The 50920-nt window shown below is 48.2% G+C and overlaps 1 protein-coding gene across 3 annotated transcripts; it reads right to left on the minus strand.

Moving 5' to 3' along the window:
- Positions 1 to 14428: 14428 nt before the first annotated feature.
- MEF2B (myocyte enhancer factor 2B) lies at positions 14429 to 39682 on the minus strand. Of its 3 annotated transcripts, none has more exons than XM_036740955.1 (9): positions 39548 to 39682; positions 19562 to 19634; positions 18035 to 18238; positions 17158 to 17292; positions 16675 to 16858; positions 16330 to 16475; positions 16124 to 16235; positions 15598 to 15709; positions 14429 to 15130 (listed from the first exon to the last, which is right to left on the minus strand). In XM_036740955.1, the coding sequence occupies exons 2-9, from the start codon at positions 19613 to 19615 to the stop codon at positions 14890 to 14892; spliced, it is 1188 nt and encodes a 395-aa protein (XP_036596850.1). In that variant the 5' UTR covers positions 19616 to 19634; positions 39548 to 39682; the 3' UTR covers positions 14429 to 14889. The 3 variants fall into 3 exon arrangements, with proteins under 3 accessions (XP_036596850.1, XP_036596849.1, XP_036596851.1); XM_036740954.1 differs by having other exon boundaries at positions 16330 to 16478; XM_036740956.1 differs by having other exon boundaries at positions 15047 to 15130; positions 15598 to 15767; positions 16330 to 16478.
- Positions 39683 to 50920: the final 11238 nt, after the last annotated feature.

Below are 50920 nucleotides of genomic sequence, written 5' to 3' on the forward strand. Positions count from 1 at the left end.
GATGATGGTGATGATGATGGTGATGATGGTGATGGTGATGGTGGTGATGATGATGATGATGGTGATGATGATGATGGTGATGATGATGATGTGATGGTGGTGATGATGGTGATGGTGATGATGATGATGATGATGGTGATGATGATGGTGATGGTGATGATGGTGATGGTGATGATGGTGATGGTGGTGATGATGATGGTGATGATGATGATGGTGATGGTGGTGATGATGGTGATGATGATGATGATGATGGTGATGATGGTGATGGTGGTGATGATGGTGATGATGGTGGTGATGATGATGATGGTGGTGATGGTGATGGTGATGACGGTGATGATGATGGTGATGGTGATGACGATGATGGTGATGATGATGGTGATGATGGTGATGATGATGGTGGTGATGATGATGGTGATGGTGGTGATGATGATGATGATGGTGATGATGGTGATGGTGGTGATGATTATGGTGATGGTGATGATGATGATGGTGATGATGATGATGATGATGGTGATGATGATGATGATGGTGATGATGATGGTGATGGTGATGGTGGTGATGATGGTGATGGTGGTGATGGTGATGGTGATGATGGTGATGGTGGTGATGATGATGATGGTGATGATGATAATGATGATGGTGATGATGATGGTGATGGTGATGATGGTGATGGTGATGATGGTGATGGTGGTGATGATGATGGTGATGATGATGATGGTGATGGTGGTGATGATGGTGATGATGATGATGATGATGATGATGATGGTGATGATGGTGGTGATGATGATGGTGATGACGGTGATGATGATGGTGATGGTGATGACGATGATGGTGATGATGATGGTGATGATGGTGATGGTGATGATGATGATGATGATGATGATGGTGATGATGGTAATGGTGATGATGGTGATGATGATGGTGATGATGCCTCGAAAGCTTGAGGTCCTTCCTCATCCTGGTCACTCTTCCCTGAACATTCTTTAGCTTATCAACGTCTTTCCTCAAAGCAGTACTCAGAACCTAGTATTCCAGATTTGGTGTGACCAAAGCAGAGGACAGAGGGATCATCCCTTCCCTATTCCTGAGCACTCCATCTTTCTCAAAGCAGCCTAAGATCATTTGATTTCTTAGCTGCCATATTACACTATTATATAGATAAAGTTTGTATTTAGAGAAAGTGCTTACTATGTGACAGGCACAGTGCTAATGTTGGGGGTGCAAGTACAAGCCAGTAAAGCAGTCCCTGCTCTCAGGAACTTTACATTTGGGTGGGCAAGAACAGCACTGAACTGGAAAACTAAGGGGGTGGAGATTCCATGGGGGAGAGAAGGGAATGATGACTGGAGGAAGGGCAGTATGGTGGGAAGATGGCCTGATTCTGGGAAACAAAAGCATACGCTCATCTCTCAGAGCCCAGGACGGTTCCAAGCACAGAGTTCAGGGCTCATGAGGAGGTGAGGATGATCGTCAAAGATGAAGGCTATTGACTCACAACACAAGTAAATCCAGGTAGTTCTGTATCACCTCTTCCCCATATCCATGCACACAGCTAGAAGGGACACACACACACACACGCACGCACGCACACACACACTCAGAAAGTCATATAAATGACAAAAGTTTTCCCCTTAAATTTGAGATTTCTGTCTCTAGGCATCATTACCTGGTGCTACTTTAGCTTTGAACACAAAATATCCAAGAAAAACGCACATTAGAGGTCAAATCCAACTCCCCCATTTTACTGAGGAGGAAAATTGAGACTAGAAAGATTGAGTGACTTATCCAGGGTCACACGGCTAGTCTGAGGCCAGATTTGAACTCAGTTCTTCCTGATTCCAAGACCAGTGCTCTATCCACTGCACCATGCTGCCTCATAAGTCAAATTTCTGTCCTCTAGATCCAAATAAAATTAATCTGATCTCTCTTCCATGTGACAGCTTTCAGGGTACTTAAAGTCAGCTGTCATTTGAGGGCTGACCACTACCCTCAGTCTTCTCTTCTTATGGATTCCCAGTTCCTTCAAGTGATTCTCTTATGGGAATGGACTGTAGCAGACCCCTAACTTAGAGTTTTTGCTCTTGTTTGAGAGACGGGAAATTCACCAAGTTGAAGAAGAGGGAAAGACCTAGGAAGACCTATGAACAGTGGTTCAGAGGAGAAGGGAGAAGCTCACCTCAACAGATCATTTCATAGTTTCCCATCCAGTCCAATCTAGTCTAATCCAAAGTGTATTTATTAAGTGCCCACTGCATGCAAAGGCTCAGTGATAGATTCTGGTACTACAAAGGCAAAACAAACTCCTAGTTCCTGCCCTTAGGGAGCTTGCAATCTAATAGTAGCAGATAACTACTTAATAGACGGAAATACTAACAACCAGGGCAATCAGGGAAAGCTCTTTACTCAGCTAAACCATAAAGGAAGTTAGGGATTTAACCGGTGGGGCTAAGGAAGGAGTGCATTCCAGGAATGAGGGAATAGCCTGTGGGGGAGCACAAAGTCAAGAGATGGAACTAAGTTTCAGGGAACAGCAAGAAGGCCAGCATGGCTAGAATATAGGACACATAAAAAGGGATAATGTGAAATAAGCCTAGAATGATGAGTTGGGAACAAATCTCAAAGGGTTTATATGGGGAGCTGAAGACTCTGTATTTGAGCCTAGAGGCAAGAGGAAACCACTGAAGGTCCTTGAATGACAAAGTCATACATTTTAGGAAGTTAATTTTGGCAGTTTTGTGGAGAAAGGAAAGAAGAGAAACTAGAAGCCAGGCAATAGTCCAGTTGAGAGGTGATGAAGGTCAGAATTGGAGTGGTAACCATGTGGGTGAAGAGAAGGGGACAGGGCTGAGAGATGGCAAAAAATACAGGACTATGAGTAGTTGGTTGGAGGACATTATTCAGGTTGATGCTAGTGTTATGAACTGAGGTGAAATTTGGAAGAATAGTGGTGTCCTTGACAGAAATATGGAAATTTGGGAGCTAGGCTTGGAATAAAATGTAATGAGTTCCATTTCAGACATGTTGAGTTTAGGATGACCAAAATACATCCAGCTAGAGATGGTCAATTAGCAGTTGGAGATGTATGCTATAGCTTAAGAGAGAGACTGTGGCTGGATATATAGATCTGAGACTCATCTGCATAGAGACAATTGAACCCAGCTGTTGAAATTATTGAGAGAGAGAGAGAAAGAGGGAGAGAGCACATAAAGGGGGAATCAGAGAGAATCTTGGGGGACAACCAGGCTAAGAGCAGAACATGGATGATGATACAGCAAAAGAGAAGGCAAATCGAGTCAAGAAGCATTTATTAAGCACCTATGTGCCGGCACTGTGCTGAGCTCTGGGAATTCAAAGAAGGCAAAAATAGTTTCTGCCTTTGAGGAGTTCACATTCTAAGGGGGAAGACAAGGTGCAAACAAGGTATATACAGAGTAAATTGGAGATCATCTTAGAGGGAAAGAACTAGCATTAAGGACAGGAGGAGCACCACGAGGCAACAGTGGCAGGAAAGGGGAGAGAGTTACTCATACGTAAGAGGAGAGAGTGGTCCCCATTTAAAGCTGCAGAGCGGCTAAGAAGAATAACACCTGGACAAGGCCATCAAAGTTAGCAGTTAAGAGATCCTGGTAATGGTGGAGAGGGATTTCAGTGGCCTTATGGATTAGCAAGCCAGATGGGAAGAGATTGCGGAGTGAGTGGGCAGAAAGGAAGTGGAAGCAAGTGTGGAGTTTGGCTGTGAAAGGAAGAAGAGATGTCCGGAATGGTCTTATTTTCACTAGTTATTAATGCTAATTAGATGCTAACTATTCCATGTGGCTAATCAAGGATTGGTGTGGGGAAGGACTGACTCTTTTCCACCACCCCCCCTTCTCCCACATCCCCTCCCTCATGCTTCCCTCCACACAGAGCTTCCAGAGCCTCCCATCCCTCCCTCTTGGTGCTGACTGTGGGTGAAGTCCAGCAGGAAGGGGGTTTGGGACTGTGTCATGAGCCTACTGAAGGGAAGTGTCCAGCTCAAACCCCCAGAATAAGCAAGCTTTGGGGAGGTTGGGTGGAGTGGGGCTGGAGGGTGTTTGTGAGTGTGTGTGTGAGTGTGTGTGTGTGTGTGCTTGCTTGCTCAAGAGAGCCCTCCTCCCTACAGTCAATCTCGCCTCCTAGGGAATGTCCCATCTGTGTGTTCTTTCCTGAGAGTGTATAAACCCCCCCTTCCTTATGACTTATGCAGAGTGTACTCAGCCATCAGCCACCTGGTTCCAATCCAACAAGCAGAACTTTAAAAGCCCATTTCCATCCATGTGAGACCAAGGGCCTGGTGCTGTGGACCTTCCTGACTCATGATGTTACTTCTATGCCCTGTGCTGCTCTCTGCCAAAGGCTACCCCACCCCCCTGGGCCTCCCAGGACTCCATGACCCTCTAAAACTCATGAAAATGCTCTAGGGCCAGCAAGTCTGGAAATAAACAGGCATTGTCTTGTGGGCTTGTCAAGCTATGGAGAGACCAAAGGGTGGTGGCTATAGTGACCTGCTGACCCAGCCCAGCTGAGATGCTGGCCAATCGACTCTGTCCCAACTCCAGTTGCCTCTGGCAGGACATAAGGATCTCCCAAACTCTCATAGCTACCTGGGCACTCTCATTTCAAGAATATATTCACCTAAGATCAGGAAAGACTAAGCAGAAGAAACACAAGAGATGCCACGTGTTCAGAGACACACATCAACCAACTGTACCCCTCCTCAGCCCCAGGTAGTCCTCCTCACCCAGAGCCCCCCATTGAAAGAAATAAAAAGACCAAGGCAAGGGCCAAAGGTTTCTTTTTGTATGCACATTCAGTTCTAGTTCAGTAATTCCTGAGATACCTTGAGGGGCTCTGAGTTCAAATTATGTAAGGACTAGTTGAAGGAATTGGGAATGCTTCATCTGAAGTGAACATTGAGTGGTGGGGAGGGTGTAAGAGTTGACTTCAAGAATTCGAAGGTCTGTCAGGTGCCTATCAGAGATCAGACCAGTTCTATTTGGTTCCAGAGGGCAGAACCATAGCACTGGGGGAGGGGGGTGGGTACAATGGCAATGAGACAGATTGAGGCTGCACATCAGGAAACACTTCCTAACAGCTGGGACTCTTCCCAAATGTTAAGAAAGGGAAATAAGAGGTAGTGAGTTCCCCATCACCTGAGATCTTTTTCAAGAGATTCGATATACTGTAAACAGGGATTCCTTTTTGGAAATAAGTAAGACTAGATTGCCAATGAAGTCCCTTCCAGCTCCAAAATTCTATGATTTGGTGAGGGTGGGGACCATTTTGTTTCATTTTGACAATTGATTTCAGCACCCAGTTCAGTGCCCGAATTGTAGGACAGAATTCATAAATGTGTGTGAAGTAAATCCTTCTCCATGCACTTTCCTCCCTTCATTGCAGAGGTGGGGGACTATGGATGTGTAACATGGCATGCATTGTCAAGCATGATTAGTTTTGCCAAAGTGCTTTTTTTCTACAAAGGAAGTTTTGCAGGGTAGGGAGAGGTACACGTTCTGAAACGAATGTGGCATAAAAACAAAAGGTCGCAATAAGATGAATATAATTTTTAATGAAAATTTAGGTGGATGTTTCTGAGTGTGTTTTCTCATCTGTAATAATAACTTGCAATTGCATAGATTTTCATTCAAGCCTCATGATAACCAGGGGAACACCAGGTATAATTGCCCTAATTTACAAATGAGGAAACCGAGGCTCAAAGAGGTTAAGTGATTTGCTCAAAATCACACAGCTGGTAAATATAAGAGGCAGGATTTGAATTCAGGTCTTCTGACCCCAGGTCCAACTCCCTATGCTTATCCCCTCCATTTTGCTAGATCTCTGTAGGATGGGATCCATAAGCCCTCACTCTCTTATAAACTGAACTATTGTAAGGAAAACATTTTGTAAATCTTAAAGCAGCAGAGTCATGAAAGCTGATGGAATGATTAAAGATGAGTGGGGAGGTGGGGAGAGCAGAGGACAACAGAAGGATGTATGTGGAAGGGGCTGCAGCTCTAAGGGGAACAGAAAAAGCACCGAAGGCTGAAAAAAGCAACGGACACTGACACCTAGCGGCCAGATGTGGGAGCTTGTGCCCTCTCCAGCTCTGTTTGGGGGATCAGGGAAATCAGCCATGGGATTTAAAGCTGTCCTACAGGAACTAACACCCCAAGGGGTGAAGTCCCCTACTCAAGATCACTCAGGTAAAATGTATCCAAGCAGGGATTTGAACCCAGGTTCTCTGATTCCAAATGCCCGAGTTCCTATACCCACATTGGTCTTATCCAATCCAATTGACATACATACATTCACTATAAGTACCTACTTTTAAAAAATCAAGCAAGAGGCTATTCTAGGACTAACTAAACAAACACAACCCCCAGTCCTTAAGGAGCTTACATTAGTAGAGATACAAAATATAAAAGGGGAAGTATATAATAAGACAATTTAAGGATCAAGACAACACTAATTGAGTGATAGGTAGATAAAGCATTTATAAAGCATTTACTATGTGCCATGCACTGTGCTGAGTACAGGGAAGACAGTCTCAGCTCTCAAGGAGCTTCTATTCCAATGGAGAAAGCCAACAGATGAAGGGGAACTAGAAAGTGAAGGGTACAGGATGATGGAGACTGGATCCTCACCAATCCGAGCCCAGGTTGGTTCTAGGGTTAGAGGCCAAGGAGATGATGGTCTGCAGGGAGAGGAATGCCAGGGAGGTTGAGAGACTTATGGTAGCACAGAAAGGGACCACAGAGGACATCTAATTCAATGGTCGCATTTTACAGATGAGTAAACTGAGGCCCAGGAGGATTAAGCGACTTGCCTGAGATCACATAGGGAGTGACAGGAGGGAGACTTGAAGACAGATGGTCTAACTCCAGATCCAGTTCTTTCTGTATCATGCTGGAATGCCTTCCCATAGGAGGTAGCACATAAGCTGATCACTGAGGTCAGCTGGGGATTATCAGAGGTGGCACTGGGAAGACAGTGCATTCCAAGGGAACCTGTACACAAAGGTGTGGAGGTAGGAGATGGAATATTGAGTCTAGGGAACAGCAAGTAGACCAACTTGGCTGGAACATGTAGTGAGGGAAGGCGAGTAAGAGGCACAAATCCTGGAAAGGTAGTCTGGGCACTCCCCAATCAAACTGTCAAAAGATGTGAATAGGCAGTTTCCAAAAGAAGAAATGCAAACTATTCACAACCATGTAAAAGAATGCTCCAATACTACCAACTCTGAGGTTTTATTTCATGCCTATTAGTTTAGAGAAGATGACAAAGGATGAAAATAGTAACCAATGAAGGAGCTATGGGAAAATAGGTACACTGGTACATTGTTGGTGGAGTTGGGAATTGCTACAATTGTTCTGGAAAACCATCTGGAATTATACTCAAAAAGTTACTAAACTTTTGATCCAGCCCTACCAACACTAACCATACAACTCAAGGAGGTCAAAGACAGAGAGGAAGGCCTCATAGAAAGAAAAATATTCAGAGCAACATTTTTTGTATTAGCAAAGGAAAGTGAGTGTCTATCTTTTGGGGAGTGGCTGATGAGTCAGTCTAATGGAATATCATTGCACTGTAAGAAATGGGAAGACTTGTACAAATGGATAGAGAACAGAACAATTTACACAATCCCACAATAATTTTAAGGAAAACAACTAGAAGGCTGATCTTGGCAGAGAGGTGATATCCTAGGGGTGGTGGCTGAGACATACATTTTCAGGCATGTTACTTTGTTTTGTTTTGTTACACTTATTGTTACAAGAAAGGGCTTTATGGGAGGGGTGGCTTAGGATTATTGGGTGGTGAAAGTAATACCAAAAAAAGAGAAAAGCGTGTCAATGAAATATTTTTAAATAGAATGGCAAAGCACTTTAAGTGTCAGGCAGAAGAGTTGGTATTGGGGAGCTGTGAAAGTTTCTTGAGCAGGGAAGGGACTTAAGTTTCAGAAATATTAATTTGGCAGCTGTGTGGAGGATGGGTTGGAGAAAGGAGAAACTTGAAGCAGGGAGACTGATTAGGCTGATTTTACAATATTCTGGGTAGGAAATGATGAGGACCTGAACTAAGGTGGTAAGGAGCTGTGTGAGAAATATTGTGCACCAGCCCTGGAGTCAAGGAGGACCTGAGTTCAAATCTGACCTCAGACACTTACTGTGTGACCTTGGACAAGTCACTTGACCCAATTGCCTAAAAAAAAGAAATATTGTGAAAGTAGAATTGGCAAAACTTGACATCTGATTGGGTATGAGGGTAGGAAATGTGGTGAAGGAGAAGGAAGAGTCAAGAATAACTCCGTTTTCCAGCTTGGGTGACTGAAGGATGGTGGTACCCTCAGTAGAAATAGGTAAGTATGGAGAACTGGTGGGCTTAGGACAGAAGATAATAAGGATATTCAGTTCTGTTTTGGACATGCTGAATTGGAGATACCTACAGGACACCCAGAAGGAAATGTCCAATAGTCAATTGCTGATGGAACTTAGGAGAGAGACTCAGGGTTGGACATAGACATGTAGGAGTCATCCATATAGAAATGATCATTGAATCTAGGAGGGGGTTGATGAAATCACTGATAAAGCATGTAGAGAGAAAAAAGGTCCCAGGTCAGAGCCTTGAAGGACCCCCACACCTAGAAGGAGGGACATGAATGATGATGCAGAAAAAGAAGACTGGGATAGAGTGGTCTGGCAGATAGAGGAGAGCTAAAAGAACATGTCTGAAGACCCCAGTGGGGAGAGGGTTGTCAATAGAGTCAAATGCTGCAGGGAACTAAAAATATTGAGAAACGAGAAAGAAAGTCATCGGATTTAGCAGTTTTGTAACCACGGAGAGAGTGCTTTTGGCTGAGTGACAAGACAGGAAGACAGACCACAAAAGGCTGAAGAGAAGATGAGGAAGTGGAAGCAACAAGTGTTTATGCTTTTTTTCCTAGGACTCTGAATGTGAAAGGGAGAACAATAGCTTGAGAGGTTGGCTGGGATCAGGGGAGAGATTTTTAAGGATTAGGGGGTGTAATGGTAAGCAAATTGGGACTTTTCGCTGTTTTGTCTTTTGGAGTGCTTCTCAGCACTAAGGCAATCAAGTACCTTTGACTGAGTCTTTGATTGAATCAAGAGTCTTTGATGACCTGCTTAAGTCACAAGAAAGCCTAAGTCACATGAGTTTGAGTCACATGGTTGTGATGCCTTCTGACCCTGAAGAAGAGGGTTCGTGTGTGTGTGTGTGTGTGTGTGTGTGTGTGTGTTTGTGTGTGTACTTGGAGGTTAGCATTTTGCTTTGGGGCTCACTCATTGGAGGAGTATTCATGTGCTTTGGCCAGATGAGACTCTGGGTAGTCGTTAAGGACTTCCCTCCCATCCCACCCCCGCTTTGAAAATCCAGATTTGGGTGATTCTCTGTCTGGTAACTATGTATGTATAGCTATGGACAGACAGTTAGAAGCCCTGTCTGCTGATTTGTGTTATTTGCTCTGTTTATATAATTTCTGCTTGTAATTTCTGTTTGTGTTTTCTCTGAATTTCAGGGTGCTGACTTTTTACCTTGAACTAAGTGAATGATATATGTATGTTTAATTAAAGTAAAATTATAAACCCCTTAAAGTTGCTGTCTTTAGAAAAGCAGATCAAAAAATCTGTGCTAGCAGCTCTCCCGTGTGCTGGTGTTTCTGGCCTTACACCTCCACAGCAGCTGCAAACAGCATTGTTATTACAGAGGGATCTGGACCTGTTTATAGGTAGCAGGGAATGAGAGAGAGATAGAGAGATATTAGGTGAGAGGGACAGAGGGGATAATCCAAGGGACAAGTGGCTGGAAGAAGATGGAAGATACAAACAGGGGGGTTGGACTTGGTGATGGAAAGGGCCGCATCTTCAGAGCAGAGGAGAAAATAAGGGATGATGTGAAGGGGTTTTTAGATATAGGGTAAGGGAGAAAAGACAATGGCTTTGATCTTCCCAGGGAAGTATGGGATGATCGACTCTCCTGAGAGGTTGGGGGCAAGGAAGCATTGTGGGAGACTTGAGGAAAGAAGAGAAGGTTTGGATTGATTGCTGTGGGTAGTGGAGATAGGAATCGATTAGGGAGGGAGTGGTGTGTGTAGTACTGAGGGCTCTGTTGAGATTAGATAAAATGATTCATGGCTCAGGAATATGACTTTTTCCGGTCACATTCAATAACACTTGAGCAGAAGAGACAGTGGATGGTAGGGCTTTGGGGTTTGGTACAGCAGGAACAGGAAAGGGACCAAGAATTTGGGGGTTCAAGAGTTAAGGGCAGTGTAAAGCTGAACTACTTAATTATAGAGTTCTTAACCTGGGGGGTCTATGAATTTTTAAAAATATTTTGATAACTATATTTCAATATTTTCCTTTGTAATCTTATGCACTTGTTCATTATTCTGAGAAGGAGTCCACAGGCTGGGCACCAAACTGACCACTAAAGGAATCCAGGACACACAAAGGAAGGTTAGGAACTCTTGGTCTAGGGTCAAGCTAGGAAAGGGAGAATAATGAACCTGGACCAATGGTGATGATCTGGGGAAGGACTGTAGGGTACAGTGAAGATGAAGAAGAGGTTTAGGATTGAGGCACAGGAAAAGATAGAAGATGAATTATGGCAAAATTGAGGAATTAGAGTTCTTGACCATGGAAACAGTACACCTATGGGTAGTGGAAAGATTAAGGAATGGACTGTGCGTGACTGGAGCAGAGTCAAGGTTTGGATCCAGGGAGCGGTGGAGGTAGATAAGCTGAAATGCCAGGGTGCTTGGGGGGAGGGCATCAGCTCTGTGTATTTAAGCCTTCAAGTATAAGGGCAGGGATGGGGATGAACAGGAAGACTCAGTCAGAAGGGAGAACAGAGAGAAAAGGACCTATTGGACAGCAGGCAATTGAAACCAGCATCAGGACAGAGCAACATATCTGGATGGTGACAATCTCAACAAAGGAAGCTTGGTGAGTGATGGAATGAATCTAAGTGTTTGGAAGTGGCAGTGAGTGACTGCTTCTCCTCTTGGCTCAGTGTGTCATGGAGCATGAGATAAGATGTATTTAATTCTGGGGAGGGATGCAATGTCTTCTGCTGGTGGGGGAGCCAGGCTTCTGGGGGCACAAAGAGATGAAAGGAGGAAGAGAAGATGCCTAAGGGAAATATGTCATCCATAGTGGTCCGTGAGAGAGTGGAAGTCACTCTTCTGAACCATGAGATCTTTACTGTGCCCAAGCCTCTGACTACCGCCCACCGGACCCATTCTTCCTCACAAAAGAATGTAACCTACATTTCATGAACCTAAGACTGGATTGATGTTCCAACCTCCCCCTCTGCATGTCCCATCTCCCAGGAGTCCTTTCTCCATTCCACTCCCCACTGGAGGTGAGATGGATCATAGGCTCAAAGGGTCAGAGCAGGAAGGAATCTTAGAACCACGGTCCAACCATCCTCTGCTACAAGAATGGTTTCGCTTTTCAGGGCAGCTAGGTGGCGCTGATCTCCCAGTACGTGGCACAGTGGATAGAGTGCCGGGCCTGGAGTCAGGAAGACTCATGTCCCGAAGTTCAAATCTGGCCTCAGACACTTACTGTGTGAACCCAGGCAAGTCACTTAACTCTGTTTGCCTCAGTTTCTTCATCTGTAAAATGAGCTGGAGAAGGAAATGGCAAACTACTCCAGTATCTTTGCCAAGAAATTGCCAAATGGGGTCACAAAGAATTGGACCTGACGGAACAACAACCAACCTTCTTATTTTACAGATGACGAAATTGAGGCTTGGAGAGATTTAAGCGATTAGCCCAGGGTCACACAGCTAGTAAGTATCTGAACTTAGGTCTTCCTGACTCCATGTCCAGAGTTCTGTCCTACTGGGAGATGAGATTGATGGGTTCCTCTAGTTTCTCTCTTAAGCCCAAGGCCTTGGGCATTTCTCCTTGATTTTTGTTTCTGATTCAGTTTCCACCGTGACAATTTCCACCAAGGTCTAGGTCTGGTTGTGACAACAACTTGCCGTGTGACTTTGGGCAATCACTTCTTCTGGTTCTCATTTTTCCTATCGGTAACATGAAGGGCCTGTCCAGTGGACAAAGTCATTCATTGTAGGGTCCATGAAGGAGAGCACTGAATTTAGAGAGGGAGGCTAGGGTCAGACTGAGGAAAGCTTCAGAAACCAAGATGGAAAGGTTGTTCTTTTTTCTGCGGACAATGGGGAGCCATGGAAAGTGGGGAGAGGGAATCCATCAGGACTGGGCTTTGGGATAATGACTCTAGAGTGGGGATCTTTAACTGAGGTTCCTGAACTTGGGATTTTAAAAAATATGTATTTTGATAACTGTATATAAATTTAACTGGCTTCCTTTGTAATCCTATGTATTTAGGTTTTTGCATTTAAAAACATCTTTCTGAGAAGGCATCCATAGGCTTCAGCAGAGTGCCAGAGGTGTCTGTGACACAAAGAAGATTAAGAAGGCTGTCTCTAGAGCAGGATGGAGGGGAGACACTAGAGATGCCAGTGAGGAAGTTGGCACAAAAATCCAGGTTGGTTCTTGCTCCTTGAAGGGCTCTGGCCCTGAAATGCCCCTCCTCTCCCAGTAGAGTGTGCTACAAAGTCTTTGAAGAGCATACCCTCTACTGAAAGAGGATGTTTAGGAGAGCATAGCTCTCTTCGAACAACTGCTCAGACTTGGTTCTGACATGCTTGCTCTCTCCCTGTGGTTCATGGGAGGAAATGGCTTCCCAGCCCACTGACCACCTCCAGGTTTCCTGGGGATTGGACTTTTTTTTTCTGCCCAGGCAGGGCCTGGCATGAAAGATCAACCTCTCTTCACTGAATCTCAATGTCCTTATCTGCTCCATATCTCAAAACCTGGAACCTCTCTCCTCTCCCCTCCTTTTTCCTTGGGCGAATGATTTTGTGGGTAGTAAATTTGCGCCTTGTAAAATCAGTGTCCTGGACAAGGCTCTAGTGATCCCACCCTCATTCCAGCTTTGCTCACAGTTTCTCTTGTATCCTTCCCCTCTTCTCTCTTCCTCCTTCCACCATCCTAACACAGAGGTTCTCAAAGTGTGTTCTGAGAACATCTACGGGACTCTGAAACCCTTTCAAGGGGTCCACGAGGTCCACACTATGTTCATAATATTACTGCAATATTCTCATTTCTAAGACAGGAAATATCGATCGCTATAACTCACAGAAACAAAAACTCTTTGAGGGGGTGGGGTCCTCGATAATGCTTAAGAATGTAAAGCAGTCCTGAGAACAAAACATTTGAGAAGCATTGTTCTAATTCAAGCAAGCGCCATTAACACCCAGCTAGACGATTCAGGCATTTTCCTATTTTCCTGCCTCCATGCTCCCTTCCCCTCCCAATCCAGCCTTTATGTTGTTGCCAAAATCATCTTTATGCATAGATCTGCCCAGGCTACTGCTCTGTTCAAAAGGTCTTCTGGGATTTTATTGCCTTGTGAGTAAAAAGTTCAGACTATCCTGTTTGGCAGTCCAGGCTCTGCCCAATCTGGTATCACCTTCTATTTCCAGTCTTATTTCACATTGCCCTCATTTTTAAACTCCCTGTGTGAGTCAGACGGATGACTCTCCATCTCCCAAATATGCCCTGCTCTTCCTGCCTTCCTACCTGTCCTAGTTGAAATGCCACCTCCTCCTGGAAGCCTTCCCTGATTCCTCTCTATCGGTAAAGACTTTATTCCTTACACTTCACATAGCACTGTGTTCTGTGCCTCTCCACTGCACTTCTCCTGAAGGCTCATGGATTGTATGATCACTCCTTGCTAGCCTGTGAGCTCTGGGAGACCAGGGAACCCATCTCGTTTAAACTTGGAGCCTCCCTAAATTTCTCCCCCAGCACTGGGCCCTGCACACAGGTGGCATTTAAAGGTTTCTTGATCTGACTTGGATGTGGGAGTGAGGGTCATCAATGCTGGGAACAGGTCTGGGGCCTGAGATGAGGATCTGAGGGGGCTGGGATGAGTGAGGATGTAAGATAGGGTGGGGAGTGAGCAGTGTGGGCCTGGGGGTTTGAGAGGCCTAGAACATCAGAGCACTTAGGAACCATCCAGTCCACCCCCACCCTAACCCCAAGTTATAGAGGAAGAGACTGGGGCCTAAAGAGAAGGGGATTCACCAAGGTCTTGGTTAATGGGTAGCAGAGTCAGGATTCTACCCCAGAGAGGAGGTTTGGTTTTTAATGGGTCCTCCACAGAGAGCAGCTCCCAGAAATCCCTGTCCCATGGGGGCTTTTTACTCTTCGAGGCCTAAATTGGCCACCTCCAAGAGATCTGGTCTCCCAGAGGAGACTGAGGCCTGGGAGCAGGCGACAGGGGTCGATTCTATTCCCAAGCATTTTTTTTATTGGTTACAAGAGGGGAGCTCCATCAGCCCCAGGAAGGACCAGGGGATGGGGCACAGGCAAGTGGGAGACCAACAGAGGCCTAGTCCAAAAAGTGAGGATGGAGGAGACAGCTGCCCCTGGCAGCTATTGAATTATGGGGGAAAACAAGGATGCCACCAAGGGGGAGCTCCAATTCTGGATCCCCCTGTTTCCAATCAACCCTGCCCTGAACTTTGACTGGAGGAATCAGTGAACCGCGGAAGGGATCCCCCAACCGACCTTCACCACCTGCCCTTTGCATTCTTCCCCTCTCCCATCTCTTTGCCTAGGACTGTGCAGGAATAGACCAAGTCACCAGCTAAGCCTTTCCACGTGGGGTAGAGGGTGGGGTCCCTGAAGCAAGTTTTCTTCATCTTGCCCCTTCGGGTAGAGACCGACGCGCAGAGAGGCAGGAGTCCCGAGGGTGGAGGGGCACACGGAGAGGCGGCCAAGCGGCCACCCTAGGGCGGAGGGGCCGGCCGATTCCCTATCTGGGCCAGCTATCTACCACGTGGAGCCGCCGGAGGGGCTGGCCGGGCCGGGCCAGCCCCACTGTGGGGTACTGGTAACTCTTGGTGAAGTCGTCCCGGGATGGTGGGCGCTCCGATGGGGGTGCAGCTCCCGGGGACACGCGCTCCGACTTGATGCTGAGTGCTGGGGCTGGCGGAGAGCCTCCCGGGGCCGCTGGAGCCTCCTCACCGGGACCCGGGACCGAGCCGGGGCGGACGCTGAGGGGCCGAGAGAGAAATAAGGGAGTGAGCCCTGGCCCCGGCCCTGGGCAGACCTGAGCTGTAGGCATCTCCTCCCAGCCCCCGGGGACTCTCCGGACATTAGCGCTGGAAGGGCCCCTAGACTTCATCTGGTCCAGCTTGCCCAGGGTCCCCCAGGTAGTAGGCTGCAGCACCTGGAGTCCGAGCATCCTCCCTTCCCTTTCCCAGCCTGGGGAGCTAGGCAGGGCTAGGGGCACCAGACCCCACATTTGGGAAGTGGCTTTTTTCACCGCGACGCAGGGCGAGGGGCGGAGGGCACTACCCGGTAGGCCACACTACCCGATAGGGGGCAGCAGGCGCCCTGCTGAGTGAAGTCTGGGGGTAGGTCTTGGAGGGACAGGTTAGGTTGGGGCTGAGGATGGGGCACGGGAAGACTAGGAATATGAGATGGGTGATGGGAAGTCACTGGGGGCTGGGATACTCACCTAAGGTGTGACTGGGAGCTGGGGGATCTGTCCCCCTTTGGGGGCTGCCAGGGGACCAGGGCCATGGGCTGGAGGAGGCCCGGGTGAGGGGAGGGGTCTCCATGACCATACTCTGTAGGGAGTGGGGATAAAGTCAGCTGGAACTGTGTGTTCTAGGGGGAGACTCTGGACTGATGGAAGGAAGACAGGAGGAGGAAGGTAAGCCTGGGACAAACTAGATTTCACTCCAAGCTCTAATCATGTCACCAGGAGTCCAAGGTCATGCAGGGATTCTTCCCCCCCCTCTTCCCCCCCTGCCCCTTACTTAGCATCATTTAGACTCTTCCCTCCCCACACCCCTCCCCTTAGCCTTGGACTAAGCCCTTAGTGAAACCTTTTTTGACTTATAGTTCAGCAAATAAATATATAAATTGATTGGTAAGTGTGTCTGATTCTGTGACCCAATCCTCAGGGCTGGAGCACAGCTTAGAGCTGCCTCCTCTGAATGGGGTTTAGGGAACATGTATGTATTTAGGGAGGGTCTTACCTGCCTGGCTAGAGGAAAGGAAGGGAAAAGCCCCCAGTCCATGACTGGAGAGACCACCATTGCCAGGGGCTGAGATGGGGCTAGGGCTCTGGAGGCTTCCGTAGAGAGTTCTCTGTGGGAAGGGTGGTGGTACTGTCACATACCCATGTTTCTCCCACCACTCCCACCTTCCCCCCATTCTGCCATAGTTCCCATTCCTCACTCACCGTGGCACTCAGGCCCGCCCTGGGCCCTGTCAGGTTGCTAGGCAGGTCTGGCCTCCGTCCATCAGCTGCCACATATAGAGGGGGAGGGCTCTTGTTGGTCAGTGCCCGAGGAAGGTTGCCTGGGGAGAAGAGTGGGGGCCCTAGACCTGCTGAGAGGAGCAGAGGAGAAAGTGTACCAGAAGGAGCACTATCTATCCTCCCTTCCCCCACTCTGAAAATCCTGAGAACCCCAGGCCTGTCCCCGCAGGAGCCCCATCACCTAATCTTCTGCCTACTCCTCATGCCCCCATTCCTGTCCTGCTACTCTGCCCTTGCTAGGGGGGCCCACCCACCTTCAACTCTCACCTGGGGTCAGCGGCCCTGGGGAACGGCCTGATGGGGGACCAGCCTTGGATGCCGCAGGGCGGAAGGGGGATGGCCGGCCCTGGCCAGGGGAGGCCTCGCCTAGACCGCATGGTTCAGGCCCAGCCCCTGGGGGAGGCACTGCCCCATATGCCAGGTCAGGGCTAGGCAGTGCAGGAGTCGACGACTGCAGGGCAGAGAAAAGGCAGGAATCACTGGTTAAGTTTGAGATCTAGGGTAAGAAGTATTAGTCCTGTTTTACAGATAAGGAAATTCAGGCTCTAAGATAGTAAATGACTTGCCCAAAGTCATGCAGCTGGTAAGGGGGTAAAGCTGACATTTTAATACAATTTTCCAGATTCCAAGCCCATGTTCTTTTTCCCCTTGCTCAGATGTGGGAATGAGAGAGAAGAAGGGAAATCCAGATATAATGAAGGGGAGGAGGGTTTAGAGAGATGAGATTTAGCCATGGGAGAAGACACTCACATAAAACCTGGGTCGGACCAGGGCTATATCAGCTCCATCGCCACCAAGACGCCGCAGCTTCTCCCCAGGCTCCATCAGCCCCTCGTCCAGCTCCAGCTCCTGACTCTCTAGGCCAAGCCCCTTCCGCTTCAGTGTCTGGGGAGAGAAGAAATCATAGGACACAGATATTTCCCCATTGGTAGGGGAGAGCTTACCTCCCACTTACTGGGGTTCTCCCATTAGATCCCATCTCCCACTCTAGATAGTATCCCTCATTGGGACAATGGGTCTAGGAGCCTCAGGACTGAGGGGGAAGACACTGCTCCTGCCCGAGGGTAATCCCTAATCTGAGGAATGAGCCCTGGTCTGATGGGGAGAAGGATGTGGCAACCAAGGACCTGTCTTGTGGATAGGAGGTATGGATAATAAGTAGCCCAGATGAGTCCAAAAATCATAGAACTGGACCTCAGAGGGGGCCTTTTAACATAGAACACAGAATGTCAGAGCTGGAAGAGAACTTAGAACAGAAAATGTAGAATGTCAGAGGTGGGAGAGACTTCAGACCTAAAATGTCACAGGAGGGATTTTAGAACAGAGAACGTCAAAGCTGAATGAGACCCTAGAACCTGGAATGTTAGAATGGAGGGGGCAGATCTTGGCATCCAGACTGTCACAGTTTGGAGGGATCATAGCACAGAGAATGTTGGTCTGAATGAGACCCTATAACCCAGAATGTTAGTGCCAGGATCTTAGAACAAAGAATGTCAGAGCAGAGAGGAATCTTAGAACAGTGTCAGAGCTGAGAGGGATCTTAGAGCATGGACTATCAGGGCTTGAAGGGCCATCAGAGACCTTCTATTCCTGCCTCCCAGGTCCCGAGGGGCAGGCACTGAGTCACCTCGAGGATGTCCGTGTTGGTGCGGCTCTCGTGGGGCTCACTGTACTCAGTATACTTGAGCAGTACTCGGTCCATGTCGGTGCTGGCATACTGAAACAGGCGGTTGGCACTGTTGAAGATGATGAGGGCGATCTCACAGTCGCAGAGAACACTCAGCTCGTAGGCCTTCTTCATCAGCCCGAACTTCCTCTTGGTAAAGGTCACCTGGGTACCAGACACACAGATGAGGAGAGGGAGAGGAGGCAGGCGGGAGGTGCAGGCCTCCCAGGCTCACACTTGGGTGGCTTGTTCCATCTGCTCATTGGGGTCCTTGCCTTGGATGCCTGAGCTCCTCCTAAGAACCTCTGGGCTTTGGAATGAGAGCCAAGTTATCTGGTTCTCCTAACTTTCTATAACTGGTTTTACCCTACCAGTGTTGGGAGGAAGGATTTGTCATAGAGGCTCTCTTTATATGAGGGGATCTTAAAGGGATAAGAAGGTAGGTCTTTTTGTGGTGGCTAAGAACTGGAAATCTAAGGGATGCCCATCAATTGGGGAATGACTGAACAAGCTTTGGCATATGATTGTAATGGAATACTATTGTGCTATAAGAAATGATGGGCAGGATGATTTCAGAAAATCCTGGGAAGATTTATATGAACTGATGCAAAGTGAAGTGAGCAGAACCAGGAGAACACACTATTGGATGAAGAACTGTGAATGACTTGGCTATTCTCAGCAATACAATGATCCAAGACAACCCCAAAGGAATAATGATGAAGCGTGCTATCAGCCCCCAGAGAAAGAACTGGTATTGTTTGACTGCAGACTGAAGCCTCCTATTTTTCACTTTCTTTCTTTTTTTCTTTTATTTCAGTCTTCTTGTACAAATAACTAATATGGGAATGTTTCACATATTGCACATGTATAACCTATATCTGGTTGCTTACCATCTCAAGGAGGAGGGTGGGGAAGGAGGAAGGGATAGAATTTGGAACACAAAACTTCAAATAAAAATGCTTTAAAAATGAAAAATGTTAAAAAAGAAAGTTGTGCCACCCTCTCACATCTGCCCCTGACTCCTCCCAGCTCTTTAATCTCTCCCTCTGTGCTCTGGAGCCCCCATGACCATGCCCCGGGTTTTAGTCTTGGCCCTGCCACTAACTTTCTCTGAGACCAGGAATAAATGACTCAGTTTCTTCAGACTTCAATTCTTCCTTCCTCTGAGTGAGTTGTCCTGGATGTCCTTAAAAGCCCCTGCACCTAAGGGTCATTTTTGTGTCTCCATGAGTCACAGGTTTCTTTGAAAGGCAGGACAGGCTCTGTCATTGCCCAGGGTATTGACCCAGAAGTCAGGAGACCTGGGTTCTAGGAACTTGCAGCATGGTCTTGGGAAAATCATTTCCCTTTTCTGCTGAGCTTCCCTCCCCTGTCTTCCTTCTAGGGCCAGTGTTCAGTGAGCAAGCCCTCCCAGTAAATAGGGAGGCTGAGAACTCCAGCCTCAGAGGAGGCTGGAGGTGGCTTCCTTCCCTCCCTCAACCTTCTTACCTGACGGTTCCGTTGATCTAGAATTCTGGAGATCTGAATTTTTTTCCTTCCCATGGTGTGGACTGGGCACAGGCTGCAGAGGGGGAAAGGGAGGACTGGGTGAGCTGAAAGCCTTTCAAACCATTCACTACCACAAAATGTGTCTGTGCCCTGAGTAAAACTGAAACGTACCTACCTCCTCTTCTATTAAAAAAATTATATGACTTTTTATATTTAGGTTATGTGTCAATTTGGAACCTATTGGGTGGCATATGGTATGAGGTGTTGGTCTAAACCTATTTCCAGGAGGAAAACTGATCTATTCAGGGTCCACCACTGCCCCAAATTCTTCCACAGGTGCTTGTTATCTGCTTAGCAAGGCCATCCAAAAACTGTCACACACACACACACACACACACACACACACACACCCCTCCCTTAAAAAAAAAAAGAAAGAACAAAGAATGTCACCCAAGAGCACTCTCAGAGCATGGAACACAGAATGTCAGAGGTGGGAGAGATTTTCGAGCTCAAGGAATCCAACCCTTTTATTTTAACAGGGAAGTCGGCCTGTTCTTGCGATAGAGGCTTACAAGCTTTGGCAGGTTGCCAGATCAATGTGAGTCTCGTGTGCGCTATATCCATACTAGGCTGCATTTAGAGGCCAAAGGACAGAGGTGAGACTTCCGCCGTCCTCCACCCTGGCCAGACCTCATCTGGAATATTGTGTTCAGCTCCGGGGCCATATTTTAGGAAGACTATTGACAAACTGGAGTGTGTTGGGGAAGGGGACAATCAGAAAGAGAAGGGACCTTTTATAGAATAACTGGTCAAGAAGCTGAAGATGCCTAGCAAGAAGAGGAAAGTTTAAAGAGTCCTTGGCCCCAGAAGGCAGGACTCAAAACAGCAGACAGAAGAGCTTGAAGGGGCAGCAGATAGAGCCCTGGGGGTGGAGTCAGGGAGATCTGAGTTCAAATGTGACTGTAGATACTTAGTAGCTGTGTGACCCTGGACAAGTCATCTAACCTTCAGTTTGCCTCAGGTTCCTCATCTGTAAAATGAACTGGGGAAGGAAATGACAAACCACGCCAGCATCTTTGCCAAGAAAACCCAAAATGGGGTCACAAAGAGCCAGATGCGACTGAACAGCAAATAATTTTGCTCAATTGTTCGATGTCAGAGAAAATAGCCCTAAAATTAGGACTGCCTAAATAAGATGGACTGCCTTGGTAGATAAAGGCTGGATGTCTTTTTGTTTGTTGGGGATATGGGTCTGGATATTTCTGCTCAGGCTAGGATTGGATTTTGAGGCACCATCTCGATTCAGTTTTCTGAGTCTCTAGAAGTGAATTACCCAAGATTACGTAGCCAATAAAAAAGGAAAAAATTCTTTAGGATGTTTGGGTTGGAGGGCCGTTATGTTTTTTACTTCCTCCCCCTTCCCCCAACTCCCACCCTCGGAAGCTAAATCGACGGGCAGCCTCCGGAAACAGAACCAGGACCAGCCACCAAAGTCGCTAAATGGAGTCCTTTGGTACACCGTGAGAGAAACAGTGGGGGTGGGAGGAGAGGGCGTGTCCTCACCAAGCCTTAGCCAGTTTGGGAACCAGTTGGCTGGGTATTTTGGGAAAGAAGGGCTGCCCAAGAGACTAATAGGATTTGTAGACCCTTCTGCATAGGAGAAGGCTGGAGGCCTTGAAGAGTGGGAAAGGGCTCCTGGGAGACATAGGCCTAGGGGACTCGGTACCCCTTAGCATGTGCCATCCACCTGTCATAGAGTCATAGAATACCAGAGTTGGGAAGGAACATGTTGGACCCGCTTTAGGGTCATCTAGTCCAATGCCCCCTTATTTTAGAGATGAGAAAAGAAGCTCATAGACCTCTCTTAAGGTCACACAGGTATCCCAGAGTTGGAAGGGACCCGGGACCTTCTTGTGGAATGACCCGAATCAGGGTAGTGAGCTGCCCATCACTGGAAATCTCTAAGTAGGGCATAGGTTTACAATATGAACAAGGAGGTAAGCAGCAGAGCTGTGATTTGAACCTGGATCTCCTGTTCCCAAGCCCAGGACTCTTCAAACTATGCCTGGGGAGTCAAGGGCATGGAGGTGGGAGGGACAAGGCTGGAGTCCAGTCTCAATTCTGGGGCTGGTGCTAAATTTAACATCAGGGCTAATTTTAATTCTGGACGGAAACCGCAGTGTTCCCACGGCCTAGGCCTCGTCCCTCCACCCCCGCCTGTCCCCCAGGGGCCCTTGGTGACATGGGGAGCTGTGCCCCCTGCCTTCCCAAGGGAAAATGCCAGTCTTGTTCCCAGCTGGGCCCCTTCCTCCATGAGGGCCCATCACCCCCAGTCATGGAGAGGGGATCTGGGGAAGGGGGGGTGGGGCTTCAAGCAGAGGACAGTTCCTGTCCATCCTTGTTTTCCAAGAGGACCAGGGTCGGCACCGGGTGATATCTCGGCTTGCGTGTGAGTTAGATTTAAGTGAGGTGGAGTCACACAGAGTTGTCAGCCTCGCTCTCTCTTCCAAAGTCATGGCAGTCCAGTGGCAGGACAAAAGTGAAGGTAACTGGTGACAGCTCGAGATGCGTTTTCAATGGCAGAGATGTTCTGGGACGAGGGCTTGCCCAGCCCTTTTCAGAGCTGCTCCTCTAATCTCACAAGCAGAAAAGAGGCAGGTTGTAGGGCAATCTGTTCAAACTGGATCTATCATCCCCTCCAAGAAATTGGCCACAAGTGGTTATTCAGCCTCTGGCTGACCAGGTCCTCCCTCCCCAGGTAGACCATCCCCTTCAGGGCAGCTCTAAGAGGGGCAGGGAGTACAATGGTTAGCACACTGGCATCAGAGGACTTGAATGCTAGCTCTATTACTTACTTCCTCTGTGTCCTTGGGCAAACGACTTTCCCTCTTATAGGCCTGTTTCCTCCTGTGTAAAATGAGGGGGTGGGCTAGTTGGCCTACAGGGTCCCTTCTAGCTTTAGAGCAATGACTCCCTGAAATTTTTCCTTGAGTTGAAATCTTCTTTAACTCCCTCCCATGGCCCTTGTCCTTTGTCCTGATCTCTGGGTCCAAGCAGAATACAAAGGCTTGGGCTACCTTGATGTCCTCATCCTCCAGGCTTAACTTCTCCAGTCTCCACATCCTGAGCTCCTTTCAGTGAATGGCTGGTCCTCAGTCCCCTCACCAGCCTCCAGCTCCATAAGATCCAGGGCTGGAAAGGCCTTCGGAGGTCACCTGTTCCATCCCCCTCATTTTATAGATAGATGAGGAAGCTATGGCCCACACAAGGGGTGAAGTACCTCATGCTAGGACAGCTAGGATTTGGGGACTGGTCTTCTGACTCCAGGGTTCTTTCTGAACCACCATGCTGGTTCTCCAAAGGGAGGGGGAGGAAAAGGGGAAGGGGACAATGGGGCCTTCTCTTTCCTAGTGGCTCTGATGGCACCAAACTCCCTCACCCTAAAGCCCTGGCTGCTGGTGAGGGAGAAAATCAATGTCAAAGAGCCCTCACATTTCAGGACCCCAGGCTCACAAGGGGAAGCCCGAGAACCAGACCCGATCTTGGAATCTTTCCCTTCTACTGGGATCCAGAAGGGAAGTCTCTGCCTAAGGTTCCAACCAAAGATGGTGAGGCAGTGGGCCCTGGGTTGGACCTATTACCCCTGACACCACCCCAGTCCTCCCACTAATGCAGCACCCCTCTTACACACACACACACCTTAGGATCCCAAAGGAAGTTTCAGGTCTTTCAGGTCTTCAGGGTTATTCTTTAATCTTCCATTCAATCAATAGGGACCCGGGTGGCCCATTGGTTAGAGCACTGACCCTAAAGCCAGGGAGACCTGAGTTTTAGTCTGGCCTCAGATGGTTACTAGTTGTACAACCTTGGGCAAGTCACTTAGCCTCTGTCTGCCTCTGTTTTGTCATCTGTAACATGGGGATAATAATAGCACTTATCTCCCAGAACACTTCTGATGATCAAATGAGATATACTGGAAAAGTGCTTCGCCAGTCTTCAAGTTCCATAAAAATGCTAATTGTTATTATGAAGGAAGAAGGAAACAAGCATTTATTAAATGCCAACTGTGTGCGGATAAGAGGCAGCGTGGAGCCATAGACAGAGAGCCGGATGCAGAGCCAAGCCAAGAAAATCTGTTTAAATTCTGACTCCGCTACATTTCAGCTGGGTGACCCTGGGCAAGTTTTTGTCAGTGTTCTAGACTCCCAGCTGCAGAGAAGGGGCTCACCCATATGGATAGAAGAAGTCTCCTCACCTGGGGTTCCCTAACCCAGTAAAACCTCAATCTAATCTAGGGGTGGGGAACCTGCGTCTTCGAGGCCACATGTGGCCCTCTAGGTCCTCGAGTGTGGCCCTTTGATGGAATCCAAACTTCACAGAACAAATACTTTTATTAAGGATTTATATAAGGATTCCCTATTCCTATGTGCCAGGCATGGGAAATACAGAGACAAAAGTGGAAGCATGCCCATCCTCAAGGACAGCATCTCTATCTATGTGTGTATGTATATGTATATACATATACATATAACATATACACACATAATATAGACATAAATAATATATACATACACATATATAATATATATATATATAGTCTCCTCTGGCTACATTGTAAGCTATGGGCATACATACACATATCTACATACAAAATAAACACAAGAAAATTTGGGGAGGGGTGGGAAAGCATTAGCATCTGGGAAGATCAGGAAAAGCTTCACGTGGAAAAAAACTCTGACTTCTAAGGGCTGGAGGTGAGGAAAATGATCATCCTAGATGTACGGCACAGCCAAGGCAAAGGCACAGAGAAGGAAGGAGTGAGTGTTTGTGTGTGTGTGTGTGTGTGTGTGTGTGTGTGTGTGTGTGCATGCATGTGTGTGTGTGTGTGTGTGTGCACGCGCGCGCAATAGTTTGGTGGGACCATAGTATGCCTGAAGGGAAATTACATGTAATGAGCATGGAAAGGTAGGGTGGGGCCAGGTTGTAAAGGGCTTCATATTTGATCCCAGAAGTAATAGGGAGCCACTGGAGATTATCGAGCAGGGGGATGCCATGGTAGGAACTGTGCTTAAAGAAAATCATCTTGTCAGAAGGGTAGAGGATGGATGGGAGTGGGAAGAAACTTGAGGTAGGTAGCCCAACTAGAAGTCCATTTAGAAAGTCCAGGCAGGAGATGATGAGGGCCGGTATGTTTGTGGCTGCACGAGTGGAGAGAGCGGGACACATCCAAGAGGTAGAAATGGCTAAATCTGGCAACCAACTCGATATGGGATGGGTGAGGTGGAGGAGTTGCAAACCTGGGTAACTGGAAGGATGCCGAGGCCTTCAACAGAAATAGAGAAGTTCGGAGAAGGGGTGAGTTCGGGAAGAAAAGACCATGAATAGAGTTTGGACCAAGCGGAATTTGAGATATCTACAGGCCATCCAATTCGAAATGTCCACTAGCCAGTTGATGATGTGGTTACCCAAGAGAAAGAGTGGAGCTAGTTGTATAGATATGAGTCAGCAGCCTAATGATGATAATTAAACCCATGGGACCTGATGAGGTCACCAAGTGAGTGTATAGAGAGAAGGGAACCCAGGACAGAGTGTGGGGCATGATATGGATGATGAGCCAGCCAAGGAAATGGAGAAGGAGTCAGATAGCTAGGAGGACCAAGAGACAGCTCTGTCACCTGGAGAGGAGAGAGTGGTCCACAGGGCCAAATGTTTCAGAGTTGTTAAGGACAAAGATGAAGAGAGGCCATCAGATTCCCAGTTGAGAGATCATCGATAACTTTGAAGAGAACAGTTTCCATTGAGCGATGAGATTGGAGGCCAGATTGCAAGGGGATGAGGGATGAGAGGAAGAGGAAGTGAAGGCAGTTAGTGTGGACAGCTTTTCCTGGGTGTTTGGTCATGAAAGAAAAGAAACATATAGGGGATGGTTTGAATGGATGGTAGGGTCTAATTAAGGTTTATTCAGGATCAGGGAGACTTGGGCATGGCTGAAGCCCTTGCTTGAAGGCTGGGTCAGTAAGGAAGAGTCCATGGCCTTCAAGGGCAGGCCACTCTACTTTGTGATGGCCCTAATTATTAAGAAAGATCTTCTTACATTGACCCAAAATTGGTCTCTCTACAATTTCTGCTCCTCATTCTGCCATATGAGACCAGGCCTTCAAATACTTGGACGGAGCAACAAAAGAATTGATCGCTCAGTGTCTTGGAAGGGCATCGAGACCATGTCTGCCGGCTTTCAGTCTGGGACCCCTTCCATTGTAACATACTGTATAAGAACCACAGAATTTGTTGAATGAATGTATGTTGCTTCCTGCATGCACCTCAGCCTCATCATCCCCTCTGACCAGAAATAATTCTATATGCAAATCAATTGAGTTAACCCTTTGAGGCTCCAGGTGTGACTGTGGGGGAATGTGGACCGCAGGCCACAGGAGGCCTATGCTTCTTTATAGATACAAATGCAAATCCGAGAGTCGGCCTCATGCAAACCCTGGGGTCACCTGGGTCTGGCAGGCGGGTGACTCACAGACGGGGCAGCTTTGGACCTGCTTTGGCCCCACATGTGCCAGAGGGAACAGGGAGAGGGTGGGGGAGGGGAGGCCCGGAAGGCCCGGAAACTGAGATTCAGCAGGTGGCCAGGCACCTCAAAGCTAAGGCTGCACCTTCTCTTCCCTCTCCCAACATGGGCCACAACCATCTGCTCTGATCTTTTGTAGAAGTCAGGGCCAAAGGTACGATTACTTCATTGACCTCAAAGGTCAGGGTTAACAGTTATGGCCTGTCCTGGGGAAAGGCGGCAGCCTTACCTCTGAGGGGTTTGGGGAAAAGTCAAGTCTTAGCGAAAAATTCATAGGCCTGGGTCCTAACTCTCATCCTCTCCAAAGTGACTGCCTCAGACTTACACCATCGGGCGCCAGGCCATTCCTGGGCCAAAGGGAAGCCTGGATTTCTGTCTGTATTTTCCCATGGAATGACCCCCTTTCCACTCCAATGAATCTTCTATCCCCCTTAGGAGTCCTCTTTCCCTCTGCCCCAAGGAACTTATCCCCTGATAGAGGAAAGAATGCTAACTTTGGAGTCAGAGGAACTGGATTCAAATTCTGACTCTTCCTCAGTGGGACCTTGGGCAGGTAATTTAATTTCCCTGGGTCTCGATCTCCTCAAGTGTAAAATAAAGGGGTAGGACTAGCCAAATCCAGTGTCTCCCTCCAACTGACCCTGCCCTGGCTCTCTCAGAGTTCCGTCTCAATGGGACATAGATTCTGGGAGAACCAGATTCAAATCTCACCTCAGACACTTATTAAAGGTATGACTAGACAAATCATCCCCCCTGTCTGGGCTTCCCTTTACTCTTGCGTAAAGTCTGGGTCTCTAAAATGTTCTTCCAACAATGAATTGATGATCCCATTAGCTTTTTCACTCAACGGGGCTCCCTCAAGAGGCTCCTTATTGCCCTCTTCCACCATATTGGACTCCCTGACTCTGTCTTGGAGCCCTCAATCCACCTAAGGAGGCAAAGATGCCCTTTGTCATTTCCCTCACTGAGGGAGAGACCCATCACTTTGGGGTGGGCTGGCTTAGAGCTTCAGCTGGCTGGTTTCCTGCTTATATGGTGCTGGGCCCAGCCGCCCCTCCTTGCCTACCTGTCTGTCTTTGGGGGCCCAGAGGATCATAGGGCTAGAACTGGGGGAGACCTCAGAAATCGACTGGTTCACTCTCTTTAGTTTACCTTAAGTCCAGAGAGGGGAACAGACTTGTCCAAGTTCCCAAGGCAGAGCCAGGATTAGAACCTTGGTCCTCTGACTCTAAATCAGGTATTTTTTCCACTGTACAAGGCCAACCTGTTTATGGGTCATTTCCCTCCCGACAGAGAAAGCAAACTTCCTCTTTGTTGCCTAATTGGTACTGAGAGCAGGCCCTTGCCCTGGGGAAGCCTGGGTTGTTCCAAGCAGCTGAACCAGGAGTAGGAATGAAGGAGGGTTGGGGAAGGACCCCAGGGAGAGGGAATCAAGGGGAGGATAGATATGATGAGTTATTACTGATCACAAGCTATAGGATTCTCCCTTCTTCTTCTTGTAACCCTCCAAGGGTCTGGGAAAGTGGAAAACAAACTAGACAGAGAAAGTCCAGCTTTGAATCTGGGGCTCTAGACACTTTCTCCTGTGTGACCTAAGGCAAGCCATTTCCTCAAGTCTATGCCTTGGTTTCCCTAGGAGGTATGAGATGGAGGGGAAGTTAGATAGAAAGGATCGTTGAATCAGAGCTTTTTAGAACTGAAAGGAACATTATGAATTCAAAGTAGTCTCATGGCCCTTAGGGGGTGAGGACCGCATGGGGAAACTGAGACCCCAGGTGGGGATGACTTGTCCCGGGACCCACAGTCAATAAGTGGTGAAGCTGACCAAACACCTTGAACCAGATCGCTAAAAGCTGGTAGTGAAAGAGGGGGTCCTGGGGCAGTTCCAGGCCACCTGAGGGTGGATGCCCAGCCAGGGGCAGAGTATGATTTTTACAAAGATCATTTCTTCTTATAAATGTAGAGCAGCCAGGGAAAGACCCCTGGGTTTGGAATCAGGAGACCCATGTTCCAATCCCGGCGGTTGCTTACTAGCTGTGTGACCTAAGGCAATGGCTTGCCCCGTCTGAGCCAGCATCTCAGGTTTGCTCATTTGTAAAAGGGGCTTAGATGAGAAAAATCTCCAAGGAACCATCCAGTTCGAGGTCTTCTGATCCTATCTGGCATCAGCATCACGTGATTTTCGATAGCAACCATCTGTGCTGTCCCCTCCCTCTGCATCCCAAACACCCTTTTCTCAATCTCATTCTGGGAAACGTCTTTGGAAGACAGGGCCAGGGAGAAGCAACCACTGAAGGGGGGTGGGGCAGTCTCAAGCAGCTGGGGTCCCTCCCCCCTTCAGGGAGCCCAGGAATGGCAGGGGAGGGGGGTCCCGCCCGGTGGCCCTTCCTGTCTCCTCTAATGAGCAGCTCAGGGATCGGCTGATGAAACTGGGGCATGGGTTGCATGAGGCAACCCTGCAACCCTGATTCGACGGTGTAGCAGCGGGGGAGGGGCTGCTTCCCCCCATCTCCTCAGCCAGGGCCCCCGAGGGGCCAGTCCTGAGCTTGCCCTCCCCCTATCAACCTCCCCTAGAAGCCTCAGTCAACCTGTCTCTCACTTCTGCTTTTTTTTCCCCTTCCACTCCTTCTCCATCACTATCATTCTTCGTAGAGTTCACAGTCTCCTGTTGTCTCCTCCCCCATCCTCCTGCCCCCACTGAGTACCGGGAAGGGGGAGGAGGTGGCATTCAATCCGTACTTGAACTCAAGATCTAAGACCTATTCAGAGACAGCATCTCCTCCCATCCATCAATTTTTGCTGCTGAGAAAACTGAGAGCCAGGAAAGTGCATTAACCTGTGCAACATTACCCAGGTAGTAAGTGCTAGAGGCAGGATTTGATCCCAGGTCCTTTGACTTCAAAGCTACTGTATCACATACCTTCCCCTTGCCTCACCTTACCACAGTCTCTGTTGTAATATCATCCCAAGAGGGGCACTTTAGGAACCCTATGGAACCTCAGATCTGGAACCCCACTACCACCACCACTACCACCTTTGAAAACCAAGTGTCAGAGTTGAGAAGACCCTTAGAACACAGAACATCAGAGCTGAGAACATGGAATAGGAGAGACCATAATTCACACAATGTTAGAGCTGGCAGAGCCCTTAGCATTTCGAATGTCATTCACCACATCTGTCCTTTCTAGTCCCAAGTCCAGACCCCCACTGCCACCTTCCCCAGGCTCTAGAGACAGTCTCCCAACAAAACTTCCTTCTGCTACTCCCTTCTCCCTCCAATCTCACCCAATCTGGCATGCTGCCAGATCTGCTATTCTGAAGAAAAACATGGACACATCATTGCTCTGCTGCAGAGCCCTTGATACCTCCCTATGTCTTCCTGAGCAAAGTTCAAACTCTTCCGCTCAGTATTTGAGGTTCTCTCAAATGGATGACTCCCTTCCTCCTAAACACACTCCGTGTTCTGCCGCCTCCTCAGCTTTGCCCAGAATGCCCTCTCTCCCATCCTGACAGCTGTCCTCCTAGCATGGCCCCTGAAATGCTGCTTCCTATAGGAAGACTTCACTGATGTCTCACACTAGGAACCTATCTCCTCCTTTGAATCTCATGCAGCACGCTTGTTTTGCCCCTCTCTGATGCACTATTTATCATGTAATAATGTGTATTCCTAGTATCTGTGTCTTATTACCTTCTGTGATAATCCGCGAGAATACATCTAAACTGGTATAAGTCCAGCTTTAGTACAGTGCTTGACACATAGTAGGTGCTTAATAAACCTTTATGGATTGATTGATTAAATTTTGTCTCTTCCCTGGTGACCCAAAGCACTGTGCTCGGTATACAGTAGGTACTTAATAAATACTACGATCATAGACTCATAGTTGGAATGGATCTTAGGGACTATCTCACGTAACTTCCTCATGTTATAACTGAGAAAACTGAAGCCCAGAGAGTCTCCGTCATTTTACTAAGGTCACACAGCTAGTAACTGGTAGGGCTGAAGTTTGAACCCGGATCTCCTAACTCTAACTCAAATGTTCTTTTGCATTATATGGTGTGTACCTCTTCTATAAAAGAGGTTCAGACACTGAACGATATGCGCTAAAAGGAAGGAAGGAAGGATCATGGCCAGCTGGAGGGGAGAGGGAAGGCTTTGGGGGGAGGGTATTCCTTTGAGTGAGGCCTCCAAGGGTGGGGTAGGGTAGAACAAGGTGGATGGGAAAGGAGAAGGACATTCTATGCAAGAGGATATAGCATGAACGAGGGAACAAGAGTAGGAAATCCAGCTCCATGGAGTCACCCAGGTTAGATGACCTTGATGGGGATCAGTGGAGATAAGATTAGAAACAGAGGTCAGGGCCAGATCAGGGAGGGCATTGAATGGCAGCTTTAGGAATTGAGAGTTGTGGGCAACATGGAGACATCGATGGTACTTGACTCAGAAAAATGAGGTTCTTAGGAAGATGAGTCTAAAGCTTTTCTCTGACCAGTCCACCCTTCTCTACCTTCATATTTTCCCCCTTACTCCCCCATTCTTTTCCACCCACGCTACCCTGACCTCATAGTGGCACGTACTTCCCCCAGCCCTCGCCCTCATTTCCCGTCCAAAACTGGCCAGCGGAATGGGTCTTGGGCTGGGGGAATTCCTAAAGCCCAACCATGGTTACACCTCTCTGTGTTTCCCCCATGGTTCATTCATTCATTCACTCACTAACCCATTCATTCTTTCCATAAACATCAATTAAGCCCCCATTGAGCACAAGTTCCCATGCCCCTTGATGAGGAGACACAAAGATGCCTTAAGATACAAACTTCCATCCTCATAGAGTTTACAGACCAATGAGACAGGGATGAGACATAGCACAAATAAGGATGATACAAGTAAGAGGGAGGGGAGTACAAGGGAGATTTGGGTGATGAGTGATTTGAGGAGAAGGCTTTCTGAAGAAGGTTGGTACCTGGGATTTAACAGGCAGAGAATTCGGAAGAAGATCCGTTCTGGGGGTGAGGGTACGAACAAAGGCAAAGAGCAAGGTTGAAACAGGGAACCCCAAAGAGCAGGGCCAGCTTCACTGTAGAGCACATGGAGGGGATGGCACGAGATGGAACTCCCTGTATCCTCTAGGTAGATTCCGCTACGTTGTGGAAGGCTCTGGATCCGAGGCTAAGGAATTTATACTTTGGTAGGCATAGGGGAGTCACTGAAAATCCTTAAAAGCAGGGGAATGGGTGATCCAAGCTGGACATTAGGAAGATCATAGGCTTAGATTTGGAGCTGGAAGGGACCTCAGAGGTCATCTAGTCCAATTAATTCATTTTTCAGATGGGAAATTGAGGCTGAGAAGGGACTTTCTTAGAGTCATACAGCTAATACATATTTGAGGGGGGATTTGAACCCAGTTCCTCCTAATTCCAATTTGGGAACTCCATCCACTAAACCATGGCACCTCTTAGTGATACCTCAAACGGCCTGGGCAGGACAGGATGGAGGGGGAGACAGTGGGTTTGTCCTTCCTAGGGTCCTTATCCCCCGCCTCTTTGTACCATCTACCTGAGTCAGCATCCTTGAGCTCAGGGCTCATAACCTGCAAAAGTGCCATGCGAAGCTGAAAAATACGTATTTCCCATTCACTAATTACCAGAAGGTTATTATATCTAACTTTTCTAAAATTTTATTCATGTGATTTTTTCTTGGTTTTGGTTTTTGGTTAGATTTGTCTAGGTCTGAAAGGGGCATGTTGAAACCCCCCCCCCCAAATTATTGTTTCATTATGTGTCCTTTTGTTATATTAGCTTTTCATTAGGTGTTCAGATGCTGTGCCACTCAATCCATAGATATTTGATATGGAAGTTGTTTTATTCTCTGTGGTGCATTTAAACTTCACATAGTTTCCCTGCTCATCAGGTTAAGTGACCTGACCAGAGTCCAATATCTAGTTAAGTTGACGAGCCAAGGCAGGGTCTCAGGCCCACTCATCTTGCTCACCGTATTAGAGTAGTCACATAGTGGCTCAGGCCATTTCCATGATTAATGGGAGCCAATGAAAGGTGCCAGGTCAGGATGGGCAATCAGGACCCAGTAACTTATGAATGAACATAGGGCAAATGAATTCCTTCCTATCACCTCCCAACTGCTGCTGAGCTGCAGAGGACAAGCACGGGATCATTTAAGCCTTTCGGATTCTAAGGGTTCTTTGATTCTGACTTAGCAGAATCCCAGCAGGGGTGGTTAACCTGGTCCCGCCAGAAGCTGTTCTCTCTCAGAGAGGGTTGGATGGGTGCTCAAGCTTAAGCAGAAAAGGAGCATTGGGAGAGGGAAAGCAGGCAAGGTGGGGTGGGGAGGGGCGGGGAAGGACCACCAGATGGACTTTAAGCTCCTTTCAAAATGTCCTCACTGTTCTCCTGCACGCATGAACCTAGCATTCTACCTGGAATTATAGACTCTTAGAGCTGGCAAGGGCTTTAGAGTCCACCAGGTTTCATATTACAGATGAGGAAACTGAGGCCCACAGAGAGTAAGAGGAAGGACATATGGCAAGATCATAGGATCATAGATTTAGAGCTAAAAGTGACCTCAAGGGCCCTCATTTTATAGATGAAGAAACTGAGGCCTAAAGGGGCTAAGTGACTTGCACAGGGTCACTAATTGTCCGAGGCAGGATTTGAACCCTTTTCTTCCTGATTCCAAGTCTATCGCCCTATCCCCTATGCCATGTTGCCCTGGGAGGATGTCGGGATATAAAGGGCATGAATGAAGCATGGACTGATCTGGGGCTGGGTATAGGTAATGGGCTAGGTGAGCTCTTACCAGTTAAGACAGCTCAACCCCAGGGCAAGGGCACCAAAGCTGAGGGAATTCACTTGGCTCAGGCTGGCGGAAGGGTGGTGGGAGCTAGCTCGGGCTGGCGGGGAGAAGGGAGATTCCTGGAGGGTGCAGTTCTAGATGGGGAGAAGTAGGACGAAGAAGGCAAATGGCAAGATGGCCCAGGTGGACTGGCTGGGTGGGTGGAACGTAGGATGAACAAAGAGGCCTAGTATGAAACCAGGCTGGAAAGGGCATCCTTGAACCAGCCCAGGGCTGGCCTTGAATGCCAGGCTAAGGAGATTGTATCTTGTGCTGGAGGCGGTAGGTTTGGGTTGATGTTGGCAGGTTTGTGAAGGATGGGTGACAGAAGAGGTAGATGGGAGGAATGGGCACCAATGAGGAGGCTATTCCAATGGTCCAGAAAAAAGGGAAGAAGGCCCGAATAAGAGAACTCGCCTGAGTGAATAGTGGGAAATGGACGCAAGAGACGCTGTCAAGGCGAAGGCCACGAGACTGATCAAACGTGGCAAATGAAGGGAAGGGAAAAGTCAAAGATATCTCCAAGATGTTTGAGTCTAGGGCCCTGGGAGGATGGACGTGCCGTTAACAGAAATGGGGAAGTCATAGGACAGGCAAGGTCAGCAGAGAGCCAAGGGAGGAAGACGCTAAGGTCACCTTTAGACATGGGATGTGAGGTGCTCCTGGAGAGGATCACGTAGGCCCATAGATTCAGAGTTGGAAAAATTCATCCAGCCCAACCTTTACAGATGTGGAAACTGAGGCCCACAGAAGTGAAATTATTTACCCAAGGTCAGTGACACAAATATTAAGCATCAGGCTCCAGCAGTCAGCATGGGCTGGAGCACATGTCCCATGATTGAAAGTCCCTCCCAGCTCTGATGTTTTATGTTCTAAGGTGTCTCCCAGAACTGATACTCTGTGATTCTGCAGTAAGATTTCTTTACCCTCTCTGGGTCGTGGACCCCTTGTGCAGTCTGTTTATGGACCCATTCTCAGAATAATGTTGTTAGATGCATAAAGTAAAAGACATAGGATTATAAAGGAAATTAATTATTTTGAGTTACAGTTCTCAAAATATTTTTTAAAAACATATCAAGTTCACAGATAACTGAAATCTATCTATAGATCCCTTCCATGGAGCCCAGGTTAAGAAGCACTTTCCAGCAGCATCTTCATGGGTCCCTCAATCCTTGGGGTCCCAGCCCCATTTAGCCAGCAAAGTTATTTCTTTCTCTCCTCTCTCTCTCCTCTCTCTCTCTCTCTCTCTCTCTCTCTCTCTCTCTCTCTCCCCCTCTCTCTCTCCCTCCTTTCTCTCCCAAAGTAGGGTTGCTACCTTTGGGCATGGGCTCTGAGTAGGCACCCTCCTGCCCACCTCAACCTCTCCTTTCTGAAGAAGACCCCTACTACCAGAGGCCCCTCCTTCCACCTCCATACCCACCCCTACCCCAAGGGCAAAGCTACATTCAAAGTGATTGGCACATGTGTGTGTAGACCCATGTCCGATGGATGGCACAAAGAGTAATGTATGCACACATGTGGATCAGCCTCTCCTCCCCACTACACCGTAAACCTCTCCCCAAAAGCACACACACTCCTGGGCGCATCCAAGAATGGCCAATGGTTCCCTCTCTCTTGTTCAGGAATATTTTTATGATTCTCTCACTTACAGGAACCTGTAGTGAGAAAGTCACAAAAGTATTCATGCAAGAGGGTGCAATGGAGTATGTGTGAGGTACCCAGGGTACACCGTGTGTGTGTGTGTCTGTGTGTCTGTGTCTGTGTTGGAGGGAGATCCTTATGGGAACCTGCTGGAGGATCAGGTATTATTGTGCAGTGAATGGTGGGCTGATCTCAGTCAGGAAGACCCTGGTTTAATTCTTGCCTCTGACATATTAGTGGTGTAACCAAAGCAGGTCACTTAACGGACTCTGAGTGCCCTCAGGCAATTCTCTAAAATTGAATTACGGAGGAGGTGCTAATTTGCACCCATGAAACGAGTTTCCACACTGGGAGTTCCACACACTGATAAAACCATAGGTTAAAAGAAAAAGGAATCTGCAGGTGACTGACCCATCCACCAGGCAGCTCCCCAGACCTGATGTCCCTGGACTTGGCTTTGGGCAGGTAAGTTAGAGAAAACCGATTGGGTCGAGCATCTCCCATCTCTTTGTTCTGAAGAAAACTCCAGCAGGTGGCAGGAGAGGAGGCCCAGTGGGGCCCCAGAAATTAATCCCTAGGCTGTCTCCTCCACCTTGCTACCCTAAGAAATTAACAGACCTATTGGGGCTCTGGGCGGAGCCTCAGGGCTGATTAGCCGATGACTACCTCTCCCCAGCTGAAGTGAAACAGTATCCCCATTCATGCTCCCCCATGTCTTCCCCTCAATAGGAGATTGCTTTCCTTCCAGACTTCAAACCTGAGGCTAGAGAGGGACCCCAGAGTCATCAGTTCCATCCCCCTGTTGCTGGTGCTGTTTTTGGTTTCTCCCCACCTTTCTGATTACTGCACTCTAGACTTTTCCCTCAGGACAGGAAGTGAGTTATAGTCGTTCAATCAAAAAGCACTCACTATGTGCCAGCTGCTTTTCGAAGTGTTGGGCTTACAAAGACACAAAGGAAGTAGTCTCTGACCTCATGGAGCTTAGGTTCTATTGGGGTAGTACAAAAAACCCTTCACTAGGATTCAAGAGCCCTGGCTTTCAATCCAGAAACTGGCACTGACCGGGAGGGAGCCCCCACCCTGCTTTGGTCCTCAGTTTCCTCTCCTGTAAAGCTGCCTTTGCAGAGTCAGCTAGACTCTCTAAAGTTGGACTGGATGATCCCTAAGGCCTCTGCCAGCTCTGATGTTCCATGACATTGTAAACCCCGGCTCTTTTCTCAGATAAACCAGGCTCTGCGCTACCCTTGTGGAAAGAGCTGGGTTCCCATCTTGGCTCTGCCAACAGTGACTCTGGGCAATCACTTTCCTTCCTTGGGCCTCAGTTTCCTCATCTGTAAAATGAAGGGGTTGGATGAGATGAATCCCTTCTGGCTCCGAATCAATGATCATCTCATCACTGGCAACACCAGGTATCATCCCCTCCTCTACAAATCTCTCCCCATCTTTCAGCACCCAGCTTAAGCCCCTTGTAACCGTTCCAACCCACGATGTAGTCCCTCCTCCATTTCTTTATCGATAAAATGAGGGGTCCTTCCAGCTCTAAGTTCCCTGGTCTGGGGTGCTCTGGCCTCACGGAATGCTTCTAGTTCCCACCACGTGCGTTAGCACTTAATTATTCTCTTATTGACTCCTGTGTATGGCTCCTGTCTCCTGCCCCTGCTGGCTCTTATCCTTAAGGGCTGGATTCTCTGCCTTTTTGAGCCTTCATACCCCATCATAGCACACATTTCCATGGCCCTTCATGATTTACAACTTGGTTTCCTCTCAAGAGTCCCAGGATATCTTTAAGTACAGGTATCTTTATGACCATTTTACAGATGAAGACACTGAGGCTCATGGAGGCAAAATAACTCACTGCTGGTCACTGGCTAATAAATGTTTAAACTGGATCTGTAACCATGGCACCCTTGCTCCATGGCCAGGGCTCTTTCCTCTACATTACTTTATCCCATGTGTATAATGGGATTGGCTGGAGGCAGAAAGAACCTTCCTTGACAGGAGTCTGTAGACTGTGACTATAATCACAACCTTGGCCTTAACAGGCTTGGCCCAGTGGCCTTCTAGTGGAGGGTCATTCCATCCATCACAATATGCCTCCCAGGCGCTGTATAGCCCCTTCTACTGATAGAAAACTTGGTGGAGGATGACCTTTCTTAATCTGTTCTTACTCCAGTCCAGCACAGTTTTGCAATCTGGACCAAGCCAAAGAATCATAGGATGTCAGAGCTAAGAGGGCCCTTAGAACCCAGAATGTCAGAGCTAAGAGGGCCCTTATCAACCTAGGAGGGCCCTTAGAAGACAGGATGTCAAACCTCGGAGGGCCCTTACAACAAAGAATGTCAGAACTGGGATGGCCCTTAGAACATAGGATGTCCCCACTGAGAAGGCCCTTAGAACAGAGAATGTCAGAACTGGGAGGGCCCTTAAACACAGAATATCAGAGCTGGGAGGGTTTTTAAACAGGATGTCAGATCTAGGAAGGCCCTTAGAACAGAGACCGTCAGGGCTAAGAGGGAACTTAGAACACAGAATGTCAGAGCTGGGAGGGCCCTTGCAACACATAGTGTCCAGACTGAAAGGACCTTAAGGACCAACATCACCTAAAAGTTAATGTGTCTAAATTGGAAGACATCATTTTTTCCTTCTTCCAAACTTCCCTATTTTTGCTGAGGGCAGCACCTCCCAGTCAGTCAGGTTCAAAGCCCTAGTTCTCCTGGCTTCTTCCCTCTCCCTTGCCCCTGCCTCTGACCATAACGATTAATTAATTGCCAGGTCTTACCCCTTCCACCAACACAACAGCTCTTGGGTCTGTCCCTTTCTGGATCCTCCCAGCCCCTCCTCTAGGTGAAGTGCTCCTCACCTCTCACTTGGGGCTACTGCATTTGCCTTCTAACTGTTCTCCACTGATCCTTTCTAACCCGTCCTCTGCCTAGCTGCCAAGGTCACTTCTGGCCATGTTTCTCCCCTACTCAAGAGCCTTAATGGTCACCAATTGTTTTTAGGTGGAAATACAAACTTTGCAGCCTGGCATTTAAAGCTCTCCACACTCTCTTCAAACTGTCTAATTTCACCTCACTCTCTTTGACATACTCCGTGTTCAAACCAAGCTGGCTCTTCAAACTAGCTACTTCTTGCATTCCATCTGGCAAATGCCTTCTGCTGGGCATTTGCACAAGCTGGCCCCCATGCCTAGGATGCCCTTCCTCCTCATCTCAACCTCTCAGAGTCCTTTTCTTCCTTCAAGGCTCAGTTCAGCTGCTACCTCCTCCATGAAGCTTCCTCTGATCCTTGAAATCATTGATGCTTTCTCTCCCTCTACAAATCACCGTGTCTGTGTGCATACTGCACCGCTTCAGTAGAATGGAAGCTCTTTGAGGGCAGGGGCAGTTTTGTTTTTTGTCTTTGTATCCCCAGGTCCCAGGAAAGCACAATGCACACAGGAAGCACTCAATAAACACTTGATGGACTCTAACACCTTCATTTTATGGATGGAGGCCAAGGTGGGGAAGTGACTTTGCCCATAGTCACAGCAGGGCCTTCACTAGAACCCAGGCCTGACTCTCCTCATTAGCCAAAAGCAGTTGTCAACATCCAAGGAATGTACCCTTTTTCCTGAGAAGAAAGAGTCAAACTAGACTCCAGTCTTAACCAGAAAACCCTGGGCCAGGGGGCTGGATGGGCCAAGTCTCCTGTCCCCATCCCAACTGATACTCATTTCATGCCCTTGCCTGGCCTCACCTACCGGCGGACCCAGGAGATAGGTCCCACCTGCTCCCCAGATGATTGAGGGGTAGAGGCTTTGGGAATAGGAGAGGTCCAGACTGACATAGTCGCTGTCTTTTGGTCTCTGAAAGGCCTTGGTGAGGCAAAGAGACTAGAGATGTTCTGCTTGACCCCAGTTGCCAGAACTAAGGGCAACGGAGGTCAGTTATAGAGGGGTAGATTCTAGTTCAATATGAGCAAAAGTTTCTTAACAATTAGAGGTGTCCAAAAGTGGGATGGTTGCCACAGGAGATGGTGGGCTCACATGCGGAGGCTGGATGCCCTCAAGTTCCGATGTTGCAGGAGGTGGTTTATTCATGTGCAAACATTGGTCTGACTAGATGGCCTCTTCCAACCTGGAGATTTTCAAATTTAGGATTCTACACCCTCTCCATGCTCTACAGTTGGCCCCTCCTTTTGCCCCCCTCCCCCTCCACCAAGAGACTGGCCCTGGTGGCAGGAGGGTACAGCTGCTATCTGAGTTCCTCAGTACCCTGACCACAAACTGGCATTAGATCCTGTGCCTTCTGGTTAGTGGCTAAGGAAAAGTCCCCTCTTCTGCTTCCACCTTAGTGGGCTTTGGACCTCAGACCCCAGCACACCTCGACCTTGTACTTGGCGCCAGTCATTAAAGGCTAAGAATCAAGTGCGGAGGCAATCACTGAGGACCCAGCCTGGAGGATCCCCAGCCTCTCCAACCACTCCTCCTGGACCCTTATCCTTTTCTCCTGGACTCCTAATCGGCACCCCCTGACCCTGAGTCAACAGAGATGATTAACCCTTTCCCAGTGGCTGACCTCTTCCTAGCACCATCTGGACTGGGGGGTGGGGTGGTATATTTCGTGTGGTGTCATATTTGGACCCACCCAGCTGCTTGCTGGTGTGGGGTTTTCCACTTTAAAGAACCTTTTATCTTACAGCACACTTATCCCGGGAGGCCGCTGACCCCTTACCAGTAGGCCCCTTGGCAGTGGTTGGGAGACCCTCAGTCCTTTTCCTTCCTGTCTCACCTCACCCCACCCCCGCGCCCCGCCGAACCTGACAGAGCGCACATGTTCTCAGAGACACGCTCAGACAGACTCGGACACCGGCACACACCGGCGCGCGCGCGCGCGCTCACACACACACACACACACACACACACACACACACACACACACACCTGTTCAGCGATGCCCTGTCCGGAAACCCCCTGACTTCAAGCTCAGGGAATGGAGCTTCCCGGGGACGCAGGTCTGGTCTGGGGCCAGGGCTCAGAGGCAACGTCAAGGCTCCGGGAGCGCAGTGTAGTCTTGGGGCGATCCAGATTCCGGGAACCTCGCCGGCCACCGCCAGGTGCATTCATAGCAGGCTGCCTCTATTTTGCATGGCCACACCCCCTCCAGGCGAAGATTGGGTCGGACCTCCGGGATTGATTTGCATAAGAGCGACTCCTCCGGTCTGCAGTTGGTCAGCTCCAGAGTGGTTCGGGCGGAGCTCGGCCCTCCCACCGCCCACTCACTGTAAAGGGGCGGTGTTTGCGAAGTTGCTGCCCCAGGCCCTGGCCTCTGGCCCTGGGTGGACGCGGGCAGGACCCCAGGGCCCAGGGAACGGCTGGAGGCCAGAGCCCTGGCCTGGAAAACTCTCTGCGACTCTCAGGGCTGCAGAATTAGGGAGAACTTGAGGGTGGGAAAGGTGAAGCATGGTGGGTGTCTGGGCTAGGAGTTAAGGGGGAGGTGGTTTTAGGGAAGGGGCCCTGGAGATACGAAGGAAGTGGACTTGGGACTGTGGGACTGTGTCTAACCCTTTAGACTCTAAAGGGAGAAAGAGATGGAAGCAGTCAGGGTCTAGCACCAGCAAGGGAGCTCTGTCCAGCTTACACTGAGGCTATCTTAGCTGGAAAGAAGGCAAACCACGTGAACTGGAAAAAGCCCTGGTGTCAAAGGACGGTGGGTTCAAAGCCAAGATGAGAATATCTTAGCTGAGTGACCTTAGACAAGTCACTTCTCCACTCTGGGCCTCAGTTTCCTCATCTGTAAAACAGACATGAAGGTGCTGAACCAAGTCCCATTCAGTTGTAAATCCTATGAACGTCAGAGCTAGAATGGCTGGAAATGGAAGAACTTAGAGATCACCCTTTGTATGAATCCATTGTCTTAAGGATGAAGAAACTGAAGCTGCCTCTGACAATGGTGCTATCATAGCGACCCCTTTTGGAGCCCTCTCCCCACATTCAGTCAATCAGTTGTCTCTCCCCCCTCCTCTAGCTCCAAGGCCACTTGGAGTGAGGTAGGCCTTTCATCTCTCGTATGGACTATTGTACCAGCCATTGTGTCCCCAGTCTCTCGTCCATCCCTTCTGCAAGACTTGCTGGGGCTCAGATCTGATCACATCCTTCCCCTACTCACATACCTTAGAAGAGTTCCCAGCTGCCTGCAGAATAAAATCCAAACAGCCTGACATTCAAGGCTCTCCCTGATCTAACTCATCTGGGAAACATCCCTGGGTATTTCCTTAGTTCAGAGTCACCCTGGGTGTTCATTGTAACCAGATTTTACTTGGCTAGGGAGCAAGGACTCTTCCAAATATGTTTCCCACCCTCCTCTTCCCAATTCCTCCTTTCCCTTCCAAAAAGTCTGAAGAGAACTCATTGTGGGATTTCCAATCACCATTCCTCTACCCACCCCAAGGCTTCGATAATTGTCCAGGACTCCTCCCTCTCATTACTACATCCCTCCCCCCACCTTACTGTAGCTCACCTCTATTTTAAACACTAGCTTTACTACTAAATCTGACCTGAAGGCTAATCTTAAACACGCCTCTGATTTTATCCCTAAAGCCAGCCGTAAGACAACCTGTACTGTTAAGGTTAACTTTAACTCTTAATTTAATCTTTAGTTTTCCTATAAATCTAACCCTAAAGCTAGTCACTAAACTTACAACTAACTTGAACTCCAACCTTATCCCTTGAGCTAAACGTGATCCCTATCCTCATCTTAACCCTGGTCTTCACTTTTCTTTATCTTTTAGCGTTAACCACTGGATTAATCCTAATGTCTACCACAGCTCTGTCCTTATTCCTAAAGCTAAATCTATCTCTTCACTGAAAACTTACTCAAATCTTGTTAACTCTATTAATAAAATTGAATCTTAATCCAAAAAATTATTTTAATCCTAAACCTAATCCCTAACCCTTACTTTATGCTCAAATAAAATCCTAAAACAAATCGTAAAAGTGACACAGGGCAGACACCAAGTCCTAATGCTGATCTCTAACTAACTCCACAGTAGCCCTAGTCCTAGTGAGGTGCTTCCCCATAAGAGCTAGCCCTAACCTAGTTCACTTTGAGGTCGAACTCAATGTTTCAGTATCAAACTCTTAACTCTAACCTTGATTCTATCCCAAGTCTTGACCTTAATTTTAACTGAAACCTTATATAAAACTAACTATAAATATAATTGAGGGCTAATCTTGAATGTCCTCATCCTGCCTTTTATTTTGTGACCTTGGGCAAGTCACTTCTCCTTTATGGAGTTTGATTTTTTTTTATCTGAAAATGAGAGGGTGGAATAAAAATTATTTCTAAGGCCTCTTCTATCTCTGACAATCTGTGCTCTTAGGGAACTGCTAGAAGTGCTTCTTGAATTCTGTGTTAAGGGCTGAGAGTGACCTTAAAATACAGAATATCAAAGCTAAAATGAGACCTTTGAAATTGTGAGTCCAACTTCTGCTTTTTACAGATTGGGAAACGGAGGTCCAGAAAGGTTAAATTACTTAGCCATTACTTAGTTACTTTGTGACCTTAACCAAGGTCACAAAACTGGTCTATGACAACACTCCAATCCAGTTTTCTTATCAGCCTATTTTTTTCTGATACTGCCTTCTATCCAATTCTAACTCCAATCTCAATCAAAACTACCAAACTAGGCCAAGACCTCGATCTCTCCTGAGTCTAGGTTCAAAATTTATGAGCTGTGTGATCTTTGGCAAATCACTCAACTTCTCTGAGGCTGTTTCCTCATCAGCAAAATGCATCTCTGGGATTCTTTAAGCAAACCGTGACATCATCTTCAAACAGACTTGACTTTGCCTCTTCTTTGCCTAAGCTTAGCCCCTTAATTTCCTTTTCTTGTCTTCTTGTTTTCACCAACATTCCTAGAACTCCATCTGTTCTTAACCTGTGCCTAATCTCTCTATTCTCATCCTAGAATCCTAGGTCTTCAGAGCTAGAAGGTAGATCAGCAGTCAACCTCCCCATCTGTGCAGGAATCCCCTTCGTGGTTTACCTGCTAAGGGGTCCTCTAGCCTTTCACCTGACCTCTTCCAGTAATGGAGAGTGAGGTTGCCCTTAAGGCAGGTGGTCCAGCAGAGGCTGGAGTCAGGGGGCTGGAGAAAGGATTCCTGCAGTGGCGGGATGACCTCTGAGATTCACCTCTGGCTCTGAAAATCCCTGATTCTGAGGGCGGGAGGAAAGAAGGAGGGAGTTGGGCTAAGCTGGCTGGAGCTGGAGTTGGGGCTGGGGAACGGGTGGGGACCCCAGGGAGCCCTGGTGTTTACCTCCCACAGCACAGGGCTCTGATGCAACCCGCAGGCTCTGGTTACATGAGGGCGGCAGATGGAGAGGCCCAGGGACCAGCTGGGGGACTTGATTGTGAAGGGCTAGGCAGGGAAATAGGCCCCAGCTCAGATTCTCCACACTTTCCTTACCCCCACCTCCACCCCACCCCATGACCCCAAGTCTTTTCTGCCTTCATTGGAAGGGGATGCTCCCCCTCCCATTCCTTCCCCCTTCACCTCTTCTTCCCGGTTCTGTTTCCTCTCCCCTTTAGTCTCTTTCTACTCCTTTCAGTACCCCTTCCCTGTTGCTAGCTGATTGACCCTAGGCAAGTCACTTAACTTATTAGCTTTCTCATCTGCAAAATGAAAAGGTTGGCCTTTATGATCTGAGGTCCCTTCCAGTCTAAATCTCCATCCCTGATGCTCCCATCCTTTGTTCCTATAACTTTCCCTATTCCACCTCTACTAGTCCCTCAGGCATAGCTGGCAGTTAGAATTTTCTTTTTCACTTAGAACAAGAACAGGGAGATGTGCAAGACAGTGTAGCCATAGGCAGCATTTTGCCAGGAAAGGGGTGTTATATCTAAGAGAATTGGGGGGACAGGGGTAAATGGACCTGAGAGAAGGTTGGCTCAAGGATGGAACCCTGAGGTACAGTGTGGGTCAGAGTACTGAGAAACCTACAATAAATACAGGGAGGAAGCGTATGCCCCCAATCCCCAGGCAGCACCCTGGGACTAAGCTCTTTCTGTCCCTTGCTAGTTATGGCTCTGCCTAGTATTCTTTGCCCTCACCCCCACCTCACATTGCCCCATTCCTTTCATTTTAGCTTTCCTTCCTCTTTTCCTCTCCCTTCAAACCTTCTCCCACTTTGCTCATCTTTCATTCTTTCATTCACTCTCTTTCTTTTATTCACTTCTCCTTATTTTCCCTCCCACCTTGTTCTCCTTTTAGCCAAGCTCCCACCTTCCTCCTTAAGCTTCTTGCCTTGTACCTCTTGCCTCTGCTCTTTCCTCATAACCTCCTCCCCTATCATCTGTCCTCTTCTTTTGAATGGCCCCCTGGAGAAGGAGGGGGAGCAAAATGGAAGTGGGCTCCAGGTCTCTCCTATAGACCCCAGAGAGCCCGGGAGGGAATCTTTTTCCCACCAGGCACAGTGAGATGTGACCCCTTTGGCCCACAGCCAAAGAGTTGCTTTGAATCATCTCTGTATTTCCTGGGGCAGCTCTGTTCCATGACCTTTCTTTGTCATGGACTTCAAGATGGAGGCTCCCCCAAGCTCTCTGCTGATACGAGATCCCATACCAATGAAATAAACCAGGGAAGAATGTCCCCAGATGATAGTCTGGGGTCTTGGGGGTCCAGTGTTGCCTTTGTCTTAAAAGTTAGAGGAAGAGGAATTTAGGGACCCCAGGATGTTCCCTTTGGTTAACAGGATTGGGGAGGACCCAAAGGCACCCTGTGACTTCCCTGGCTCAGGATTACTAGGAGGGTGCAGCAGGATGCAAAGAGCCCTGAACTTGGGGTCAAGAGAAATCTAGATTCAAATCCAACCCTCTAACATTTACTAGAAATGTAATCATGAATGAATCTGTTTATCCCTCTGAGCCACGGTATTCCCATCTGTTAAATGGGGCTAATCATGCCTGTTTCTATCTTACCTCACAGAGCTAACAAAAGGATTAAATGGTGCAATGTGCTTAAGACCTCATAAATCTTAAATCTAATATAAATAAATGCCAGCTCTTTTTAAAATAGTTATTAGAGGGGCAGTTAGGTGGTGCAGTGAGTAGAGCACCAGCCCTGGAGTCAGAAGGACCTGAATTCAAATCTGACCTCAGACACTTGACACACTTACTAGCTATGTGACCTTGGGCAAGTCACTTAACCCCAATTGCCCTGCCTTCCCCCCTCCAAAAATAAAAAAAAGAAAGAAATAGTTACTAGAGAAAACGAGAAGAACCCTGGACCAGGGGTGGGGAACCTACAGCCTCAAGACTAGGTTCTCTAGTGCAGCCCTTTGACTGAATCCAAATTTCACAGAACAAATCCCCTTAATAAAAGGATTTGTTCCATAAAATTTGGACTCAGTCAAAAGGCCGAACTCAAAGGCCACATGTGGCCTCGAGGCCACAGGTTCCCCACCCCTGCCCTATACTGAAGGCCAATTAATTAGTCAGTCAACAAGCATCGATAAGCACCTGTGTGGCAGACATTGTACAGAACACTGGGGGTACAGAGACAAAGGGAAACACTCCCTTTTGAGGTGCTTCCATTCTAGCTTGGGGAGACAGGCACATATTAGTGTCCTGAAGCTATTAAAATAGATATAAAACTATATATTCAATAAGCTACATATGTTATGTATTTAATCAATAAAAGTAAATATAAGAAAAAATTTTGAAGGCAGTCGGGAAACACTGGCAGCTGGGGAGATCAGGAAGGTGGTATTTGCATTGAGATGTGAAGGACAGTAAGGATTTTCAGAGACAGAGCGTTCCAGGCATGGAGGACAGACGGCTCATGCAAAGACACAGAGAGAGATGGGATGGAAGAGACCACATGGAATTGAGACTTAGCTGTAAGCCTCTGTGGGACTCTGGTCAAGTCATTTCCTTCCTCTAGGCTTCTATTTTTTTATCTAGGAAATAGAGATAATAATACACTCATTCATTCTTCAGAATGTGCTTCAGACATTTGTTTTGGACACAATCAATGCAGGAATATGTTCAGCTCGATTACACACATGTGTAACAAGTGTCTTGTTTTTCTTGTTTTCTCAGTAGGGATGGGACCAGAAGGAAAGAAGGCAGATCTTCATTTGAATAGAATATATAAATATAGGAAATATATTTATATACAAAATAGATATAAGATAAATTTTCATTCAAAAAAAGAAAGTTCTTCATAAATTGTCATCTCATGGAAACACGCATGATGATCATATGACTTCTATCGTTCCTCCCCTGCTATTGACATTTCAATTCAGTTCCATATAATAAGCACATATTAACACCTACTAGGTCAGTCAGCATTTATGCAGCTTACTATATGCCAGGCATATACTACATATTAAATACTACATTAGTTACTAAACTTACTCTATGCCAGGCACTGTGCCAAGCACTGAGAATACAAAGAAAGAAAAAACCAGACCCTGTGCTCAATGAGCTCTCAGGATGTTGGGGGAGACAGCATGTGAACAACAATAAATATGCAAGATATGTACAGGATACACTGGAGATCGTCTCGGAAGGAAATCACTAGCAGTGAAGGTTTGGGTGGTGGTCATAGTTGGGGGGGGTGGTAGTAACGGCTTGGTTTTTTTTTATTGAGTTGGGGGTGGATCAGGAAAGGCTTCTTACAGAAAATGGGATTTGAGGTGAGTCTTGAAGAAAGCCAGAATGGTCAAAAGATTTTTTAATTTTTTTTAAAGTTAAATTTATCTTTACATGTAACTGAGGAAAAATAAAATATTATTTTAATGAATTTAAAATCTTTTTTAAAAAGATTTTAAAAAGAAAGCCATGATGGAAGAGATGAGGAAGGTCCATTCCAGGGATGGTGAGCAGACAGTGAGAATAAGGGGATGGATGGGGTGTCTTGTCCTAGGAACAGCAAGGGGGCCAGGGTCACTGAACGGTAGACTATTGAGAGGGGAGGGAGGTGTAAAAAGACTGCAAAGGTAGGAAGGGACCCGATGATGAAAGACTTTAAAAGCCAAACAGGATTTTACATTTGATCCTGGAGATATTACAATATTATTTTGTTTGATACGCATAACAACCCTGGGAGTTAGATGCTGTTATTAGGTAAGATTATCCCTATTTTACATATGAGGAAACTGAGGCAGAAGTAACCAGGCCAGGGCCACAACTAGTAAGTGTCTGAGGCTAGATTTGGACTCAAGATCTTGCCTCCAGGTTAGTGTGTCACCCAGCTTTAAATGCAACCACTTCGACACCTGATTGGAGGATACCTTGGAGTTGGGAAAGTTTTGTGGCTGGGAGACCAACCCAAAGGCAACTGCAATTATCCAGGTGTGAGGGGATGAGAGCCTGTACCAGGGTGGTATTAGCATCATAGGAGAGAAGGGACTTTATACAAAAAATGTTAAGAAGGCAGAAATGATAGGACTTGTAACAGATTAGCTATGTGGCATGAGTGTAAGTGAAGGGTCAAAGAAACAGGGAAGTTTGGAAGAGGAAAGGCTTTGGGAAAAAATCAAGAACTCTGAGTCCTGTTTGAGACATGTCCAGTAGGCATCTGGTCAGAAGGAAAGCTGTTGTTTGTTGTTGTTGAGTTGTGTACGACTCTACATGACCCCATGGTAAGGAGATCTGAGAATCATCTTCAAAGAGGATGACTGGATTTTTGGGAGAGATCACCAAAAGAAAGAGTATATTAGGAGAAGAGAAGAGGGTCCAGGAAAGACCTTTAGGGGATAATGGGCACGACCTGGAGGAAATCCAGCAAAGGAAACCAAAAAGGAATGATCAGACTGGTAAAAGGAGAATTTATGTGCCAGGTATTCTGCTAAATTCTAAAGATACAAAAAACCCAAAACAGTCCCTGTCCTCAAAAAGCATAGTCTATGGTGGGTGTGTGTGTGTGTGTGTGTGTGTGTGTGTGTGTGTGTGTGTGTGTGTGAAATACAACATACAACATGGGCACAAATCAGCAAATGAACAATATATACAGAGTAATGTAAAGGGGAGGGGGAGAAAAAGAGAGAAGAGAAAAAAGAAAGAGAGAAGAGAGAGAGAAAGAGGAAAGGAGAGAGGAAGGAGAGACAGAGAAAGTGGAAAGGAGGGAAGAGGGAGGGAAGGGAAGAGAGAGATAGGAGAGAGAAAAAGAGAAGAGAAAAAGGGAAGGGGAGAGAGGGCATGAGGAAGGGGGAGAGAAAGAGGGAGGAGGGAGATAAAGAGAAGAGGAGAGGAGAGGAGAGAGAGAGAGAGAGAGAGAGAGAGAGAGAGAGAGAGAAAGTACACTAACATATTTGAGGGCTCTAGAAAGTTCTCACGTATAGGGAAATGTCCGAGTTATGCTTAATGAAATCATGAAACTATTTAGAGTTGGGACAGACCTTGGAAAACCATCTTGTCATTGGGCCTTTGGGAGGCCTGGGTTACTGTGGCATTCAAAGATGGGGTTGAATGTCTCCCCCTGTTGCTAGAGCTTTGCTTTCTAAGGTTACCTTCTGTCTACTCTGTATCTTGTATGTGTCTATTTATTTACACGCCGTCCCTCTTGTTAGAATGTACATAGAAGGCTCTTAGAAAACTTGTGCTGATGGATTGACTGAACCGGGGAGGATTCAGCCTGAAGAGGAGGCACGTGATCCCTGGCTCCAAGTACCTAAAGGGCTCTCCGTGGATTTTCTGCTTGGCCCCAGAGGGGAGGTGCCGCGTTCCCCCTAGGCCTCTTCCTGGGCCGGGGGTCGCGGGCAGTCCTCCCCGGGGGACCTCTTCTGCTCCTACACCGAGCCTTCGGTCGTCACCGGCCGGCCTGGCCTCCACCCAGACCGGAATTCACCAGACAGAACGCCAGAGGATCTCGCTCACGGTCTTTATTGGTACATCTTTCACGGCGACTGCTCGACTCTGCCTCTCTTCCCCTATCCCCGTACATTATATATCCTATTGCAGCCAATCCAGTGGCGAGAGCTATAACATTGCCTTATATGGACGGGCTTCATCCTAAGCCGGCACCGCCCAGCGATATACCCGGAAAAGCGTTATACCCGGAAAGCTGTAGTCCCTGCCCCACCCTCCACCCAGCCCTAAGCGGCGTCCCACCCCCACCCAAATCCCAACAATTCACCCCTTAAACTAAAATTAAAAGGAAGAAGGGGAAACATAGGGCAGTGCTCACAAAGCGGAATCAAGATCCAACCAACCTGAGGGGTCCTCCCCCACACCTACGGCCCGCAGGGCGCGGTAACCAACCCGCTGGCGGCGAGAAAGCAGGGAGATGCGGGCGCAAAGAACGCGGACCGCAATAAGCAGGGCGAGGAAGGCCGCCGCAGCAGCCAGGTAGGGCCACCACCGCAGTCGGCGCAAAGGAGCCATTCCAGCAAGGGGAACATTCAACCTTTGCCTTAGAAGCATCGGTAAAAATCTGGGGCCCCTGTACCGGTTGCGGGCTCACCAGGGACGGGGCGAGGGAGATGGGGAAAAGGGGGATGGTCTCCAAGAGTTTGGGCAAAGGGCCGCCGCCCACCGGGACGTCAAGCAGTGTCACCGCCCACGCCCAGGACGCCTGCATCAGTTCAGGAAGGACGGGAACAAGGTACGGTGCGTCCAGGGTGGGCACACAGCCTAGCAACGCTAGGCAGCGACGCCGGGCTGCTATTACAAGGCGAGCCAAAGCGTCCAAGCGCCCCTCCAGCGAGGAGGCCGCGCCTGAAACATAGATCCACTCAATTACTCCATGGGCCTGATACAAGGCACCCCATGGTAATAGGCCGTCTTGCAGGGGCCTAAAATAAACTGTCTTATTTGGCTCATATCGTGTCTTGCAGCGCGCCTCCTGTAGCACAGGAAAGGGGCGCCGCACGGAGGTCTCCCCCACCACCGAGCCAAGATACTTAGCCGGGACCGTAAGTTGGACCTTCTCAGGATCCAGGAACAGGCCCGCACGGTGTAGCGTCCTCCGAACATCTCTCAAACAAGGGTCCAACAATTGCTGAGTAGGCGCCGCCACCAGGATATCATCCATATAATGAAGAAGGAGAGCTGAAGGGTGGTCCCGACGGACCGGTTCCAGCACCCCGTCCACATGTCTCTGGCACAGCGTAGGGCTGTTGGCCATTCCCTGCGGGAGAACCTTGAACTCGAACCGCCTGTGGGGACGAGAAACATTAGTAGATGGCAGAGAGAACGCAAACTTGGGGGTGTCTTTCGGGTGGAGGGGAATGGAGAAAAAGCAGTCCTTTATGTCCACCACGGCCAAAGGCCATCCAGCCGGAATGGCCGTGGGAGAAGGAAGCCCGGGCTGGAGCTTCCCCATTGGTAACATAATACGGTTGATGGCCCGCAAGTCCACCAGGAGTCTCCAGCGGCCTTTTCCACCGCGTTTTTTAATGACAAAGGCAGGAGAATTGTAAGGGCTAGTGGAGGGCCTAATTTGGCCCTGAAGGAGCAGACCCTGGACAATCTCCTCCATTACGACGAGCTTTTGCAACGGGAGGGGCCACTGGTCTACCCACACTGGCGTGGTAGATGTCCAAGTGATTCGGGGTGTGGGGGTGCCCGTGTCACGATCAGTGGCCCTCAAGAGTTTAAAGTATCCGGGCCGGACAAGGTAACCTCGAGCTGTGCAAGGATGTCACGACCCCATAGTGCATAGGTGAGACCGGGAACGCACAAAGGGCTAAACTGGCCCTCAAGCGCGTCCCGTCTCCAAGTCATAGGCCTGGCGGCCTCCCATGCCTCCACTACTCCTCCCACTCCCTTTACTGGCTTGCCAGCTCGTCGGCGTGGAATTTGAGGAGGCCACTGGTTGCGGGGCAGCGCGGAGCGATCGGCTCCCGTGTCTACTAGACCCCGCACTGGCTGTCCCTCCACCAGGAGGATCATCATGGGGCGGTCCATTGTGATCTTCTCCATCCAAAGGCAAGAATCAGCCTCTGTGTCCTGGAACGGCACTGCCTGAGCGAGGACCTCACCTGGAAAAATATCAACTAGAATAGGGTGTGGGTTAACTACCAGTAACGGGTCACCGGGGGCCAGCACCTGGGTGGGAACGGTATAGCGAGACTGAAAAGGGTTCCCCGTGGCCAGGAGCACTCCTGCTGGCCCTTGGACCGGGATTTTTATTGCCCCCCACGAGGGAAGGGTGGTTGAGTCTCGGGCCGTAAGGACTGGACCCGGGGGGGGCGAGTTGCCCGCTTTCTCGGCCCCCCGTGCTCGTTTCCCGACTCCTGGGTGGGGTTCCTTTGGTCGGAGCGGCAAAATTTCGCCATATGGCCAGGCTTTCCGCAGCGGAAGCAATTTG

This window comes from Trichosurus vulpecula, chromosome 1 (genome assembly GCF_011100635.1).
Source record: "Trichosurus vulpecula isolate mTriVul1 chromosome 1, mTriVul1.pri, whole genome shotgun sequence".
Taxonomy (NCBI): domain Eukaryota; kingdom Metazoa; phylum Chordata; class Mammalia; order Diprotodontia; family Phalangeridae; genus Trichosurus; species Trichosurus vulpecula.

Bases quoted from the DNA above. Each gene is read 5' to 3' on its own strand.
- MEF2B (XM_036740954.1), bottom strand. From the start codon at position 19,615: ATGGGAAGGAAAAAAATTCAGATCTCCAGAATTCTAGATCAACGGAAC. The intron at 16,859-17,157 runs GTGAGTGTCTTC...TCTGCCCTGCAG, and splicing joins TGGTCCGACCCAGGTTTTAT to TCGTCGACTCCTGCACTGCC. The intron at 16,236-16,329 runs GTGAGTGAGGAA...CCCTTCCCACAG, and splicing joins GGGCGGGCCTGAGTGCCACG to AGAACTCTCTACGGAAGCCT.